The sequence below is a fragment of the Carettochelys insculpta genome, chromosome 10 (assembly GCF_033958435.1).
Source record: "Carettochelys insculpta isolate YL-2023 chromosome 10, ASM3395843v1, whole genome shotgun sequence".
Lineage (NCBI taxonomy): Eukaryota > Metazoa > Chordata > Testudines > Carettochelyidae > Carettochelys > Carettochelys insculpta.
The window spans coordinates 47,969,547-48,040,362 of NC_134146.1; the positions used below are offsets into that span (position 1 = coordinate 47,969,547).

At 52.8% G+C, this 70,816-nt stretch overlaps 1 protein-coding gene and 1 long non-coding RNA gene across 2 annotated transcripts; both read right to left on the bottom strand.

The window, feature by feature from the left end:
- Positions 1-9,019: 9,019 nt before the first annotated feature.
- B3GNT7 (UDP-GlcNAc:betaGal beta-1,3-N-acetylglucosaminyltransferase 7) lies at positions 9,020-25,602 on the bottom strand. The gene is made up of 2 exons (XM_075004184.1): positions 25,547-25,602; positions 9,020-11,643 (listed from the first exon to the last, which is right to left on the bottom strand). The coding sequence occupies exons 1-2, from the start codon at positions 25,555-25,557 to the stop codon at positions 10,455-10,457; spliced, it is 1,200 nt and encodes a 399-aa protein (XP_074860285.1). The 5' UTR covers positions 25,558-25,602; the 3' UTR covers positions 9,020-10,454.
- A 30,884-nt stretch (positions 25,603-56,486) lies between these two features.
- LOC142018406 (uncharacterized) lies at positions 56,487-61,889 on the bottom strand. The gene is made up of 4 exons (XR_012646814.1): positions 61,850-61,889; positions 59,964-60,103; positions 59,064-59,404; positions 56,487-56,555 (listed from the first exon to the last, which is right to left on the bottom strand). It is a non-coding gene; the product is annotated as an uncharacterized LOC142018406 (long non-coding RNA).
- Between the last annotated feature and the right edge of the window lie 8,927 nt (positions 61,890-70,816).

The following is a 70,816-nucleotide window of genomic DNA, read 5'->3' on the forward strand; positions in this document are numbered from 1 at the left end:
CTGGTTAGGATTTGCTTCAGGTTGGCAGGTTGTCTGTGAGCAAGGACTGGTCTGCCTCCCAAGGCCTATGAAAGTGAGGGATCATTGTCCAGGATGGGTTGTAAATCCCTCGAGGCCCTCAGCTCAGACTTAAATAGAGACTGTGGGTGGCTGGCTAAATACCAAAGCAGCTTCCCCTCCCTCGGTGTTCACACCTCCAGATCAACTGCTGGTAGCAAGCCTCACCCTTGCTGACTGAGCTAACCTTGTTATCCCCACCCTTGCTCTGGCTTATTTATACCTGGCCCTGCAGATTTCCAAGACCAGCATCTGATGAAGTGAGTCTGTGCTCACGAAAGCTCACGCTCAAAACTTTTCTGTTAGTCAAAAAGGTGCCACAGGACCCTTCATTGCTGTTACAGATCCAGACTAACACGGCTACCCCTCCGATACTTAATATAATATAGGCCATCATGTGCCAGCAATACCCCACTGCAATTTACATTGGCCAGACTGGACGGTCTTGACATAAAAGAATAACTGGACATAAATCAGACATCAGGAACGGTAATGTACAGAAGCCTGTGGGGGAGCACTTCAATCTCTCTGGACACTCAGTGGCAGATTTAAGGGTGACAGTCCTGAAACAAAAAAATTTCAAAAATCAACTGGAGAGAGAAATCTCTGAGCTGCAGCTTATTTGCAAATTTGACTCCATTAACCATGGATTAAACAGAGACTGGGAGTGGCTCGCATCTTACAAAGGCAGCTTCTCTGCCCTGGGTGTTAAGATCTCCCCATTAGACTCTGACAAAGACTCACATCCCCCTGTCTGATCTGACTTGTTTTTAACTCTTTGGATACCTACTATTGCTACTGGGCCATTTCCACCTTGCTGAATAGACCTTGTCAGCTCTGGCCCTCCCTCTTACTGGAACCCCACTCTTCAAATACCCCTCTGAAACCACCCCGCCCCCGCAACTCCTGCATCTGATGAAGTGGGTTTTTGCCCATGAAAGCTCATGCTCCAAAATATCTGTTAGTCTATAAGGCGCCACAAGGCTTCTTGTTGTCCTCGAAGCGGCAGACTAACATGGCTACTTCTCTATCTGCCCTGCCCTGTGTTTGTAGCACTCAGTGGTGACTTAGCCAATGGGGCCGAGCTTGCGGCCCAGGCCATTTGAGGATGGTCTCCAGAGAAATGGGCACCCCTGCACGCAGCACCAAGCAGGTGTGGGGAGCCCTGCACCCTGATCCCACTTTCCAGCAGCAGCGCTGGGCAGTGAGGGAAGCTGCAGCCCCAGCTGCATCCCTGAGACCAGTGAGTGTTGGCTCCTTGCAGAGGCCTCAGAGCTAGGGGACCACTCACTGCCTGCTGGGGCCCTGGCTGTGGGTAGGGAATAGAGCTTCTTTGCTTTTGGGGCCGCGGTGGGTGGGGCAATAAATGCAAACATACGGGGCAGGGCTGCAGGGAACAAGGGCATAGCAGTTTGGGCAGGGGGGAGAGTGGGGCACAGGCAGATGGGGTGGACTGGGACTGCAGGGAAGCAGTGTGGGGCGTACCCCTGAACCTGCTCTGGCTCAGGGCCCCTTACTCCAGCTCCCAGCCCTTTGCAAGCACTGCTCAGAGGGCCAAGTCCGGGTGTGACAAGGCCAGCCTGTGCTCGCAGCCTGTTTCCTGGGTTGTAAACTCAGCAGAAGGCTCAAATAGCAGCGGAGCTGACATCAGAGGCACATTTCTATTGTCTCACTGGTTGGGGTGCCTGTGCATTAAAAGAAAACCCTCCTCAATGCCTCGGTGCTGGCTCAAACCCTGCATTCCAGCAGGGTCCACAGCCAGGTAAACCAAGGGCTGAGCAGGGCGCGGGGAGACCTGTGACCGTGACACCTGACAGGCCTCCTGTTCCCAGGAGCGGCTGTGGGTGGTGCCTGCAGGAGCCCAGTGGCAGGACCACACAGTGTTGTGCTTGTGTTGTTTAGGCTCCAGGTCAAGAAGCTGAGTCCCTGGGTCAGCTAAGGTGGGCGGGGGGGTGATACCCAGTGCAGTGCTACAGCGTGTAAGGGCGCTGGCTGGCTGGCTGGGGCAGAGGTGAGCTGTGATCTAAGCTGGCAAGTCAAGTTCAGGTAAATCTCTCACACGTGTGGTCCCCAGAGGTCCAAAGCCCTCATACTGGGGTGAGTGAAGTCTCTGTTCTTCAAGCTTGCCTGAGAACCCACCAGCCTTTTGCTTGTGGGGTACAGCACAGGGCTTTAGCCCCTAGGGTTGTAGGTTCAGGCCCTGGCAATGTGGGTCTGTCAGCTTTATGCATGCAGATAAGTACCACCTCCTTGCCTGGTGTCCCTTTCATTTTTTTCCATCATGTGCGGAATAAATATTGTTACACGCACACAGGCTGGTAGAGATGTGCACCATCAGTAGATATACACGCTGCCCCCCCCCCCAGCAGATGGCTCTGGGTGCTCTGCTAATCAGCTGGGCCGTGCCTGAATCACTCCTGGGCGGCTAGCTGCGCACTCAGTTTACGGGAAAAGCTGCTTCTCGCCCCTCATGCAGTTTGATGTCCGGGCAGGTGGCCCACATGCCTGGCTAGGCTGCTGGGTTTGTGGGGCACCATTTGGTCTTGAGCCGGCCCCAGCTACATACACATTGGGTAATACGCCATAGCCAGAGGGTGCCTCGGGAAGTGGGAGTTATTGCTGTGAAGAACAGCTGTAGACGCAGCGAAACCCCCACCCCCGCCCAGCGCTGTTAACTGGGCTGCAGACACACTGGACAATAAGACACAGCAGGGTGATGAAGGGGGTCCTTGTCTGGGCTGATAATGGGGCTAGGGCTGGTCCTGGGCCACATGATGATGGTACCCTTCAATGGCAGGCCCTGCAGGGTCTTCCAGTGGTTTCGTGCTGCTGATAAATGTGCAGCACTCCAGGGGATGGCAACAGCCAGGTTGCCTGTGTGTGCGGGGAAGGCAGATTCTCAATCAGCGTGTGCAGATTCTCGATCAATTCCTCCCGAATTGTTAAAATCAAATCTAGGCCAGCTTCCCCCCGGTAGGTTTTTCTACCTTCTGAAACAAAAAGTTGTCTCCAATGCAGTCCAAGAACTTCTTGGATAGTAACAGAGAGGAAGCCATGCTAGTCTATATACTATCAAAACAAGAAGCAGTCAAGTAGCACTTTAAAGACTAGCAAAATAGTTTATTAGGTGAGCTTTCGTGGGACAGACGGAGACTCTGTGTGTCACTGTGTTAGTTTCCCAGCATATATCTGGATAGTTGAAGTCCCCCATTACCACCAAATCCTGGGCCCTGGATGATTTTGTTAGTTGTTTAAAAAAACCTCATCCACCTCTTCCATCTGGGTAGGCGGCCTGTAGTAGACTCCTAGCAGGACATCACCCTTGTTTTTTACCCCATTAGGTAAATCCAGAGGCTCTCAACACATCCATTTCCTATGTCCATCTCCACCTCAGTCCGTGTGTACATTTTTAATATACAAGGCAACACCTCCTCACTTTTTCCCCTGACTATCCTTCCTGAGCAAGCTGTACTCTTCCATACCAACATTCCAATAGTGTATTAGCCCACCGAGTTTCTGTGATGCCAACAATGTCATAGTTGAATAGTAACAGAGAGGGAGCCGTGCTAGTCTACACACTATCAAAACAAAAAGCAGGCAAGTAGCACTTTAAAGACTAGCAAAATAATTTATTAGGTGAGCTTTCATGGGACAGAAGTGAGTCTGTCTGAAGAAGTGGGTCTGTCCCGCAAAAGCTCACCTAATAAATTATTTTGCTAGTCTTCAAAGTGCTACTTGACTGCCTTTTGTTTCCATAATGTCATAGTTGTATTGATTTATTAGCACTTCCAGTTCTTCCTGCTTATTACCCATACTTGTTGCATTTGTATATAGGCATCTAAGATACTGATTTGCTCTTGCCGCCCTGTTTTGCCCTGACCCTCCTTTTTCTCTGCCACTATAGCCTGTGCTTCCGCCCATTTCCAATCCATTTCCCAGGTCTCTATCTTTTCTATGTACCTGTGGGCTTTGCTCCCCTGTCCATGTCAAACCTAGTTTAAAGTGAGGTGAATGTCTTTTTCAGTTGGGGGCCAACATCTGTGAGGGTAGTGGGTATTTTTTCCTCTTCTCACTTGCATGTGCTCCCCACCGCATCTGATTTTCCTGGGGGTAATTCGCCCCGTCTTCCAAAAAAAGGTTCCCCACCCCGATATAGGCCATGGCTGCAGCCTAAAAAGAAAAGAGTCAAGCATGGATGTGATTTGCTCATGCGACACACTCCATTTGGGACATATGCTCTTTCACAGCAGGAGAACAATGGAATTCCCTCCACATGGTCCAGGGTATAAAAAAGACCCCGGGAGTTCCACCCTCTTTGTCTTCAATCTAGCTCATCACTTCAGGAGTATTTTAGCGTCAAACTGAGCCTGAAAGGATTGAGGACCCATCCTAACAGAAAAAAAAAGATGTATTCTGGGGACTTGTAAGCTAGCAGTTTATTCCATCTTGACTGCAAGCCTAGCCCAAGAAGTTTGCATTTGGAGTATGTCATTTGACGGCTTTAACAATATTACTCTCAACCTTTTCTTTTTTTCTTTATTATCCATAAACGTTTGGATTTTTAGCTGCTGAAGGACTGGCCTCGCCGGCTCTTTTGGGTAAGCTCCGAGTTATAATTGGACATGGGAACGTGGCTGGGCCTTTGGGAGCAGAAGAACCTGTTTGGATTTGGTGAGCTTGGTTTTCAGAGCCTCTCCTCTGAGGACGGAGTGGTACAGGCTTTGGCACAGGACGTCTGGAGCAGCTGAGGCGCTTACTTGTGTGACTTCCTGCTGGCCAGTGTGGTGAACAGACGTGCTCTTGTGACTGTCCAGGTGCCTCCTAATGGGGGGGTGGGCCCCCAGTCAGGGGCTGTAAGTAGCCCTGTCTCTAGGCAATTGGCCCTGATTTGACCTGCTCAGCAGCGCCCCAGAAAAACCACTTCTAGAACAGTAACAAACCAGGACAGCTGTGGGGAAGCAACAGCTCCCCCTTTGCCCTGCTCAAGGAACAAGCCAGGCACTGCATTTGCCCAGCAGGTGGCGCTAGTGCGATAGCCATTTGCGGCACGAAAGGAGCCGCTCCGGGTGCTGCCAGCTCCAGCGGCCCCTTAATGCCCAGCCCCAGCCACCCGCCCGGCTTGGCCCCTGTGATGGGGCTTCCCAAGCCAACTGCCCTGACCCAGCTCCCATCTGTGGTTGAGTTCCTTGGGGCTTGGCCCATCTTCCGCTATGGAAATCAAGAGTGGAACACAGGGAGCTGCACGTTGGAGAGCTGCGAGGCCCGAGGACCCCAGCTGTGGCTTCCCCGTTACCTGGTGGGGAGCGCCCTCCCCGACCTGCTGCCACCTAGCACAGAAAGTCGCGGCCACACAGTAGCTCCCACCTCGCCCCGCCTTCGTGCAGCCACACCTGCAGTGCTGCCGGCATTGGCTTGTCCCTCCAGGCATTGTGGGACAAGTGGGGCAGCTAGCTCCATAGGGTGGCCAGTTTCCCCCCGCAACCGGACAGCTCAGCTGCCATTTGCAGCCATAACATCCGGTCTGGCCGGTCCCAGGCAGGTGGCAACCCGAATTTCTCAGAGCGCCTTGGTCGGGCGGAGTTTCCAGTGTCGATGCTGCTAGGGCAGCAGCAGAGAGGCACGGCCTATGCAGGGTGGCACAGCAGTGCTGGGGAAGGATTCCTTGGCTTGGATTCAGCTGCAACGAGAGACATCTGGCCACAGGGCCCTGCACCAGTTACTGCTAGCCATGGGCGGCCTTGAGTGCCAATAGGGGCCCTACACTAGGACGAACTACACAGTGGGGTGGGAGCACCACTCATTTTAAAACTTCTTCGGGCCATCACGGAACTAGTTTTAAACACCCCCCCAACACACACACACACACACAACTCTGCAGCTGGGGCACTAACCCCCATGGTGTGCTGACTTCAGCTCTGTTGGCACTGCAGTCGGCGGGGGGTGGGGGGGGGGAGTACGAGAGCATAGCCCAGCTGCATGAATCTAGCAGGCGTGGGAACCACCAGGGCTGAAGCTGCAGCAAGCGTGGGTTCCAGTGTGGGCTAGCGCCCCACCTAAGTGATTACCCAGGTTCTCAGGGGGGCCACGTGCCAGCCACGATTCTGAGGCAGCGCCGCTTTTGCTACCCATGCTAGTGAGGTCAGAGCGGGGATCCCTATGCGAGTGTGTGTTGCAATTAACTCCTGCACCCCCCAACCGTAGTGGAGACGTGACTTTAGTGCGGTGGTTCTCAACCTATCGGATGGGACTCCCAAGCTGGGTGGTAAACCCATGTTAACGGTGTTGCCAAGCCCAGTATTCCACTTGCTGGGACTCAGGACTGAACCTGACGTCTCAGCTCGCCCCATATGGCGGGATGGGGTTTCAGCTTCACCTTCCCTCCTTCCCCATGTAGCAACTTTGTGGTCAGAAGACGGGTCTTGGTGCGCTGACATTTGAGAACCGCTGCTTAGCCAACTGTTGCAGCATAGCTACTACATGCTGTGTCCCTGATACTGACACAGTCACACCCCCGCCAACAGCAGATACAGGACCGTATTCAAGGCGGGCCTGAGGCTGTCTTGAGCTGAGCCAAAACACTGGGACGCTGAGACCATAGGTCAACTCAGATCTCCAGGGCCGCAAGTCAACCATAGGCAAAATTACCTTGATGCACCCACGAGCCAAGGCTCACCCGGCAGAAGCCCCAGCTGCTAAAAATTACTGCAGGCCATTAAAAAAGAAACCCAAAACTTTATTTAGAAACTCAAATAGTCATCAACCCTACCATATTTGTCTGCCCAGCTCCCAGCACAGCTAAACGCAACCTTGAAATGTTCATGTACACAGCCCATGTGCTCCTTACACACCCACGATGTATAGCCGTCAAGTAAAATGCTGCTCCCAGACGTATCTGGATAGCTAGAGCGCACGTGTACTTTCATTCATGACTAGCTCTCGCCTAAGATGGCTTCTGGGTTCTGCCGGGATATGAAGAAGGTGGGATTGGCCCTGGGTAATGCTGTGTGCCTGGAAGTTCCCACAGAACGTGCAGCAAATTTGCACATGGGATGAGGACAGCAAAGGAGTGACGCAGGCTTTGTTGGGGTGGGGGGGTTAACAACTTCCACTCCCTCCCCCCCCAGAAAAAAAATAGCTTTAAATAAAAGTTCACAGTAACTGAGTAAAACTTTTCCCATCCCAAATGCAGCAGGAGGTCCCCATTCCGCCTCCAGAGGGCTGAATTCCCTGCATCCCCTACCCGCTCCCCCTTTTCTCCTGTGCAAGGCGTTTGACTATGAGGTGGGTACATGCCAAGGGTACATGCCAAGGGTACGTGGTGAGGCTTGGCACGCAGTGAGCTTTTTTGGCTGGCTTTTCCTCTTTCTCGTTTGTTTCCTAACCTGAGGAACGTACAGCCTTGGCGTGAATGAACCTGGCGCATTTCCAGGAGGCATTCAATAGGCTCTGCATGGGGGACCTCTGAGGTAGTAGGAGTCATTGCTTTTCAATGGCTGGCACCAGGGAGAAACGGTGCTTCTCGCTGGGTGTTCAGGGAATGGCAGTGCCTGTGTGCTTGCCCCGTGTGTGTACACTGCTCTTTGTCTCAATACACAATGCTGTACGCCCTGCAGCATCACTGCAGCGATGGGCTCTACGCACTGTGACAGCTTTGCTGGGAGCAGCGTAAGGCTGTGAACATCCCCGTACGTTCATGACTGCGTGGCTGAACGTGCAGCTGCCTGTACGCTGGGCTTGCCCAGATTTGACTGCCCAGGTATGTCCAATGTGCCTGTCTCCACAGGCCTGTGCATGGACCCGTTTGTGGCCCGGGGGCTGCAGGTATGGAGCTGTGTTTTCTCAGGGGCGAAGCATGGGGCATGCAGGGGCGTGTGTGAGCTGTGGACCTTTCCAAGGCAAGTTTTCTTGGAGTGAGGGGCATCCAATGGGACCAGGCCCAGCATTAATGCTCTTTTCTGGCTGACTAGACCAGAATAGCCCAGTCCCTCCCACCCCATCCGCAGCAGGTCAGGCAGGGCCACAACCATTACTGAAACAGCCCTGAGGGGGAAGAGGGAGGCAGTAGAAAGCCAGACCCGCTTGCTGCTCAGGTGCGAGAGGCATATGGTGCCCGTTGCTGTGGTTACGGGGCTGCGGCTAGGCCGGACCTACGGCTGCCTACAGCGTGCCATTCCCCTCCATGAGGCAGTGCCATTGGCAGGAGCTGGCAGGGGCCTGAGAAGTTGTGGCCACAGTCGCTGGCATGAGGAGGGAAATGGAGCCTCGGTGGCACTGGCAGTGCAAAGCACGTGGGCGGCACTGCACCCATCGTGGGCAGGGAGATGCATCTGCCAGGGCCGGTCACATGATGCAGTCTGCAGCGGGCAGTGATGACTCACCCGGCCTCCCCGCAGGTGAGCTCTGCTCCTCACGCTTCTGTCACTGTGAGGCAAAGGGGAGACGTTTCCCAAGGCAAAAAGGGGCAGCATGAGCCTGCATTTCCCCACAGCTCCTTGGAGAGGCAGCGAAGCCGCCCTGTTTGTTAGCATGGAAATGCACAGACCTTCCTGCCTCTCGTGCACAGACCTTCCTGCCTCTCGTGCACGGTCCCCTCTGCCTCTCGTGCACAGACCTTCCTGCCTCTCATGCACAGTCCCCTCTGCCTCTTGTGCACGGCAAAGCCCTCCAGCCTAGCCGAGGGAGAGAAAGGACTCCCTGGTAGGCAACTCCTGGGCGTGGACAGACAGCAGCGGACCAGCAGGTGGTGGCATTAGAAGGCGCTTGTCCCAGGCGGTTCACTAGCCATAGGCACATGAAGCCGTTACTGTGGGAGTGCTGCAGGCTAGCGACCTGGGCAGGCAGGAGTACTCTGAGGCAGCCTCCCGGGCCAGGCCACAGCGAGATTCTCTGTGCGCTTCTTTTGAAACGTGCAATTCCCCCTCCCTGGAGGAGGGAAACCCGGCAGGAATTCACAGGGGTGCGTCCTCTGGGGGCTCCCCAGCAAGGGAAGGGGAGGGAAACAAAGGGACGCTTTACAGCGGGGCTCAAGCTGCGAAGACAGCTGCCGCGTATGCCCGGCCCAACGCACCACGGGGTGTACACAGGGCTGGCTACCACTCCCCAGCAAACCCCAGCTGAGGCTTCTGGGCTCTGCACGTGCTGGTCCAGCCTTTAGAGGCACAAGAGAAGAGGCCACTTCGGAGATGCTCAGCGTCCTCCCCTCTCCCAGACTGGACCAACGAGCCTGCTCGGTGTGAGTGCTTGGGCGGCTGAACGTGAAGGCTGCAGCTTGCCTCATGGCCCCCCAGCTTGGCCCGTTTGCTTTGGAGAAGGAAGCCCATCCTCGCCCCTTTGCCAGATACTTGCCTACAAGGTGCTGGTAAACCCCCACCCTTTGTTACCCTAAACTGCTCCAACAGACCAGCATGGACATACAAGCAAGCACATGCTCGTACCCTCTGCTCCTGCCCACCCCAGGCCTGCTAACAGCCTTGCTTGGGGACAGGCCAGAAAAGAGACAACTGTGAGCAGGAGATTTCTCCTTCCTGCACTAAAATACCCATGCCACCTCCACCCACACGCCCACTTCTGGCATAGGCTACGCCAACCCAGCAACGTTCCATAGAACTGAAGCACTGGAAGGGACCTCAAGAGGTCTTCCTTGTCCGGTCCCCTGCCCTCATTGCAGGAATAAGTTTTATCTGGACCAACTGTATGGGACGTTTCTCTAAACCTGCGCTTATAAATCTCCAGTGAGGGAGATTCCCCACAACCTCCCTTGGCAATTTATCCCAGTGTTTAACCACCCTGCCCATTAAATAGTTTTTCCAAATATCCAGCCTACACCTCCCTTGCTGCAATTTAGCCCATTGCTCCTTGTCCTGTCTTCAGAGGTTAAGGGGAACAATTTTTCTCCCTCACCTTGGTAACAACCTTATACGTTTCTGAAAACTGTTAGGTCCCCTTTCAGACTTTTCCAGCCGAAACAAACCCACTTTTTTCAGCCTCCCCTCACTGCTCATGTGTTCTAGCCCTTTCAACTTTTTGGTTGCTCTTCTCTGGATTTTTTCAAATTGTCCACATCTCTCCTGAAATGTGGCGCCCAGAAATTTCCCCCAGACGATTCCCATTCTTTCTCAAGTTTCATTTTCTCTTATTCTCCCTTTGCTTTTTCAGTGACCCCCAACCAGTTGGGGATTAATAAGAAAAAAAAAAATACAGTACAAAAATACTCCAATTAGAAACCTTCCCTCCCCACAACACAGTCTCTCTCCTCTTGTTGCTGGAAGAGAAAGCTCTGGAGTAGCTCCAGAAAAGTTTGTTGCCTTCATTGGGTTCTAGGTTCTTTCCTTTTGCCCTCCAAGCCAAGGTACCACTAGTTCTAGTCCGTCCAGCCGCAGCTCCCCCCGGAGGCCATGCTAAAGGACATTGAGCTTTCTGGAGCAGGTTAAGTTACTATGGACCAGGCTCCACATCTGGAGCAGCTCCGAGGGCAACAGTTTGTGAACCACCATCATGTCTCGAAAGAAACAGGGCTCCTTGTTCATCTTGCTGTTCTTGTTCTTCACAATGCCGAATGTCTTGAAGCCCTCGTGTCTGACGGGTGCCACCTTGAGGACCTCCAGGCACATCCCCAAAAAGACGTCATCAATGGGGTAGAGCTCCAAGGTCTCGGAGATCTTGTGAAGCTTTATGGCCAAGGGCCCATCCATGAGGAAACCTCCACCACCCGCGTAGGGTGGGTAGTTGCTCTTGTTGTAGAGGGCACTGGGGATGTAGTACTTGTTCTCTTTCTTCCGGATTGGCCGGGCCTTGTACAGGACATCCCCCACAAAGAGGTCTCCTTCCTTCTTGTTGTCCAGGAACTCCAGGATGTTGCTGGGGCTAACAAAGACATCATCGTCCCCCTTGAAAATGTAGCGAACGCTGTCGCAGTAAATGTTGAGCCACTTCAAGAAATGGACCTCCTTGAGGGTGAGGTTGAAGAAGCTGTCCAAGAAATCCCACTGCAGGATGTCCCCATAGATGTGGTTCTCATAATCCAGCAGTTTCTGGTAGTTGGCCCTCTCCTCCTCTTTGGAGGCTGTACCCAGCAGGAAAAGCGTCTTGATCTTTTTGCCACCCACCTCCTTCTCCTGGCCCCAGGTTCTTCGGATGGCCTCCCGCCGGTCGTGCTGCGTGATGATGGACTTGACCACGATCAGCAGGTATATGTCACCTCTGCACTTCTCCGGGTGGTTGATCAGCATGGGGAAATACCTGCAGTGCCGGTACAGAAGGAACTGCCGGAAGTTGGGCTCCAGACCCTTGAACCAGTCCATCTTGCTGATGTTCTGGTTGGCCGTGCAGTTGGTGGTGGTGACGTCCCAGGATTTCACCCGGTTCTCTGTGACGGCTTCCGGGTGGGCCTTCTCCTGCTTGCTTTTCCAAAAGTTGCCAGTATGGGAGAAGATGCCATCTCTCTTCTGAGCTTTCACAGGCTCTTGCAGGAGTTCTTTCTGCGGCTGGTCCTGCGGGAAGTGGCTAGGTGTCATGCCCCTCTGCAGCACCGTCACCATGATCACCAGCACAAAGGACAGGCAGATGCTTTTGTAGATAGTCTTCTTCCTAAAGAGACAAGATGTACAGTTAAGGCAAAAGTGGTCAGCGGGGTGGAAGCTCAGGAGTCAGCCCCATGCTCCATGTGAGACTCTTATGCTTATGATCAGACACACACTGGTTCCAATGCGAATGCCAGATAAGGCCCGTAAGAGAAGGAAACAGAGAGAGACAAAACAGACTTAGGAACAGAGTACCCAAGAAGTTACTAGAGTAAAAGTGCAGCCGGGGTCGGGCAGGGGGATAATGCACTTAAGTACGAGTTCCCATAGCCCCTCTGGAAAACTTCTTGATTAAATGTATACATGCACACGCATGCGCCCATCACTTCTAGATTGTACTCAAGTGTCCAGAGGCGAAAGCAGCCGCACTTTTACTCAGGTAACTTTTGGAGTACTTTCCCCACTTCTGCTTAGCAACCAACACTATGAACGCTCTGGAGCTCCTGAATTCCCTGCAAACCATAGGGGCTGCTCAGGACACGCGAGCCATCTGTAGATGGTAGGAACACAGACATGGGGCACAGTGCAATCAGAAAGCCCCCCCAGCAGCAAAAACAAATGTCAGCACCTGTGAATGAAGAGAAGTTCAGGGGCAGAGGATGGTGGTAGCTACATGCTAGGGTACGTGTAAAGGCAACTGAAGTTCTTTATCTGGTAATTTATTTAAGAGGTTTTAACCGTTTTAACCCTCACCACAGAAAATATCAGCGACAAAACGACAATCTCCTACGACGGGGAGGGCAGGAAGCTTCCTTGCCGAAAAAGAGAATTCAATCGAAATCAAACTTTTTGCAATGTAAATTCCAGTGAAAATTGTTTCTTTTCCTCAGTCTTCACCAACTTTGACTTCTGCCCTTTCAAAATGATGAATTTTAACCTCCCCTGCTCCTCACAGTCTCATGGCAACGTCTCCCCCACGTAACTGTCGGAAGCGGAGAGCCCCCAGTGAACCCACGCACCCAGCCGTCCTGTCTCTTACTCAGTCATCACTGGAGCCAGTCAGATGGCAGAACAAGGAGTAATGGTCAGAAGCTGAAGCGGGAGAGGTGTAGGTTGGATATCAGGAAAAACTACTTCACCAGGAGGGTGGTGAGGCACTGGAATGCGTTGCCTAGAGAGGTGGTGGATTCTCCAGCCCTTGAGGTTTTTAAGTCTTGGCTTGACAAGGTCCTGGCTGGGATGATTAAGTTGGGGTTGATCCTGCTTGAAGCAGGGGGCTGGATGAGATGACCTCCTGAGGTCCCTTCCAGCCCTAGGATTCTATGATTAAATGAGGCGAGCTGCCAGCCACCTGACAAGCTCAGAGGAGAATATTCCTCCTTGGATTGCTTGTGGAGGGACATTTTCTCTTTTGTCCCTGGGGCAGAGGGAGGGGACAATACCTGCCTGCAGCCGGGTCCATTGGGATCTGCCTAACGCAGGATGCTGGGAAGTTTGCTACCCCCCTGAGCCCCTTTCCTCCCCCTCCAACACCACTTCCAAGGGCTGCTGTCCCAGAGCACTGAGAAGAAACCAGCTCTCTGCTGCCCATCCTGAGGACATGATCTAACTGTGGTTGTTTGTGTTGTTCTGTAGCTCCTGAAGTGGCTCTGGCCCCATTGCTCCTACTCTCTCATCTGCCTCAGTTTCCTCCTGCCCCGCTGTCCAGCGCGCATCAGGGCTTCTCTCCCAACCTGCAAGTTGTTTGCCTGGCTGGAGCCCAGTACCTCAGCTCGAGAGATGCTGAGGGGAGCTGGCAGCAATGCGGGTTTGCTAGCGGATGGCCACAGAGAACAGATGGAACCTGGGGGCTGCTGAACTCGTCAGGCCTGAGCCATGGGCAGCCCGCTGTGTGGAGGGGTGCGGGAGGTAGTTAGGGTGCAGGAACAGGCTCCTGAACTCTAACCCCCCCACACTCAACCTGTAGCTCCCTCCTGCTTACTGAACCCCTCATCTTTAGCCCCACTCTGTAGCCTAGGAGGTGCCACAAAATCTAGGAGCCCCAGGCCTCCAAAAGAGTTGATCTGGCCCTGGCAGTGTCACAGGGCTACCCCTGCAGTCCCAGGACAAAGGAGGTGGGATGAGGGACTTACAAATTGGTGTCTTGAACAAAGGGCCTTCGTTAGCTCAAAAAATCTAGCCCTGTGGTTTGGGAAATACAGCGGTTCAGGGGTTCCACTCAGTGCTCCCTGGAAGCTGAGCACTTGGGCAGGCGCCCAGGAGAGATTCAGGTGCCGTCCAGCTGACGAGCAGAGACCACAGCCGGCAGCGTGTGTTTCTACTGGTGGTGCACCTCCCCATATGCCTTGCTGCACAAACAAAATTTATTCCAGGAATGGAAAAAAAAAAAAAAGCCACACATGGATGGCAAAGATAAGCAGGAACATCGATTCCACTGCACTCGTTGGTCTCACCCACAAATTTCATTGCTGCATGGCTCGTCTGCATAGCAAGGCCATTTCCTTAGAGTTTCAGGGGGAAAAATACTGCCACTCTTAGGAAATGCCTTGAATATGAAGTCTACTCATTAGCAGCTCCTAGTTACAATCACAAGCAAGCTATTGCATACTCCATAGCTAATGGGTTTCTACTGCCTCAACCACAGCAATGTCCAATTCACGTCCCACATGTACCAGAAAAGTATTTCTGTGATTATTTGAAGGCGCAGGAGAATTCTTTGGGAAAATTTCCACAGGCATTAGTCAAATGACGGCCCTGTCCCTGGATGGGACATGTTTTGTATGTATTTACTGTCTGGTTGAAGTAAATTCAGTACAGTTTAAACCTCTCTAACCCAGAACTCATCTGGCAAACGCCACAATCCAGCATGGTTTTAGTTAGCTGGACGACCACTTATCATGGGGGCGGCCAACTTTCCCAGGGTGCCATAAAGTTTGTTTACAGCTACCCGTCCTGGCTCTCAGTGTTCTGTGCTGTTATTTAGCTGTAGTTTACTCCAAATGTCTTCAAAGAGCCCAATAAGCAGTGGAAGTGTTGCTAATGTGCTAGACAATATCAACCTCCTGTGGTCTTGCAACTTCTCTCATCTGGCACCAGTCAGGTCCCAAGGGTGGTGGGTGAGAGAGGATCAACCTGTTTTGCCACCCCCCAAGTGTTCAAAGATTGTGGGATCCACCACCCAACCATGGAGTCTATACAGGGTATGCTCAAACAACTACAAACCATACTTGATGGAGAACCTATTCTGAAAGAAAGCTTCCCTACCCTCCACGTTCTGGCCTTCAAACCCCCCTCATCTCTCGAAACTCAGTAGCTAGTTGCCCACCGAGGAAGACACGCCAACTCCAAGGCTGCATTCGCACTAGCAAGTTCTTTTGAAAGATTTTTCAGAAGAAGGGAGCTCTTTCAAAAGAGCCCATGGAGCGTCTACACACAAAAGGCGTTCTTTCTAAAGTAAATTGAAAGAATGTGGCGCTCCTTTCGAAATCGCTCCTTCCTTCCCCTTTCAGGAAGGGCGCCCGCTTTTGAAACGGGGGAGGGATAGCTCAGTGGTTTGCTCAGTAGCCTGCGAAACTGGGGGTTGTGAGCTCCATCCTTGAGGAGGCCATTTAGGGATGGGGGCAAACAGATGTCAGGGATGGTGCTTGGTCCTGCCAAGAGGGCGGGGACTGGACTAGATGACCTCCCAAGGTCCCTTCCAGTTCTAGGAGATGTGCATCTCCAATTATTTAAAAAAGAAAAACACTGTCTTCATTTTTGACCCCTGGCCTGTTCTTTTGAAAGAGTGGGGGCTGTGTGGATGCTCTCTATCCAAAGGGCAGGTCGCTCTTTTGATCTGCTTTTGTGTGTGTGGACGCACTCTTTTGGAAGAGCTTCTTTCGAAAGATCTCTGTGGTGTAGACGTAGCCCAAGTGCTATCAGACGCTCCCAGAACAAGAGATGTGAAACCTGCAGAAACATGTCCGTCACTGCACTGATCAACACCACCCACAACACAACTGTCAAGAGCCAGGGATCCTCTCCAGGCCTGTCGTAACCCGGGCTGCCCTCATCCGGCACGGTATATTCCCAAATTCATTCATGCAGGAAAATGATAAAAAAAAAACCCAAAAAAAATCACCCCTTTGCCTGTGAGTGAGCCCATTTCACAGTGCAATCACTCAGGGTCTGACGCATCCAGTCCTTATCCTCAATGGAAACCAGCATGCCACCTTCTGAAGGTGCATCTGGGAGCTTAACTTCACAGCTCTGCTAAACCCTACAATCATGGACTGGTCAGAGCTGGGTTTATGGCTAATTACATCAATCACTAACCCCCTCTTCCAGCCTCCTTTGTCCTGTGACTGCAGAAGTATTCATAGGATACCAACAGGGCCGGATTAACTCTTCTGGAGGCCTGGGGCTACTGGATTTTGGGGGACCTCCTAGGCTCCAAGGTGGGGCCAAAAATAAGGGATTCAATATGCAGGAGGGAGCTACAGGTTCAGCATGGGAGGGAGTTAGGATGCAGGAACAGGCTCAGGGTTGGGACGTAGGGTCAGGGAGGGTGTAAGGGTGCGGGAGAAGCTCAAGGTTGGGGTGTGGGAGAGGGTCAGGCTTGGGGTGCAGGGCACTCACCTGGAACAGCTCCTATTTGGTGGAAGGCAGGAAGATAGGGGGTTCCATGCAGTCCTGCAGTCATGGCACCCCACAGCTCCCATTGGCCATCATTCCCAGCCAATGGGAGCCGTGAGGGTGGAGCCTCCAGGCAAGGGCAGTGCAGGGACAGAGCACCCCCAGCCCTTGTGGCGCCAGCCTGGAGCTAAGGTGGGACGGGGAGGAGAGTATACAGTGCTGTATCCCCTCTCCCCAGCAGGGCAGGCTGGTGGAACACGGGGGGCTTTAGGGGCTGCAGCCCAGGGCCCTGGGGTCCATCCATCCTGGGACACTCCACCTTGAACGGTCCTTTCCAAGATACACCAACCACCTCTGCTAAACAACCCATTCCACCTTGCATCTCGCAGAGGGCCTCAGCATATGTTTCCCAGACCTGCAGAAATGCTCCAGCTATGGCTGCATTACACAGCTTACCTCAGGGCAGCTGCATTGATAACCACCAGGCCACTATGTGTTACGAGCACACACACCCTCTGCTGACGGCGGAGCTCTCCCATAGATTTAATTACTCCGGCCCCAGCAAGCAGCGGTAGCTATGGATAGGTCCACACTGGAAAGTTAGTTCGAAATAACAGCTGCTATTTCAAAATAACTTGCCTAGCATCTAGACAACGCAACCGCTACTTCAAAATAAATTCAAAACAGCAGCTGACTTATTACGAAATTGGTAAACGTTATTTCACATAGACTGGCGCCTATTTTGAACTATCAGAGAGGCAGCTGTGTTAGTCTGTTTCTTCAAAATCGACAAGAAGTCCTGTGGCACCTTATAAACTAACAGAAATTTTGGAGCATAAGCTTTCATGGGCAAAGACCCACTCCATCAGATATCTGACAAAGCGGGGCTTTGCCCCCGAAAGCTTATGCTCCAAAATTTGTTAGCCTCTAAGGTGCCACAGGACTTCTTGTTATTTTGAAATAAGCTATGAAAAGTCCAATAGCTAAGTGTGATTTCGAGATGCATTTTTGTGCATAGCAGCTTCTTTTTGAAATAAGCTATTTCTGTGTAGACATAATCTATGTCAGCAAGCTCTCCCAGCAGCACAGCACTTCCTGCACTGGTGTTTAGGTTGGCATAACTTATATTGCCCGAGCAGGTGACTTATTCACACTCTGAGCTACGTAACTTGTACTATTGGAAGTGATAGCATGCGTACCTAGCCTAGGCTTGAAAGCTCATCTCTCTTACTGGCAGATGTTGATCTGATAAAATATATTACACCCTCACCTTGTCCCTCTGATACCTTGGGACCAAGAGGGCAACAATAACCTGCTTCATGAAAACTACAAGCCAGGCCCCTTGAAATCACAAGATGGGCTTAAAAATCAGAAACTTCTTTTAAATCACTTCTTAGGTGCTTTTTCTTTGCCTTCTGGTTAAAGCCTCCAGGGAGCTGTCAGGTGTCAATCCCAAACTTTTCTCCACAGCTAAGGGCTAGAAGTGTACTTTTTTTAATGCAAGCTTCCACCTGCCAATCTGGGGCTTAAAGTAAAACATCCAGAGCTGCCAGATTTGCCTTAAAAATCACAAGGGGCTTGTCCACACTAGCTCCCTGCTTCGCAGGGAGCATGGTAAGTAAGGTGTCAGGACATTATAAATGAAGCGCTGTGCAGGACTTCATTAAGCTAATTCTCCCCTGCAGCAACTCCGAAGTGTTAAACTTCGAACTGCTGGCTGGCGTGCGGCTGCGGCTAACCCGCCGGTACTGCCAAGTGCCAGGGCAACTTCGAAGTCCCTTTACTCCTCAAAATTTTGAGTGCCCAGGCACTTCGAAGTCCCAGCAGGTTAGCCGCGGCTACACACGAGCCGGCACTTTGAAGTTTAACACTTCATAGTTGCTGCGGGGGAGAATGAGCTTAATGAAGTGCTGCATCCTCCCTTTGAAGTCGGGAGCTAGCGAAGGCACAGCCAAGAGGCGTCAGCGCTGCAAATCTGTGATTCCGTTTGGTGACTCAATGCGATTAGCGAGCAATGTCGATTTAGCTGAATATTATGACGAAAAGAATGGGGATAGCTTAAGGATGGGCATCGCAACACGCTCCGCATATGCTACGGATCCTGTGACGCTTGTATTGTAATCATTGGTAAATTGGTCAGAGCCAATGTTTCCTCTAATTTGTTTTCCATCCGGGGTGGAATACACGCTGATGTGCACCGAGGTACGTGTGGACATGTACCACCAATAGCAACACATGCTGCTGGCTGTGGGCGTTGAATCAGCTGGGCAGCTCCGTAACCTCGCTTGGGTGGCCACCTACGCACTCAGCTTCCAGGAGACTCTGGTCAGAGCTACTATGTGGCTGTTGTTTATGTTATTAATAGTTAGATACAAAGAAGTTATAGATGTCTATAAAGACCCACTCTGGGGGTCTTATTAGTTTTTTTTTTTTTTTTTAAAAAAAAAACAGCTTTTGAGGATAAATCTTCAGGTTTTGAATACAGTTAAGTGCCACTGAATTTTAGAACAACAAAGAAGAACGTTGTTTGTTTGATAAACGGACAGGCCCCTTATAAAATCTTACTAGCCTGACAGGCATTTCTTAATGTGTATTAAGGATCAGAGGAAGCAGAAGAAAACTGGCAACTCTGCAGATGACACTTAACATCTTCAGAGCAAGCTGGGGCGTCATCAAATCTCTCCGGGGAAAACAGCAACAAGGGATACCACAGAAAGCACGGTCTCTGCAGCGAGCCATGAGAATACAGACTCCTGGTAGTCCCTCTAATCTCTGCATTAGCCCTATCTGATTTATAACAAAAAAAAAAAAAATTCTCTCTGAAAAAATGTTAAACTACCTACCTCATTGACCTCTGCAGCCAACGTTCCCTGAACTGAGCACTCGGTCGCCCAGCAGAAATTCAGGTGCCACCCAGCTGGTTAAAGGCGCGCCTGCAGCAGGCAGCCTGTGTTTCTATCGGTGGTGCACACCCACACCTCTCTTGGTGCATGAAACAAAATTCATGTGACCCCTGGATGTTAAAAATTAGATGTAACACTGGCTCCAGCTCAAAGGAAAGTGAGCAAGATGCGCTGTGTGACATTTTGTCTGTTTATTTTTGTATTTATTTTATTTATTCATTTGTATTTATTTTTCTAAGACTATGAACTCTGAGCCTCTTTGAACGTTTATCTACGTCCCCTTAACCCCTTTCATTTCCTTACTGCCATATGGTTCAGTGGGGTTGTTTGATTTAATGGAAACCTCCCCTGCCCCATACATAGGAGCAATCTTAATTCCAAATGAACTACATTAGATTGTTAAGCTTTGCCCTTTCAGCTGGAATTGCTGAGCCTACACCCAACTGTTAATAACATGATCATCACTTACGTCCACTCATCCCAGGGCTTCCTCATAAAATGAGCCCCTCCCCTCTATTCCTTCTCCTTCCCACCCAGCTAACCCACCCACTGCAGACAGCCCCCCACTGCACAGGTTGAAAGAACAAAGCAAGACGCAAAAAAGAATCACAGCAACGCCGCAACGTTTTCAACCAGCCCAGTGTTCCTGTGACTTGCACACTCTGTCCCTTTCCCCGGCGGGGTGTCTGGCTCACAGCCCTGGGAGACCCAACCCCGCCCCATCCTGCATGCCCCGCCCCTTCACTGCTCCGCCCCCATCCTGATGTCTGGCCCCCTCCCCAAGCAGCTGGGCATGGGATCACTGGGGGCAGAGGGGGCGGTTAACCCCAGCAGCAGGGCTCAGCTGCTCTCCAGTCTTGCTGAGACCCACTTCTCTGCGTGCACTGGAGTGCAGAGAGGGCTCCTGCTGCCATGGAGAAGCCTGGCTCAGCAGGCTGGGGGGCCGTGGGGTGAGTGCGGGCAGGCAGAGTGGAGGCCACCCCCAATGGGGCCCACACACGTGTGGGGTCTGGGGCGGCCACTTCACCTCACCCTATGGATGGGAGGGCTCTGGTCTGTCTTGTCCGTTTCAGCTGTAAAGCACCATGTGGCAGCAACTATCTCATTTTCCTGATACCTGCAGCCTTCCCAGCTGGCCCCAAGACTCCATAGCAATCAATATGATACATGACTATTACAAACTGCCCTGCCTCACCACGCTGCTGCTTCTCTGCATGTCATGTCAGCCCTGGCAGCCGGTCTGCACTCACACCACACCATTCCTCCAGCACCCAGGAGCCACACCTGGGAACTAACACTTCCGAGGCAACAGCAGTCCAAGTGGCAGGAGCAGGGTTCCCTCGTGTTTGCCATTCGTGGGCAGAATAAACTTTGTTCTGTGCAGCAAGGCGGGAGGGGGTGTGCACTGCCAATACACTGCTGGTGCTCTGCTAATCAGCCGGGTGGCATCTGAATCTCTCCTGTGCTCAGCTCACAGGGACCACGGGGCAGGAGCCATGGACCGCTCTGGAGGCAGATCCTAGGTGCACATTTGGACCAGCCAGTTGGCTGCGTTCTGTTTTATTTTAGTACGCTGGCTGAATCGCAGCTAGTACCCAGACATCTAGCAGAGCTGGAAATCACAGAATAACAGAACTGGAAGGGACCTCGAGAGGACATCAGGGCAGGACCCATCAAGGCAAGACATCCCTCATGGCAGGACCAGGCACCATCTAGGCCACCCCTGTTAGATATTTATCCAGTCCGTTCATAAATATCACTATTGATGGAGATTTACAACCACCCTAAACAAATTTATTACCTTGCTTAATCATCCAAGCTTTTCCCAACATCCAGCCTACACCCAATTTAAGCCCGTTGCGTCTTATTCTAGCCTTAGAGGTCAAGGAGAACAATCTCTCCCTCTTCCTTGTAAGAGCCTTTTAAGTACTTGAAATAACACCTCCAGGACCAGTGCTGATGCTCCATCAGTCCCCCCCCGTAGGCACAGGTGTTTTCCCAAGCTCAGGCACCTCAGGTCACTTTACTCATCCTTGTCAGCCTGTCTCTCCTAGGACCTCAATGCTGCCTGTTGCTTTAGCTCTTGGAAAGTGCTCACTGCTTGTCCCAGCTCTGCTGTTGAAAGTAACAAGTGATCACATGACCCCCCCACCAGGGCCTAGGTTCTCGGCCCAGCAAATAGAAAACGAAGGTTCCTGTCCCAAAAGTTTGTCAATTCCAGGGCTGGTGACAGACTGTGGCTGCTTCTACACTGCCCGCCGCACCCCCCCGCCCCACCAAGGTGGCATGGTAATGAGGCGATTCGAAGCACGCTAACGAGATGCTAATGTGCATACTCGGTGTCTCATTAGCCTAATGGCAGCCGTGTGAATTTCAAAGTGCAGCTTTCGAATTGCAGATTGACGATGTAGATGCAGGCAGCTTTGAAATAAACATCCCACTTTGACATTCCTTCGCTCCCATTGTGGGAGTAAGGGAATGACAAAGTGGGGCACTTATTTCGAAGCTGCCCCCATCTACACGGTCAGTCTGCACTTCGAAATTCATGCAGCCGCCTTTATGCTAATGAGATGCTGAATATGCACGTTAGCACCTCATTAGCCTGCTTCGAATTGCCTCATTACCATGCCCCCTCCAATGGGCAGGAGCAAGTGTAGAAGCAGCCTTTGAGGTGGCATGGGCTCTGGGGGTGGGGCCTCTGGTAGAACAGGGTGGAGCTAAGGGCAGCTGGCCCTCACATGCCTGACAAACGTCCTTCCCAGGAAACGGCAAGATTTGGTCACAAACGAGGAGCTTTGGAACAGAGCAGGGAAAGAACCACTTGACGGCCAAATCACAAGAAGGAAGTGGGGATGGCTGGGCCACGCTCTCAGAAAACCAACCTCCAGCAGAGTCCGTCGAGGTCTCCCGTGGAACCCTCAAGGAAAACGCAAAGGATGAAGACCTCGAACGAGGTGGAGAAGATCTACTGAGACTGAAGGGCAACAACTGGGGTGCACCTGAAGTCAGCTAGAAGTTTTGCCCCAAAACTGAGTGGAGGACACTTGTAGAGGACCTATGCTCCACTTGGGGTCCAAGGGTTTAAAGACGAGGTTAAGTCAAAGCAAAACAAGAGCTTTGACATTGTGTGCGCGCGCGCACGCATGCCTGTATAACTAATTGGGGTTTTGGTCACACCTTCAGTTCAACCAGTGGAATTTCAGTGGCCGCAAATGCTAAGTGACTTTAACTGACAGTCCCTTACACAACACCTCTTCACAGGTACCCACATAGCTCAATTCTCTGACTTACTCTACAGAGCCACAGGAGTTACGAGTCTGACATCCACCTAGGAGAGAGGCCCAACAGCCCGATGGGGGCAGATCTGCAGCTGACTCAGACTGCCCCAGCTAGGACAAATCACACCAGCTGTGAGCCTGGCCCACTCAGTGGAGATGGAGCACGCTGGGTAGGCCTCAGCTCCAGGTCTGCAGTCCTTAGCCTGGCAGAACTCTCCGTGAACTTGGTGGGAAATAACACTGAGCAGGGAATGCACCACTATGCCCGTAGGCTGGGGGCTCCTTCCACACACCCCACAGGACTGCAGTAATATCACTAGCAATTGGAGCCGAGCCTGAAGCCAACCTTGGATTTGAACTAGGGATCCCAGATGCAGATTCCACTTCACTGGCCCCAGGGAAACCCAGAGTCACCCATCTCCTCCCTATATCTGTGTGCCACTCCTTTCCCCACAGGTGTCTCCTAGCATTTTCTGCACATTCTGCTTCTCTGGAGAGGCATGAGCAGATAGCTAACACGGAAGCAATGGTTCCCCAGGCAGCTATGGGAACCATTACCTAGTGACTCCCAGTTTCGCGACTGCCATCTTCAAGCATGCAAAAAATCATGTCTTGGCTCCAAACAATGAGGCAGACTTAAACATTCTGAGCTGGACAACAATACAGCCTGGATTCTTCTCTGGTGTTTGTGCCTGCAGGGGGTCATGGTTTTAAGCTTTTCTTCACCACCACATCTGCTGTGAAGGAAAGTTGAAATCCTCCCGCCACCACAGGACCCCAGGAATGTTCAGAAAAACCATCAGCTATTGGGGGGAAAAAATCCCAAGAGTCAGCAACCGGGGCTGTGTGTTGCCTTTGACAGGCTGTGAATTGCACCCAAGTACATTCCCTTACACATCCTTCCGCTCACGGTTGTGTAACATACATCCCCTCTTCTCCTCACCATTGGGATCTGGCCCATGGATTCCAGATCAGAGAAACACACACACTGCTGGAGGGAGGGATGGGGACACAGGAGAAGCTGCTGCCCGAGGCCTGATTCTGATCTCAGGCACCGTGTTGAGCATGAGCAGCTTCCCTGGCATCGACTGAGCCACGCCAGAGGGAACCCCTCTGCGATCACACCAGGGAGTTGGTCAGACTCACATCTCGCTTGCCCCTTCTTCTGTCCTGCAGCTTGTAAGTCCCCAAGGCTAGGCTTGGGGTAGGTCCAAGCCTTTATTAACTTAATTACTAATTAAGAACAAACTGTGCCCATTCTGCCCTGCCTGGCAATGGGAAGGCCTTCCATCCCTCCAGCCACAAGCAGTCTCTGGAGAGACAAGCAGCTTTTGATTTCCATATCTCCCCACCTGGGACTGGGCTGGGACATCTCCCTTGTCTAGCTGCTTCCATGGATTGCCTTGGTAAGCCAGCTGGGTGACACAGAGGTGTCAGGGGGAGACCAATCACTCAGGGGGAGGTCCTGGCATCACACCTGGAACCCCAAGGGTGCAGCTGAGAAGTTCCAGCCACACTGCACTTCTGGCACAGCAGGTGTGTGTGTGTGTGTGTGTGTGTGAGTGAGAGAGAGAGAGAGAGAGAGAGAGAGAGAGAGCGCATGCGCGCGTGCACACGCACACGCACACGGGAGCTTCTAACACAGCAGGTGTGTGTGTGTGAGAGAGAGCGCGAGCGAGCGCGGGGGGCTTCTGGTACAGCAAGTGTGTGTGTGTGTGTGTGTGTGTGTGAGAGAGAGAGAGAGCGCGGGGGGCTTCTGGCACAGCAAGTGTGTGTGTGTGTGTGTGTGTGTGTGTGTGTGTGAGAGAGAGAGAGAGCGCGCGCGCGGGGGGCTTCTGGCACAGCAAGTGTGTGTGTGTGTGTGTGTGTGTGAGTGAGAGAGAGAGAGCGCGAGCGCGGGGGGCTTCTGGCACAGCAAGTGTGTGTGCGTGAGAGAGCGAGCGAGCGTGGGGGGCTTCTGGCACAGCAGGTGTGTGTTTGTGTGAGCGAGAGAGAGAGGGAGCATGCGCAGGGGCTTCTGGCACAGCAGGTGTGTGCGTGTGAGAGAGAGAGGGAGGGGACTTCTGGCACAGCAGGTGTATGTGTGTGTGAGAGACAGAGAGAGCGAGAGCGGGGGGCTTCTGGCACAGCAGGTGTGTGTGAGAGAGAGAGAGAGAGCGCGCGGGGGCTTCTGGCACAGCAGGGGTGTGTGTGAGAGAGAGAGTGGGAATTTCTGGCACAGCAGGTGTGTGTGTGAGAGAGAGAGCGGGGGCTTCTGGCACAGCAGGTGTGTGTGTGTGTGTGTGTGTGTGTGTGTGTGTGTGTGTGTGTGTGTGTGTGTGAGAGAGAGCGAGAGCGAGAGCGCGGGGGGCTTCTGGCACAGCAGGTGTGTGTGAGGTTCCAGACCCATTAGGCCTCTGGCACAGCAGGTGGGGGTGTCGGGGGGGGGGCTTCTGGCACAGCAGGTGGGGGTGTGTGTGTGTGAGAGAGAGAGCAAGAGCGAGAGCGAGAGCGCAGGGGGCTTCTGGCACAGCAGGTGTGTGTGAGGTTCCAGACCCATTAGGCCTCTGGCACAGCAGGTGGGGGTGTCGGGGGGGGGGCTTCTGGCACAGCAGGTGGGGGTGTGTATGTGAGAGGGAGAGAGAGACATTTACCCTGGAAAAACCCTCCGCCCTCCATGTCCCATAGGCGCCCTACTGGCGTCTCCCCCGCCGCTGGGAGAAGCAATTCATCGCCACCGCCCAGGGGTGGGCCGGTCCGCCCCCCACACCTCCAGCTCAGGTCCCGAACGGGCAGCAGCGCGCTGCATGGAGGAGCCCGAGCCCCGAGGAAGGGGCCCTCAGCCACCCCGCCCCGGCCGGCGTGGGGAGGGAGAGGCGCCCCACCTCCCCCCGGGGGGACACCGCCCTCCAGTGCTGGTTGAGGCCATGCGCGGCTGGAGACCTCCTCTCCGACCGCCCCCTGCCGCGCAGCGCAAAGCGCCCCAGAACTCCGCGGGGGGCTCGGGGCGCCGGCGGCTGGGGGTGGGGAAGTGGACAGGCTCACCTAACCCCCCCCCCCCATGGACAGCCCCCCCACGCCCCCTCCGCGCGCTCCCCATCCCCAGCGCCCCGCGCCGCCTCTCCAAGCGCTGCGCCCCGAGAGCGCACGCCGCGCCCCCGGCCACCGGCACCCGGGAGCGGCCAGACGCACTCACCACTGCAACATGCTGGGGCTCTGGGCAGCGCCGGCTGAGCGAGCGGCGCTGCGGGACCGGCTGGGAACCCGAGAGGCGCCTCCCTCCTTCCTTCCTAGTCCTCAGGCTAGACGGCTGCTGCGGCCAGCTCCGGGCCAGGCTGGCTGGGCTCTGCCCGCCCCTGCCTGCACAGAGAACCCTCTGTGCTCCCCGACCTCCCCTCTGACGCGCAGCCTGGCCTGCAGGTATTTTAACTCCTCAGCTGCTGGTCTGGCAGGACTTCTGCCCAACTGGCTCTGCCACCTGCAGCCAGGAAGGGTGTTACCCCTCCAGGGCTGGGAAGGAGGTCCCTGAGCCCGGCCCGCTTGCAATTTTGCACCCACTGGGTCCCAGGTGGAGTGGGACACCTCCTGGGTGGCGCCGGTTAATTTTTGCCACCCCAGGTGGAATAATTTTTGTTATGCACACCGAGGCATGCTCAGTTGTGCACCGCCCATAGGAATCCATCCTGCCTGCTGTGGGTGCTCTGTAAATCAGCCAGGCAGCACCTGAGTCTATCCTGGACAACCATCCAATGACAGAGTCACAGAACACCAGAACTGGAAGGAACGTTGAGAGGTCACCATGTCCAGTTCCCTGCCCTCTCGGCAGCACCAAGCTCCATCTGGACCAAGCGCTCAACTTGTAGGGAACACTGCTCCTGCGAGGGGCTCTCATTGCAGCATGCCCGAATAATTCTCCCAGCGACGTAGTGCTGTCTACACTAGGGCTTAGGGGGCTTTACTGTATCTCTGGTGTGGGTGTGATTTTCTCACATCCCTGAGGAACTAATCTGGTCAGTCCAACTTTTTAGTTTAAACCAGTCTTTAGAGATGTTGTAAGTAACAGAGGTCGCCAGGTTAGTCTGTATTCTTACAAAACAAACCAGTAGCACTTTGAAGACTAACAAAATAATGTATTAGGTGACGAGCTTTCGTGGGGCAGACCCACTTCCTTAGATCTGGAAAAAAAACTGGCCAGAGTTACACATAGCCTGGGTGTGAAGACCCAGAGAGATACGAATCAACTATGACACCCAGATGCCAGTCTTCAGTCCTTGCAGCTTTGCCCACAGATCATAAATTTAAAATCTTCCCAGTGTGTCGACTTTCCTGACATGTATCAGAGGGGAGCCGAGTTAGTCTGTATCTTCAAAATAACGAGTAGTCCTGTGGCACCTTATCGACTAACGGATATTTTGGAGCATAAGCTTTCGGGAGCAAAGACCTGCTTCATCAGATACATCTGATGAAGCAGGTCTTTGCCCACAAAGCTTATGCTCCAAAATATCCGTTAGTCTATAAGGTGCCACAGGACTTGTTTTTTGCTGACCTGGTCACTGTCTCAGAAACAGATTCAGCATACAGATGCCTAACATGCCATCAAACCAACCACACAGTTTCACCTTTAGCAACAGAGTCTAAATTGGTGGCATCAAAAATAACTTTTCCATAGGCATCAGAGAGGTTTACTTAAACATAGCTCACAATCCAACGTTGTTTTATCACCAGAGCAGTCCCCAAGCCACAATTCTACTGCCAAACACACATGACTTTGCGGGGGGATGTCTGAAATCCCAGGGGAGATCAGGATCCGAATTCTGTGACTTAGGCTCTAACTAGAGATAGGCACATCTTAAGTGACAGAGAAATCTCATGAACCTGGATGACTGGGCAATGACACAGCAGATGAAATTCAATGCTAAGTGCAAACTACTGCACAGCGAAAAACATTAACCTTAGGTATTCAAACCCAATGATAGATTCTAAATTAGCTACTACCACCAGCGGTTCCTGGAAGCCAGGAATTCCCAACCTATGGGCTGGGACCCAAACCTGGGTCGTGATTAGATTTGTTAAGGGTTGCCAGCAGCTCAGAGCTGCACGTGGCTCTCAAAGAAGCCATTTGCAGCTCCTTAATGCCGACACATCCAGCAGCTATCGCTGCAAGTAGAGAAGCAATTGCACATTAGAAAGACAGCTTCTCCACCTTCGATATTGGTAGCCATCCCAGGCAGACCACTTAATAGACTCTTGCAGTAAGTAATTTTCCCCTCCCCTCCAACCTTGGGTCGCCAAGTCTTCCTGAATTGTCAGAATGGGTCCTGCCTGTTAAAGGTTGGAAACCATGCTTGCGCAGCCACTTAGGAGAAAGTCAAATGCCACCCCACTAATTATCTGAGTGCACACAGCTAGGTTTTGTGTTTCCATTGGCGGTGCCCCTTTGCAGATCCCGGTGCACATAACATTTTATGCCCCAAATGAATGGGAAAAAGCCATACATGGACAGAAAAGATTAGTGAGAACACTGACCACCCAAGAAAGAGATTCTGGGGGGCACCATAGAGAGTTTGCAGAAAATTCCTGCTCAGTGCACAGCAGGGGCTGAAAAGGGTAAAGGTGAGTAGCTGTGAGAAAAGGGATAGAAAATAATACGGAAAATATCACAATGTCACTGTATAGCTCCATGGTACGCCTGCACCTGGAGTACCGTACGCAGTTCTGAACTGCAAAAGTATAGACAAGGGTAACAAAATCGACGACAGTGTGGTACAGCTGCCAAATGAGGAAGGACTGAAAATCTGGACTCAAAAGAGAAACTAAGGGGAGAGATAGTAACAGAGAGAAAGCCGTGCTAGTCATTAAAGACCTACAACCTATCTTTAATCAGGATGCCACACTCCAGAAGGCCCTAGGTGACAGGCCTGTTCTCTCCTACAGACAACCTCCCAACCTTATGAGGAGTCTCACCAACAGCCACAGTCTATACGGCAGGATCACCAGTCCTGGGACTTTTCCTTGCAACAAAGCCCGCTGCCAGCTTTGTCCACATATCTATTCTGGTGATACCATCACTGGACCTAACCAGGTTATTCGCAGAATCCCAGGCACATTCTCATGTGCCTCAACTCACATCATATACGTCATCATGTGCCAACAATGCCCAGATGCTTTGTATATTGGACAGACTTCAAACTCTCTTAGACAAAGAATTAATGGGCACAAAATAGACAAAAAACACTCCTGATCCACAAACTGGTCAGCCAGCATTTTAATGGATTGGGCCATTCTGTTAATGACTTAAAAGTCTGCATTTTACTGAAGAGGAATTTTCACAAGAGTCTTGAAAGAGAGGCTGCTGAACTCTCTTTTATATTCTAATTCGACACATTAACAAGTGGTTTGAACGGGGATGTCAATTTTCTAGGCCCCTATAGGGGCTTTTTTGCATACTTGGCTTAATCTAATTCTTGACTCCCCCCCGACCACTTCTGTCCCTCTACTCTCTGATTTGCTCACCTTGATAATGTTTTTCTGATTTGTCCGCCTTGATTACTATTTTTGGTTCTCTGGGCCTTAAATATTGAGTCTGTTCTGGTCTGGCTATGGTCTGAAGAAGTGGGTCTGTCCCACGAAAGCTCACCTAATAAATTATTTTGTTAATCTTTAAAGTGCTACTTGACTGCTTTTCTAAGGGGAGAGATGATAGAGGTCCAGAAAAGCAGGAATAGTGTGGAAAACAAGTGACGAGGGAAGAGTTTTTTCCCCGTTCACACAGCACGAAAACCCAGAGGTCACCTGATGAAATGGGGCTTATTGCAGACAAGAGGAAGCGCTTTTTCACACATAGTGCAGAGCTAATCTGTGGAACTCCTTGCTACAGGATGTGGTGACGTGCAAAAGTATCACTGGCAGTTAATGGTGGAGAGATCCATCAATGGCTATTAGCCCAGAGGGAGGCACCAGCCTTGTGCCACTGCCACACTCCCTCCTTGCCCATGTCCCTCCCCCTCCCACCCATGCTCCGCCCACCCACCCACTTCTTCCCACGGAAGCACTGCACTGCTTCTGATGAGCGCAGAGCAGTTTCCCCCCCACCCCGCCCCTGGAGTGGCGCAGCCCAGGAGTAGACTGAGCAAGGAAGCTTGCCCTGCTTTCCATCTGCAGCACTCTGGGGGACGGGCAGGACTCTATACATGGCACCTATGGCTCACTCTCAGAGACAGGACACTGGGCCGGATGGGCGGCACACCACTCCAGCCCTGTCGCTGGCATGTTTGCTCTGTTATTATCTATAAGCGACAAGATCCATTATTGCGTTTTCTTCCCACAGGGCGCAGCAGCTCTGAGCTGGGATGGGCTCCAATCACTGAACAGGTTTGAATGCCACTTCTACAGCTGCCTTATCTACACTAGAGTTTCCACGGTCTCTGTGACCTAAGGGCATGTCGCCAAGGCTAGGTCTACACTTACTAAAAACTTCAAAGCGGCCATGCGAACGGCCAAATCGAAGAATAATAATGAGGCGCTGAAATGAATACGCTGGGCCTCGTCCGTCTGCCGCCGGCCACGGCACTTTGAAAGTTCTGCGGTTCACTCGCCTGCAGTTCGTCTAGCCGGGGGTCCTTTCCAAATGGACCCCGTCAACATCAAAATCCAACATCAGCTGATAGGAATAAGGGGATTCCGACGTTGGCAGTGTCCTTTCAAAGGACCCCCGCGTAGACGAGCCGTGGGCAAGCGAACTCTGGCACTTTCAAAGTGCCATGGCCGGCGGCATACGGATGAGGCCCTGCCTATTCATTTCAGCGCCTCATTAGTGTGCTTTGATTTTGGCCATCAGCATGGTCATTCTGAAGTTTTTAGTAAGTGTAGACACAGCCCAGTTGTGAGACTAACCATGCACTAGCGTGCCAGGGCTTGATGTACATTCACTCTCTGTGATTGTATAGCTCATCTGACCTCTGCGTAACTGCACACAAGGAAACCACCTCAGAGTCAACGAAACCCTACGCTTGGCAAAGGTTCACCATGGAACTGACGCCATAAGCAAATATGTGACCAAGAAATTGACAAGTTTTCTTTTCCAAGTGGGTTGCCAAGTGACCTTTTAACAGACCGAGCCCCTTGTCACTGGCTCACAAGGAAAGTGATCCGGTGACAGTAAATTGCCTGTAACGCTGTGTACATATGTCAGAGATTGTCAGAGCCCTGAGCTACACTGTGGCTTTCTTGTACCTCACACAAGTGAGGCGGGGATGTGGCATTCCAGATACTATGTCTATGTCTACACTAGCCCCAGGACTTTGAAAGGGGCATGATAAGGAACCTAATCAAAAGATGCTAACGAGGCACTGACATGAATAGGCAGCACCTCATTAGCATAACGGCAGCCGTGGCTTTCGATCATGTGTGGCTTGTCTACATGGGGTCCTTTTCGAAAGGACCCTGCACACTTCGAAATCCCCTTATTCCCATATTCATGGCAGCGCCTCATTAAGCATCTTTCAGTTAGGTTCATTATCATGCCCCTGTTGAAGTTCTGGGGCTAGTGTAGACATAGTCTATATGCAAAGATGTTTATGATACAAATATGTCATTAACTTAAATCATAACTCATCATTTAAACACGCTTTATGCAAGATAGCCAGCGTAACATTTCATTGGAAAGGTGACAGAGAGGGAGCCGTGTTAGTCTGTATTCTATCAAAACAAAACAGCGGTCAGGTAGCTTTTTAAAGACTAACACAATAATTTATTAGGTGAGCTTTCATGGGACAGACCCACTTCTTCAGGCCATAGCCAGACCAGAACAGACTCAATATTTAAGGCCCAGAGAACCAAAAATAGTAATCAAGGGTGACAAATCAGAAAAATATTATCAAGGCTGGCAAATCAGAGAGCAGTACAAGAGCGGTCGGTGGCGGGGTGGGGGAGTTTAGAGTTCGATAAAACATCAAAGTATGTAAAAGAGTCCTTATAATGGGTCAGGTAGTTGCTGTCCCTGTTCAAACCACGTGTTAACGTGTCGAATTGAAACACAAATGCCAGCTCTGAGCACTTCCTCTGCAGACAGCTGCCGAAGTCCCCCCCTCAGTAGAACACAAACTTTCAGATCTTCAACAGAATGGCCCCCCGCTCCATCAAAGCGCTGGCTGACAGGTTTGTGTATTTGGAGTTTTTTTGATGTCTGTTCTACGTCCATTCATTCTTTGTTGAAGAGTGTTTGCAGTCTGTCCTATATACATGGGGTGTGGGCATTGTTGGCACATGATGGCATATATGATGTTAGTTGAGGAACAGAAGAATGTGCCTGTAATTCTGTAATTAACATGGTTAGGTCCAGTGATGGTATCTCCAGAATAGATTTGTGGACAAAGTTGGCAACGGGGTTTATTGCAAGGAAAAGCTCCAGGATTGGTATGATTGTGGTATAGCCTGTGGTTGCTAGCGAGGATCCTCCTTCGGTTGGGAGGTTGTCTCTAGGAAAGAACAGGCCTGTCACCTAGGGCCTTCTGGAGTGTGGCATCATGATTTAGGATAGGTTGTAGGTCTTTAATGATGCGTTGCAGTGGTTTGAGTTGGGGGCTGTAGGTGACCAGTGGTGTTCTGTTACTGGCTTTTTGGGGCCTGTCTTGGAGTAGTTGGTTTCTGGGTATTCATCTGGCCCTGTCAATTTGTTTTTTCATTTCTCCTGGTGGGTAGTTCAGGCTTACGAATATTTGGTCGAGATCTTATAGTTTTCAGTCTCTGTCAGTAGGCCTGACAAATACCCAGAAACCAACTTCCCCATCCTGAAGTCTGTATTTTGCCATGGGGGCCGGGGAGATGTCAAACTAGGAAGAGAGTCTTACCTGCAAAAGCTTGTTACCTAATAAATGCGTGAGTCTTTAAGGTACTACTGGACTGCTTGTTACTTGGGACACAGAGGACACCCACCAGTAAGGTGTCCACATTTCCCTCTGCTGAATATGGGACACCTGGTAAAATTACTCATATTCAAGTGAGTTCAAAGGCAATCAGTCAGAACTACGCAGTACAGACATTCAAATTCACATCAGATTGACCAAGCCCCTGTTAAACAGCAGCCTGCCTCTCCGGAGTCTGTGTGTTTAATCTTCTTACCTTTAAGGATTGCGCAGGAAGAGGTGACACACCCACATTCCCGTACATCTCTCTTACACCAGGATGAGTGAAGCTGACTGACCTGCCCCCACCTTTCCCTGCCCCCATCTCCTTCCAGGTCTGGCTGAGCCCTCCCCCCACCCCACCCCCACCAGGACAGATCCACCTCTCCTGGTACCTGGTATGTCTTGATCCACTTTTTTTTTTTCGGAGAGCCTCTCATCCCTCCTCCCACTCCCACCTAGCTAGAAGCAGCTTGTCCCTTGGTCCTGCCCACAGAGCAGCAGCAAACCTCCAAGCTGCTGCAGGCTACCTGATATAACCCAGCCCCTCCTGTCCCCTGGCTGCAGCATGGGCAGGAAGGGGTTAAGCGTGGTGCCCCAGGGCCCAGGGAATCTGATTGCAGGGGCTTCTGGCCGGAGAGGTGGCTCAACCTAGGGGACAGAGAAGCCCTGTGCTGTCTGGGAGCAGGACCTAGGGGCTTTGGCCCATGCAGAGCTGGGCTCCTCCTGGGCAGCGTCCAGGGCCAGAGGGTGCCAGCCCAGCCAGAGGCAGTGTAGGGGGAAGAAGGAGCCTGCCAGCCAGGCTGCTGCTGAGCTGAGTGATCCCACGGGGGCTGTGTAGGGAGCACGATGCACCCTGTTGGGGGGCAGATGTGGAGGAGCAGTGGGGCTGAGGGCTTCACAGAATCACAGGGCTGGAAGGGACCTCAGGAGGTCATCTAGTCCAGCCCCCTGCTTCAAGCAGGATCAACCCCCAGTAGGTCATCCCAGCCACAACCTTGTCCAGCCGGGACTTAAAAACCTCGAAGGATGGAGAATCCACCACCTCTCTAGGCAACGCATTCCAATGCTTCACCACCTGCCTGGCGACGTAGTTTTTCCTAATATCTAACCTACACCTTTCCCTCTTCAACTTCTGACCATTACTCCTTGTTCTGCCATCTGACACCACTGAGAACAGTTTCTCACCCTCCTTTTTAGAGCTCCCCTTCAGGAAGTTGAAGGCTGCTATTAAATCACCTCTAAGTCTTCTCTTCTGTAAACTAAACAAGCCCAAATCCCTCAGCCTATCCTCATAGGTCTTGTGCTCCAGCCCCTTAATCATTTTTGTTGCCCTTCGCTGAACCTGCTCCAGCAAATCCACATCCTTTTTATACTGGGGGGCCCAAAACTGGACACAATATTCCAGATGTGGCCTCTCCAGTACTGAACAAAGAGGAATAACTATGTCTCTAGATCTGAAATGGCCCTTGGTGTTGGTAGCTAACAGTCACGGTTTGTATTTCTTTATACTGCAAGAGTTCCTGGAAGACAGCTACACCTATCTCATAGAGCTGGAAGGGACCTTCAGAAGTCATTGAGTCTAGTCCCCTGCTTTCACAGCAGAGTGGATCACCATCACTGAACTATATATATGTATATATTTAAACCTGTCTACACAAGAGAGCCTCTCAAGGATTGAGCTTACAAACCTGGGTCTAGCAGGCCAATGCTCAAACCACTGAGCTATCCCTTCCCCCAAAGAGCTTGAAGGAGCACGGCAGGGGATGACAGTGAGCAGGAGCGCATGTAAGAAGCCGATGGATGCACAGCTGGGGTGACACAATCAGCCACCTCCTGCAAGGAGCCAGTGCTGGCCAGGAGTTAGCACTGTTAGCAATGGACCAGTGGGGGGAACTGCCGGCCCCTCACACTGCAGCTGTGCCTAACCACCAGCCTTCCCCCCTTAGCCCATTGTGAGCTGCAGGGGGTGGGCAGCTGGTAAGCAAGGATCCAACCAGCTGTAAGACCCCCCAGGGCTGCCTGTATTTGAGAAAAACTCAGGATGCTGGCAGGAGGGCTTCAATATGGGAACTGTCCCCTTAAAGCATCTGCTCACCTCCCCACCTTGCCTCCCTGTAAGCTGGTGCTCCTGCAGCATCTCTGGAGGGATTCCAGTGCCAACTCTCTGATTAGCTCAGCCCCCACAGTGAGGTGTTCGTTTGGCTTCCACTGGTGGTGCACAGTCACACATGCCTTGCGCATTTAAAAAATTATTCCACAGCCGGATGGAAAAGATGAGCGTGAGCACTGACTCCCGCCTTACGCAACTCCTTTTTACCGGCAGGGAGTGAAGTTAGCCAGGTCAGCGGTTGTCCACTGCATACCACCTATGCTGTCTGCTGGAAACATCTCGGACTGAAGTGGGATAGGGTTTGGCCCTGGCTGAAAGGTTTTCTAGTCTGTTAAAGAAGCTTGTGAGCACAGTGCTGAGGGTGAGCTATTACACGGAACTGGTTTCTTTAGTGTATGAAGCTGAGCTTGTGTGTTCACTTAACAACCCTCATTGTTCTGCCCACTTTTACACTTACTAAAATCATTTCTCACCCGTTAAAAAAACCCAGTGCAAATAAGAGTTTCCTGAGGCAGGGCACATCCTTGTTTGCATTGAGAAAGAGGGCAAATTTCATACGCTTGTACTGCACAGCGCTCTATATAGCATGAGATGGAGTTACCTAGGGCTCAGCTCCCAGAAGCACTTTGTACGCGAGTGCTGGGGAAAGGCTTTACATTGCATGGCTGACGGTGTGCGTCTGCAGCCTGCGGGCAGAGACTTTGTGGCCATGCTGCAGCAGGCTGGAGGGCTGGGTTCTGCAAGACGGGGTACAGGGTGTTCATGCTGTCAGCAGAAGCAGGCTTGGGGCGGTATCTTAGCACATCAGAGGACAGCCCCAAGGGGGTCCTGATCTACCGTGAGACCCGCATAACCCTGGCGTAGCCAAGGCTGTGTTGCTGGGAAGGCTTTTTGGTTGCTGCACATGCAGGTTTTGTGCTTTAACTCTTCGCACCATTCCAAGGCAGGGGCCTTGGTACTTCAGTCCTTGGTTCCGTTTCCAGCGACCTCTGATGGGATGTTGCCCAAACTTCTCCTTTGGCGCTGCCTCTTGGCTCCGAATTTCCCCACAGCTCCACAGTCCCTGTCTCTCCCAGCATCTGGCAGGCCCACTGCATCTCAGTTAGCAGGACAGAGGCTGGTTTGAATGCCCTGTCCCTTGAGAACAGTGTTTCCCAAACAGGGTCCCAGGCAGCGTTCCCTGTAAGCTGAACGCTTGGCCCTCCACCCAGGAGAGATTCAGGTGCTGCCCAGCTGATTAGCAGAGCGCCCGCAGCTGGCAGCCTGTATTTCTACCAGTAGTGCACATCCGCACGACTTGATGCACATAACAAAATTTATCCTGCAAGTGGATGGAAAAAAATTAGAGGGAACATTGGTCCCAAACCAACCACGGGTCGTGGGAAGGTGGCTCGGGATGGGTCATGGGCCCCTAGGCAAACATACACTTCTCGCAGCCTGGTGCAAGGGGAATGTTACAGTGTGTTGTTACCTGCACCAGCCCTGTTCTCCCTCCCTCCTTCTGACAGAGCTAACCCCGACCCTGCCTTTTGCACCACACTCAGATCACCAGACATCTCATTGTGATACAGAGAAAGCGCTTGTGTTGGTGTGACGTGCAATCACGTCTTGGGGGAGGAAGGCAACATAATTAACTGCCCAGCTGGCTCTGCCCTGGGGCCCAGCAAGTCCTGGGGTCACCATTTCTCTGAGAACGGCCAGAACTCTTTACGTATTTAATTCCATCTCATGCAGCTCGGCTGTTCTTGCTGCCCAGGGGAACCTGGGACTCTTTGAGCCCCACTCAAGTCAGTATCAGAGGGGAGCCAAGTTAGTCTGGGTCTTCAAAAGCAACAAGAAGTCCTGTGGCAGCTTGTAGACTGACAAATATCCTGGAGCAGAAGCTTTTGTGGGCACAGACCTGCTTCGTCAGATGCATGAGTCGGGGGGTGGTTTGAAGTGGGTCTTTGCCCACAAAAGCTTCTGCTCCAAAATATGTGTTAGTCTATAATGTGGTCTCCCAAACTGGGGGGTGTGCAGAAATTCCAGGGGGGGCGTGAGGCAACCCAGCCCTCCTCAGTTATTCCCCCACCACCCGAAGAAAAAGCCGACCCTTGCTTCTGGCTCTCAGCCCCTGCCATTTCATGTAGGCAACCCGGCTCAGTCGCTATAAAAAGCAGGCAGCCGGTGAAGGCCCATGAGGAGCTAGCTGCTCCTGCAAAGGGGAGTGAGTGTGGGTTGCAGGGGAGGAGGAGGATGGGGTTAGATGAGGGGCTGGTGGTGCCTGGCTTTGGAGGAGGGGAGGGGCTCAGGCAGGCGGCTCACAGGCAGCTGGGGAGGTTGGCCCGTGGTAAAAAAAGTTGAGGGGGAAGAGAGGGTTTCTCAAAAATCAGAAGGGGGGTGCGACGCCAAAAAGTTTGGGAACTGCGGGTCTATAAGGTGCCACAGGACTAAATTCAGTGGCCTCCAGCGGCAGTGGGTTTCACGAGCTCATTGCACTCCGTCACCAAGTCAGAAAAAAGCTGAGGTTCAATTCCCAGGGACCCCAAGTGGCAACCCAGAGGCCTGGGGTTTAACAGCACCCAGCTGTCCCTCTAAGCTGTGCACCTGGGTGCCCACCCTGCAGGAGAGAGTGAAATGCAGCCCGGCGGGTTAGCAGAGTGCCCCTGCTGCAGCATGTGTCTATGGGAGGTGCACATCCATGAGAGCCTCCGTGCGCAGAACAACATTTATTCTGCACAAGGTGTTGAACAAGAGGGACCCACGGGCAGCACCGTTCTCTTGCCTTTGTCCACCCCTCCTGCCCGCTGTGCGCTAGTCGTAACACAGAGCCAGCCCGGGAGAGTGGAATCTCCCTGAGCCAAACCCCCTGGAACTCTGGGTATATAATGGAACTAGTGACCCCGTCTTAACCACAGTGACGGGCAATCAGCTGCACACAGTGCTGCCCTGGGGCTGTTAGGTACGGCGTGTGCTCAGCACGTCCTGGCCAGCTCCCACTCTGCACCCGCCCTTTGCACCTGGCCAGCCGCCCCAGCCTGGTAACAGCAAGGCCCTCACTCACGAGCGGGGCCGCTCCCAGCCAAGTGTCTCCCAGATGATGGGGCACACAGCGATGGCCTGAGCGCCCCAGACTGCAGCAGGGCACTGCCGCTCCTGTCCAACCTTCCCCACAGGGAACTAACAGCTCCCCCTTTCTCCCCTCCTGCAGGGAGCCCTCCTGGCCCCGTCCCACAGAGCAGGGACCCTCTACAAGGGTCCCTGCAAAGGTGTGTTTAGTTCCGCTCAATGGGGGGTGAGAATGGAACTTCCCGGGGAACTGAGCTGGTAAACGCAGCCCCAACCACCTCACATTCCTTCAGCCCACTCAGCCCCCTACTCCTGGCTGTGCCCCAAGGGCCAAGACAGACACACCCGGCCTCACTGGACCGCCAGATCAAAGGAGCCATGCTCCAGGCAGCCCCTACAGGCGCTCAGGCCGGGGAGAGAGGAAAGAGAGCCTAACCAACCTGAAATGCCAGGACAGACTCTGCGTGCCCTCCCAGAGCCCCGCAGCGGGTGTGAGAGAGCCCAGCCCCCTCAGCTGGGGGAGCTTAGCTATTCAGCCAAGGCTGGGGCTGGGTTTGGTCTTAGCCAAAGAGATGAGAAGCAGCCGTGCCACCCCGGGGGCTGGGGTTCCTGTTAGAGCTAGATAGGGCTCTGTGTCCTGGGCCCTGCGCGAGGGGCAGCCGGGTTTGGAGGGTCCTGACACTTTCAGGCAATAGCCGTGTTCTGGCCAAACTGTGCCCAACCCAAGAAAAGAAGGGAGGGGCTTCCTGTCTGCTTTGTACCGCCTTTGTTCTGGGGCAATCCGCCACGCTGGTGCAGGGGACAGCAAACTGGAGGCTGCTCTAAATTACGCCCTCTGCCCACTGTTGCCTGGAAGATGAGTGGTGCGCATTTGCACATGCCTCAGTGCACAGAACAAAATTTATTCTGCCCCGGGTGGCAACAATGAGAGGGAACCCTGCCTGCTGTCTGTGCGATGCAGGGTGTCAGGCTAGATCAGGCTATGAATGTGAAGGAACAAAAAACAAGGGACTTACCACGCCCGCTCCACTGTGCTGCCGTCATCCTGCTGGATGGGGACCGAATCAGGTGTTTATTTCAGGCCTCCTAGTGAGGCATCATCATCATCCCTAGTCTGGGAACACAACATCAAGACAGGACGGAGCCAAAACAGGGCATGAGTGTTTTCTCTAGAGGGATGATCAGAAATACTTGGCAGCTGCTACACAGGAGCTAAAATGGCTGCACCTGTAGGTCAAGGGATTCAAACCCCAGCAAGTGTCCTAGGCAAGAGCCGTAATTAAGCCCCTAAATCAAACTGCCCTGAATCTTCAGAGGTGCTGAAGTTTTGGTTTGGCTTTTTAACCAGGAAGCTTTTTAAATGGATTTGAACACTGATACGGAGCATTTTCAACTCTGCCAACTTTTTCCCCACCACAGCACTCTTCTCAAGGAAATTACGGGTCGTTTGCAATCAAAAGTTTCCTTTCTTCTAGTTTTAAATGCTAAAAATCACACTTTTTATTTTAAATTTTTAGTCTTTTCCCTTTTCCCTGCTTGGTCACTTCCTCCTCTGTCCCCCACTGGAAGCGGTGGGGAGTGTGATAAAAAAAGGAGAGGAAGTGAGAAATACAAATAAGGAAAACAAAAAACTTCTTTTACCATCACTTTTTCCTCCAGGTTTTAAATTTTCTCCCCCTCTCCAGCAGAAAGGAAAGGAAAGGCATGTTTAAAAATGGGAAGGAAGAGCAGGGTAAAAAACCCCTAAAACCTGGAAAGCAAAACCTGTAGTTTTTTATTGTTCATAAAAAGAGAAAAGAAAAAGAGAAAGAAAACAACAATTTCCACCATGCCATGAAACACATTCATTTTGCTTTGAAATTTTTATAGAAAAAATAAAGCATTTTGGTGAAAATTTTTGAAAAAAGTCTCTGAGACGGACTTCAAAATTAACCATCTAAAATCATATTAACTAGTTTCTCTGCAAACTCACGAAGCAGCGATAGAATCTGCGATGGGGTTAGCTCAGCATTTCTCAGACCTTATCAGAGCTGAGGCCCATCCCCTGCTGCTGGAATTACAATTTTTAATTGCACCTGCCCTCCAACCCACACAGGTCAGGTGGCTCACTGAGGCCATTCAAGGGACGTGGCGCTGCCTCAGCCTCTAGGCATCACCAGTCTGTCAACATTCATCCCCTTCCCAAGATTGTTCCTCCACACCCCCTGGTTTGAAAATCTCTGGGTTAGACACATTGAAAAAAGATTTATGTTGACCTGCAGCATGTTCTAATAAGCAACACACCAGTCCCATATAAGGGATCTAGTAAGACCAACTGTAGGTGTTACAGTATAATGATAGGGGCAGAGTTAAGGTTGTTTTGGTCACGAGTTAGCATAAGAGTTTGCTGAACAAAGATGGCTGAAGGCTGGGCTTGCTCTAGATGGGTTGCTGTATCATGCGTTTGCCATAACTTTGGATTTTTCTACTTTTTCATGTTTGGCGAGATGGTTTTTGTTCTCAAACAGCCTTGACTGTTGTGCAGCGTAGTATCAGAGGGGAGCTGAGTTAGTCTGTGTCTTCAAAAACAAGAAGTCCTGTGGCACCTTATAGACTAACAGATATTTTGGAGCAGAATCTTTCGTGGGCTTTTATGCTCCAAAATATCTGTTAGTGTATCAGGTGCCACAGGACTTCTTGTTGTTTCTGCACAGTGTAGTGTTTTCTGTGGGACAATATGCCGCACCTCTATAGAAACTCTTCACTGAGGTCGGGGGGGTGGCGTGATCCTTTGAGGCACACAGCATTTAACAAACACAAATACTATGCGCTTAGGCATGTTGGAGAAGAAACTAACACTGCAGCGTTAGTGAGGCAGTTTCTGTGACTTGTCCTGTTCACAAAGCTGTTTCAGCAGAAGTAATTTATGGCCACTTTACAAAGCTTTCTCGGTGTCTGTCAGGCTAAGCTGAGTCACCTCAAACCAGCCTCTGAGCTGCTCGGGGCCCCGGCTCTGCATTAGGACGTGAGCCTAGTCACCCATCCCTGCCTCTTGCCCTAGCTGATTTCCCCTACAAAGGAGACATGGAGCCAATAGCCCTCACCAGTCACCCATAGGATCTAGCTCACAAGGGCCTAGGTGGATCAGCCAGAAGGCATCAGCACCAGGCCCAGCTGGTGAGGAGGGCTGTGCCCTTCCCCCTTGTCTAGGGGAGCAAACAAAAGACCACTGAAGAAGTGGGTCTGTCCCACGAAAGCTCATCACCTAATACATTATTTCGTTAGTCTTTAAAGTGCTACCTGACTGCTGGTTTTCCATGCAAGCAGCTGATGCTACAGCCGGGAGAGGGTGGGGTGCTAACCCTCCGGGATAGGCCTGGAGTCTCCTGGAATCAGCATCGCTCGCCCCGCGGTTAGCGAAAGCAACCCTGGAGAATGTCATAGTTATGGGAGGAAAACGATGTTACTCTTCCGTCAGTGTTGGCAACAGGGCTCCTGCTAACGTTCTCCATCCCAGGGTGGCATAAACTGGGTTCTGTGCACCGAGAGATGTGCGCCACGCATAGAGACACGCTGCGCTGCTAATCAGCTGGGAAGCCCCTGAATCTCTCCCGGGCGGCCGCCCAAGCGTTCAGTTTACAGAGGACACTGCTTGGCAACAACCCCTGTAGGGAGAGAGGCCAACAGGAAGGTCTGGCCTGCCCCAAAGCCAGGAAACAGACCCCCTTCTGCAGCAGTGGCTGGGCTCTGCCCCCTGCTCTCTCACATCCTGGCCCAGCTCACTGTCTTGTGCCCTCCCAGAGCCCTCTCTGTCCTCGCGCTTCCCATAGGGCAGATTGCTCAACCCGAGCCCTAGAGGCTGAACCGTCTCTCCCGCTGGGCCTGGGGGCAGGCAGGCGCATCACACCCACAGAGGGAGAAACCAAAGCAACCCCCCACTGCCTTCCAGTTTCCAAAAGCCCTGAGAGGAGCCTAATCAGGACATTCCTCCCAGGCCTGTTCTACCAGCACTGGGAACAGAAATCCAGCTGACCAGCTCTCCAGCCTATGGACAACCCCCTCCTCCCCCTGCCCCACTTATCAGCGTGTTCGGAGGAGCTCCTATTAGCTGGCCCTGGTTCTGCTGCTATGCACAAGGCAGGTGGGAAACAGCTCCTTCAGCTGCGCCCAGCTCTGCCATCATATATTGTCGCACCTGATTTCTCCCCCGGGGGTAGTGAATGAATGGACCTGATGCAAGAACGAGCTGCTCCAGGCATTCCTGGCCTGTGACTCACTCAGGGTGGGTCCGTCGCGCTGAGCCGGAACGGTCAGAGAATGGGAACGACACCCACCACCCCAATAGCTGGGGCTGCTCTGCTAGAACAACAGGCCACCTGTATGCCGGGGATGATGTAGGTCAAGGGAGGGACCCCACACAGGAGCAGCGATGCAAGAGGGGTAATGGCTCTGTGGACTGCTGCAGCTCCCAGAACACGTCTACACGGCAAGCTGAGGTGTGCTTGGGTAGTCACCTGGGCTCTAGCTGCCTCTGCACTTCCACGGCTAACAGCTGCGCACGGAGCCCGGGTGTCTGTGTAGCTCTGTGCATTACTGAAGCCCACGCTGCTGCAGCTACACTGCTCATTTTAGCGGGGTTTGCATAGGTACCGCCGCCCAGGCTGCAGTCACACCTGGACTGCAGTGTAGACGCACACCAGGAGCAAAGCAGAGCAGGGCTGGCCGGCACACACTTTAAGGAAGCCTGTCCCTGCAAAAAATACATCCCAGCATGACGAGCCCTGTAAGCTGAGCCCTTGGGTGGCCACCCATGAGAGAGAGTCAGGTGCTGGCTGGCTGATTAGCAGCGCACTCACAGGGCGTAGCAGGTGTTGCTATTGGTGGTGCATTCTATTCATTCCTTGGTGCACATAAAATTTATTCTGCACATGGATGGAAAAAAAAACCAGAGGGAACATCGCTCAGCATATGAGGGGCTGGCCGGGGGCGGTGGGGGAGAGGGAGATGCCCTCTGTCAGCCCACTGTGGTGAGAACCCAGCAGTCATAGTTTCTGGCAGACAGGAAAAAAAATCTAGCGGCCCAATAAAGGAGGGAACTCAGTGAGATAAGCTTGGGAGGAGAACATACCCATGGAAAGACTGACTCTGTCTTGACAGAGCCTGGTCAGGATCACAACGTATGCCTCTAACTGCATTGTGGGTAACAATGAGCTGGCTTGTGTAGTATCAGAGAGGTAGCCGAGTAAGTCTGTAGCTTCAAAAACAAGAAGGCCTGACAAAGTGGGTCTTTGTCCACGAAAGCTTCTGCTCCAAAACATCTGTTAGTCTATAAGGTGCCACAGGAGTTCTTGCTGGCTTGCGTGGGTTGCTTCTGCTCTCTGCTGGGCAGATTCAGCACAGCTCAGCTGTGTGTCATAAGCCCTATACAGCTAGCAACTAATGGAGAGTTTCCTTTAGCCTGCATGGGCTCACAAGAGAGAAGGTGCTGCACTCTTAGAATGCCACGAACCTTCAGCTCAGACAAGACTGGGGCTTCTGGAAGCATCTAATTCACCGTGGGCGTGCTCAGAGGCTGGCCAGTCATGCATGCCCGCTAATCAGGCCATTCCAGTGCATGGTCCCGGTAAGCTGGACGGTTGGGCACCTGCCCAGAGAGATGCAGGTGCTGCCCAGCTGCTAAGCAGAGCACCCACAGAAGGCAGCATGCGTTTCTCTTCATGGTGTACATCAGCACATGCCTCGGTGCCCACAGCCAAATTTATTTCGCCCCAGCGGGATAAAATGAGCGTGAGCCCTGGTTCCAGGCCGTCTGGTTCCAGCGTCCGAAGGGAGGGGGCAACGGTTCGGGGGCCTTGAGGGGCTGCAGCGAGGGGCGGCCAAGGAACCTTTCGGGAAGAAGCTGCGGCTGGAGTGCACTGTTGGATGGACAACGCCGCCTTGCATGCCAGCCGGCCCAGGAAAGGACGGAGCTGCGATGGCCGGCAGATGGGGGAGCTGGCGCCTGACAGCGATGGAAGGCGAAGGAGACACAGGCTTGTAGGCTGTTCACAGTGGGGATCAGCCAAGCCCACCACAGGCATCGGAACAGCCGGCGCGCTCGGCACGGCAGTGATTGGCAAGCGGTTAGGAAGGCCCATGGCAAGAACCAGCATGCCATCTCCTGCATCCACCCCCCATTTAGTGGCACTCTCCCCGCCCCAGAGCAGGACCAGATGCCAGGACCGAAGGGGCCCTGGAAGCTGAATGCCCCTACCTAGGCTGAGGCTCCGGGGCAAGGCTTGCCCTGAGGCTGCCCACACTGTGCCTGTCCCCACCTGGCAGCTCAGCACTTTCCCCTCCCAGCAAAGGGCCAGAAGGAACGGCCAGGTTGGCAAGGGGAAATCACAGCTCCCCAAGGGGGCCCAGCTGAGGTCACCGCACCTCCGGCTGCAGCCGTGTGCGCAGAACCCCTTTACCCAATACAGGCAGAGGGCTGCAAAGCCAGAGGCCTGACGCTATGGGGTGCTATGGGCACTGCCTCTCCAACACCTGTGGGTTGGCCACCCTAGGGCTCCCCAAGCACTTGGGGGGCGTGTGGGAGCAGTGGCCCAGCCATATGCCAGGGTTGGCATGGGGGGGTGGCACACCCTGCCTTTCATTCCAGGTGTAGGGCACCCTATGCTATACAGGCAGGTCTGCAGCTGCCCCCCACAGGGAGATGCCATCCCAGCTGAGTCACATGCCCGGCGTTGCTCCCCAAACCCATGGGAGCCCTTTGGCTGGGCGGCGCTGCCCCTGGAATGCGGCCAACACTGGCCTCTTCAGAACTGGTTCCTCCACCCCACACCGGGCTGAGTGAGGGGCGGGGGTGGGGGGTAAGTTCCCAGGCAGGAATGTGGCCACCTCCTGCTCTGGCGCAAACAGAATTCTTCTAAGCCACTTATTTAACCTCTTCCTTTGCTGGACACCAGCAAAGCCTCTGAGGAGTGAGATGATGACGGTGCCACAGCAGAAGAGCATTTCACGAGGTTTGTTTTCTCGTGTGGTTCAAGCCCACCCCTTCCTCTTGGACTGAAGGAGCTAGCTAGTGGCAGTATAGGGCCTAGGACACACAGGTGAGTTGTTCAAATTCCAGCCAATGGAAGGAGGGAATGGGGGGTACACACCCCCTCGCTCTCTTGTCCAACATGCTGCTGCGCATATAAGCCTTTTCAAGCGTGCATGGCCACCTCTAACAAGCCACTTACATTGTAATTAATTACAATCTGCTGATCTGGGGCCCTGGTGTTTTTATCCACTGCCTTCTGTCTTGTGGCATGAGAGCTCTAAACTGGGACACCCCCATTATCTGGGGGAAGGATGTCTTGCTACATGGATGTTTCTCTAGCCAATGCAATCCTCCACAGAGCTGGAATTTAGATGTACTTGGAAGGCGTCTCAGCCCTCCTGCAATCAGTGACAACGAACAGAACAGCCCACGGGTTCAGCTTTAGAGTTCTTTGTCCAGGCACCTGGTCAGTGGTGGCCGTTCCATGGTGGCAGGGCCATTCTAAATGCTCAGGAGTTAAACTCTACAACTTTGTGCCTTTAGAGCCACTCCTCACGCACCTGCATCCGTTTCTTACGAGCCTCTGCGTAACTGAGATTCTTGACCCCAACTCGGGCCTGGCTGTGGGACAATTTGTGTCCAATGCCCAACTCTGAAAACTGACTTGCCCTGTGACCTTGGGCGAATCACTTCTGCGCTGTGTGACTCAGTTTCCGCATCTGTAAATAGGGGCTAAAGGTGCTTATCTTCCATTGCGAGATCTCCAGGCACGGCTAGCCTTGGGATTTATGGGCCCTACATAGTACTATTAAACTGGTGCCCATATGCCCATTGGCAACCTGGGGGAGGGAGGGGCATTAAACAATGTGATCTTATAATCTTCAGCAACACACTAATGAAATAGGATTACAGCATATTTTACACTAAGGGCGTGTCCCCTAACACTGTGAATTCAGAAACCCACAGCCTATGCCCAGGGTTGGCAAATGCCCATTAAATTACCACTAAAATGGCTCTTTCCCAGGTTCAGTGCACTGCTAACAGGTCTGTCAGGCTTTGTCATTCTCAACTTAACAAGATCTTCTCTAGAGGAAGCAGAGCTGTGCAACCGGGATAGGAAGAGAGAGGATGGTGGACATTAAGACCCTGCGGTGCCCCAAGTTTTTGGGTGCCCTCAGCAGCAGTGTATGGGTAAGGAAGGCCCTGCCTATCAGTGAAGAGTCTTAGCTAAGCAATCACTATGGCTGGTTTGATTGTTGCCATGCGGCTCAGACTCCTTGGAATAACACTGTCCAGTCCACTGTCCAATAACACTGTCCAGTCCACGGATTCGACATCACCCATGAGCAGGTTCTTCTAGGACAGTCAACAGACTAGGTCCACCATTGCAGAAATGATTTTTCTCTCTGCCATCATTAATGGCTCCATCAAACAGACCCAAAGCGCCGGAGGCTCATCCATTTGAACAGCCCCACTGCCAGGGCCCTTTTCCACCACACCCTTCAGTCTTTGGAGAGGGACGTTGCTTGGTGAGGGGTTCTCTGCCCTGCCACGGCCTGGAGCGATGCATTTTTCTGAGTTTGGGTTGGTTGTGTTCAAATCCAGCTCCCAAGGCCCCCTGAATTCTTCAAGCTGCATTAACAGCCTGGGGGAAATCAAAGCCCAGCCTAGCCGAAAGCTGCCTGGTTTGCTCACTTTGGGATTCAAATGTCCCTGCCCGCCCCAGAGTTTCGCACGATTTTCTCCCAACCAGGGCAGCACCGGAACCTCCCTCAAACGCTGCTGCTTCAGCTGAGCAGACCCAGGCCTGGTTTGCAGCCTGCAAAAGGCAAAGCTGGCCAAAGTTTTACCAGGCCCAACCCAGCCTTAACCCAATTCTTCAGCACCCAGAGCAGAGCCCCCTCCAGTCACCCTGGTGCAGGCACATCAGGGGCGGGGTGTTCTTCTGGAGCCTGGCAGGGCTGAAGAGATGAAGAGAGGAGCCCCCACTGGCCCGGGACAGGGGAGGACAGGCCAGGTGCTGCACGAGAGCAAGAGGAAATGTTGCACACAGAGGCTGAGGCTGTTGCCCAGGGACGAGAGGGGACTGACCATGTCCCTGTGTCACAGGCTGTAGTGAGGGGACCAGACTTTGCTACTGCTGCTCAAGCAGTGGGGCTGACAGCCACTGTGGGTCCCAGGGCAAGGTGGGAGGAGGACCCTGCCCCGGACAGAGAAGGGGCGGGGCCTGGGGGCAGAAGGGGCGGGGCCTGGGACAGTCAGCCCTTCGCCCCACCGCACAGAACAGTGGAGCAGAGCTGCTGTGGCATTTCCCCGCCTCCCTAACGACAGCCCCCTTTGCCCCCAACATTACACCGCGGGGGGTGAGCCCTTCGGGGCTGCACTGAGCAGCTCCTGGCTGGATCTCGCCCCTGTGGCTGGGCCTGCAGGCACTAAGGGGCTCAGCTCAGGACGTGGCTGTGGGATTCCTAGCCAGCAAATTTCTGCCACTCCAGCAGCTTGGACAGCGGAATAAAGTGCAGCAGAGCCCAGAACCCCCGACCCGACACAGAGCGAGGTCCATGGGAGGGCGGGGGCTGCACTAAGCCAGCCCCTCCTTAGGGCCTGAGCTCCTACAGTGGTTGGTTCTCCTGCATTCCCCTGCCTGGCTCCCTCTGACAGCAGCTTTGATGGGGTCCCCACGAGCATGTCCATGCTCTGGGGGGGTGTTTCCCTGTGGCCATGGGGCCTGGCCTTCTCTCAGGGGGCCATTCTCCTCCTGCGTCCCCCCTCGCTGAGGAAATACGAGCCTGGCAAAGCTCTCTGTTTAAATCCTCCGCCTGGCCTGCAGCCCTGACGCCAGCGACCCTGGCCGCATACGTTACCGAGTCAGTTTCTTCCTTTTGCAGCAACTCAGACAGCCCCAGCAGCGCCTGGCGGCAGGGGAAATTGGGCTCACGTTGGTTCTTGGACCACAGATGTGAAGCGTTTCTTCTCAGGCAGATCCGATTCAGCCACACGCTGGGCTGGTGCAGCGGAAAGGCAGCAAGGGACGGATGCTCGGGGTGGGGGCGAGAGGGCAGGGAGGCCCAGCACTGAGCGTAGAATGGGCCAGGGGTGGGGGGAATCGCTTACCCTTCTTGCTTTGTGACCTCATGCAAGTGGTGTGCCTCTGCTGGGCCTCAGCTTCCCCGCCTGCCCACAAGCATGTTAATGCCTGCAGCACACCATCAGGAGGCGGTAAACGTGGCTCTTTGGTGCTGGTAAGGGGCTTTGAGATCTTCCAGTCGAAAGCGCTCCAGCCAGCTGAAATGTGGGCCAACACAAGACCCCTTTTGCCCTCTAAAGTGGGGTCCTCGGATTCATGTTTCAGCTACTTTGCTCACCTTGAACAAGAAGCCCTCCTGCTCCAGGGTCTGGCCACCCAGGGATCTGTGTACTTTGAGCTGTGAGAGGGCAGGTAATTCCCCCTTCAAGGCGACATGAGCTCCGATCAAGTAAGTTTGCTACAAATAGTTGGTGCCAGCGTGGTGTGGAATAGGGGATAGGAACCCAAGGGGTAGGCCCAGTGGAGATGCTAAGCGGTCGTCGGGCCTCAGAGCCCATCCTGCAGCTTCTGCTGCTATGGCTACGCTCTGTTTGCGGGCCCAGCCCAGCTCTAAGGATCCCCACTCTGTGCTCCGAAGGGGGACGCACCCGGCAGCATTGTAGTGCCGGGCAAAGGGACCAGAGCAGCTGGGTTAGTCTGTTTCAGTGAAAAAGACAAGGAGTGTGGTGGTCCTTTAAAGATGCACAAATTTATTAGGGTAGTAGGGACATAAGCTTCCGTGAGATTCGACTCACTTCCTCAGCGGCTGAAGAAAAAAGAAAAATAAAAAGGAAAAGATACAAACAGCAGGGCCGACAGCCACCATGGGCCCAGGGCAAGGCTGGGGCAGATGGGGTGGGGTTCAGGGCAGTCAGACTGTGGCACTGCCCCTCCCGGAGACATACAGAGCACCCCAACAGCATTGCTGTAGCATTTCCCGCTCCCACCACCAGCGCTGCTGTCGGTGGGCCTGGATAGAGAGAGGGGAGAGGGACGTCTGTGCTAAGTAAATCAGAGCAGATGTGGCTCATCTCCAACAGCGATGAGAAGGTGAGTGCACCTGAATGGGATATTACCTCCTGTAAGGTGAGATCTGCTCCATGGAACTCGTACAAATTTGACCCCCCGGAACACCTAGAAAACCCGATCATGCCTCTCATGGGCTCAGTCCTCCCTCCTGGTCGTTCTGCTGCCCAGGGAGGTGTACCAAGCCTGTGTCCCTCGACCCCCTGATACATCACGGGATCCAAAGCTCTTGCCGGGTGGCTACACCCAGGGCATGGAGATGCGAGGGTCCCCCAGCAATGCAAGGGCTCAGGTATAGCCCATTTTCCAGTGCTGCAGTGGTTCCTTGAGGTCTGAGGCATGCACCATGCACTCAGCACATGGGTCTTCCATGTTAGCCTGGGGTCTCCCTTCTCAGCCCATCATAGAACGAGCTCCTGGGCCGGGGAGGATAGAAGCCAGGGGAAACGCTTGCAGGGTGTTCATCAAGGAATTGGGACCCAGCTGAAAGATGCTGGATCAACCGGCTGGAAATTGAAGCCTTCTGCACGCGCCCAGAATGCTGTCCAGCCGGCAGTGGTGTTGCAGGGACCAAGCCTGCAGGACAGGAGAGTCCCTTCTCCCTGGTCCAGTCACCTGCTGGGCTCTCAGCTGAGCCTACCAGCCAGTGTGGTCAAGGCTTTCTTGTGATGTCGTATTCCTGTGGACACCAGTCCAAGACGAACAAACTCACTACATGGCATTGAACAGTCACCAGCTGCTGCTGCCTGTTGGTCACTCCCTTCCAGGGCTGCCACAGAACCACCCCCCGAGGGATGGAAGATGATGTATTTCCAATGGGCAGGGAAAACATGCAACTTTCTCATGAGTCAGATGGAAAGCTGGGCTCGAAAGTCACCTGAGCCCCATCGGTCAGCTGTGCACAAGCCAGCTCTCCTAGTTCAGTGGAAGAATATACAGCCATGGCAGCTTGCCACTTCTGGCTGGACCTCAGCGTTGCACGGCTGGACGTCTTCCAGCTCCTTCGCATGCCGAAATACGTAACCTCCGTTTCCTCATTTGGCCAGACAGACAGGCTAGTGGGGGCACATCCACACCCGGAGCCGCAGCAGCGTGTCTCAGAGCCCGGGGCTCCAGACGCCGGTTCGGGTTACACCACACAAAACAGCGGCCCAGCCACGGCTGGGATGGAGCCGAGGGATGCTGCTGAACTCCAGCCCTACCCTGAACAGCTGCACAGTTCTAAGCACTATTGTCTGAGCCCTGCGAGACGGGGCTCAGCCCACTGCCGTGGGCCACCGTTTGCCGTGTAGCCTCACTCTGCGGTAGCCCTGCGTATGCACAGCATGGGAGCATCTGCTCTCGGTTAATGATCTTCACACCCAATGCTCCGGCAGGCTCCAGGACAGTTGCTATGTGATGCCTACGACACAAGAGCAGGTTACCAACCTGTACCCAGGGAGACAAGTTATAGGGGCCCACGGTGCCCACGTTCGAGCAATATTCAGGGGCCTGCTCCGCTGATGTCCAGGGGCAGGGCTCTCCCTCTGCTCTGCCTGCCATCCCCACACACCTCCCTGGAGCAGGCCTGCCTGCAGTGGGTGGCTGCCAAGCCCCTCTGCAGCCCCTCGCCAACTGTGCCCGCCGCTGGCTGCCTCAAAGGAGTGGTGCTGGCGGCAGGCTGAGGCAGCTGCTGTGCCTGCTGAGGGGGTAGAGGCGAAGGCACCGAGGAGCAAATATGCTGGGCTCCAAGTCCTAAATAAAGGGGGAGGTGAGAGGTGGGTGAAGTGTTGAACTGGGAAAAAAAAGGAGGGCTGCTTCTCCGGGGTGGGGTGAGGCTGCAGACAGTGCAGGCTGCAAGCAATTCAGGAAAGCCCATTGCTGACCGATTTAGACTTGCCCAATTCACTTGGTTCCTCAGTTCGTGGTGTGGGGTTAGTGGTTTAGCCTGTTTGTGCTGAGGCATATTTCCCGATAACAATTTCAAAGGGTCTCTGGACCCTGCCTCCCCCCCACGCACCTCACCGCATTGTTCAAGGGCCCATGCAATTCACCCTACCATGCCTGAGTGCCAATCACTTAAGGGTCACCGGGTAATTTTGCACAGGCACATGCCTGGGGGGGATTCTCTCCGCGCCCCACCAGGCACACACAAGCGGTGACTGTGGTGTGCGGTGACTGTGCCGCTGGCAGGGACGGAGGCTCCTTCCCCCAGAGACGGCGGCTGCCAGTGGAGAGAGGGCTGGGGGGAGTCCTCCTCTCTGGCCCTAGCCCCAGGGGAGCCTTGTCTGCGCCCCCAAACTCCTCTTTCCGGCCCCACCCCACCCTAGAGCCCTCAGTCCCAGGCAGAGTCCTCAGTGCTCCCACGCCCTCCTCTGCTGTGCCTCGAGCCTGTTCTCATACTCCACTCCCCTCAACCCCACCCCATTCAGGGTGTTATGTGCACCCTCCCGGGAGGGCTGTATCACATATCACCTCCCTACCAGTGCAAGTCTCATTCCGCACACGTCGCTCTGCTAAGTGACATCCATTTGCCTTACGACAGCGATCTCGAACCATCAAGGGACGCGGCTAAACACTTCCTGTTTCCAGCCCGGCATGACGTGACTGTGGAAATACACATCGGCTTGCAAGGCGGGTCAGGGGGCTGGGGCGTGGACCCACGCTGGGCACCACCGAAACTATACCAACTTGCCGCCCTGCCTGTACCCAGTGTGTGGTCCCCATTTGGATTCCGGAAGCGGACGAGCATGCACACCAAGCACCGGAGCTGGCTGGTCCCAGGAACAGTGTCCATGGACCAGCATGAGCGGCTTACCTTGCTATGTGCTCCAGGTGAGGTTACAGGATCAGAGAATCCCAGGGCTGGAAGGGACTTCAGGAGGTCATCTAGTCCAGCCCCCTGCTTCAAGCAGGATCAGCCCCCTGCTTCAAGCGGGATCAACCCCCAGTAGGTCATCCCAGCCACGACCTTGTCCAGCTGGGACTTAAAAAACTCAAGGGATGGAGAATCCACCACCTCTCTAGGCAACACATTCCAGTGCTTCACCACCCACCTGGTGAAGAAGTTTTTCCTGATATCTAACCTACACCTCTACCTCTGCAACTTCAGACTATTGCTCCTTGTTCTGCCATCTGACACCACTGAGAACAATTTCTCTCCATCCTCTTTAGAGCTCCCCTTCAGGAAGTTGAAGGCTGCTATTAAATCACCCCTCAGTCTTCTCTTCTGTAAACTAAACAAGCCGAAATCCCTCAGCTTCTCCTCATAGGGCAAGTGCTCCAGCCCCTTAACCATTTTTGTTGCCCTTCGCTGAACCTGCTCCAGCAAATCCACATCCTTTTTATATGGGGGGGTGTAGCCAGACAGAGTCTCCCCCTTACAAGCCAGCTTGCTCGTTGCCCCCCCCCCCCCACCGAGGAGCACACAGGGCATGGAAATGGCTGCTGACAGCACAGTCTTTGATGCCCTCATTGAGGCCCAGATGTGCTAGCTTATTGTGACCCTGAGAAGCAGAAAGTATAGCTAGAAGGCTAACAGGCCAAACTGTCAACAAGGGCGGGGGGGACCCTCAGAAATCACCCCAGCTGGCATTGATCAATATGATGCACACACACAATCACCCAGAAGGGGACGTGCCCCGCCCGCACAAAAGAACGTCCCATACTCCTAAATTGCTTATCTCTTGTCTTACAAGTGCAAACTAAGTAGAAATGCCCTTGTAACAAACTGGCTCATGGGAATAAGGGGACTTCGAAGTAGGCGGGGTCCTTTCAAAAAGGAGCCCCGTCGAGACGAGCCGCGCTGCGGCGAGGCGAGTCAATTTCGAAGTGCCGCGGCTGCCCGCATACTATCGAGGCACTGAATATGCAATTCAGCGCTTCATGAGTAAACTTCGAAATGGCCATTTGCATGGCCATTTCGAAGTTTGGGGCTAGTGTAGACATGGCCCTGGCTTGACAAAGCCCTGGCCGAGATGATTTAGTGGGGGTTGATCCTGCTTGAGGCAGGGGGCTGGACTAGATGACCTCCTGAGGTCCCTTCCAGCCTTGGGATTCTATGATGATTCTATGAGGGCACATGCGACCCCTCCACCTCCCTGGTGGAAGTCCCTGGCATCAGATCCAGCGTTCCAGCCAAACCATCACAGTGCACTATGCCATCAACCAGCTGGCAGCCCCAGCTGGGACCATGAGCTGGGCTGTCTTGCAGTGGGTCTTACTGATTGCATCCTCACACCCCGCTCTGAGCTGATCACTCATCTGTGCTCACCCCTGCTCAGAACACATACTGGGACCCTCACTCAAAGAAGAAGGTAGTTTACTGCCCAGATCCTTGGTCGCTGATGTCTGCATGGCTCCTGGTGCTGGGGAACTGCAGTGGTAGGGAGAGGGGCCGTTTATCAAGGTGAAGCCTTTGCAGACTGGCCACCCTTTCTTTCTGTGCCCCTTAAAACAGAGGCGAATGCACTGCCAGAGGACCTCTGTCCTTCCCTGCCACAAATGGAGGCTCTCCAAGGGCAGATGCCCTCTGGGAGGAAAGACAGGTCCTCCAAGAATCATGCAAGCTATGCTTTTCTGGAAACTCTGAAGGTTGGGGACAACCCCCTCCCACCTGACAGGTGAACCCTCCATCCTACGGCAGCTACTCCTGCAACGTCATAGCAGCTCCTCAAAGTAGATGGCTGTGACACATCACGAGCCTGTGATTGTCTAGATGTCTTTCAACCCTGAACAAACCCTCAGGAGAGGAGAACAGAGGCGTCGCACTCATCTACATTCCTGAGGTTTGGTTGCCAGGGTGGGATTTTTCCTGTTGGCCTGGCCTCACAGTGAAGTCCTCATGTGGGCAGCAATGGCCAATGAGTTCATGCGTGGAGCCAGTTCATGCCATGAGTCATGTCAGGCCTCATCTGTGTCATTGTGTATTTTTTGCTAAAACGTCCAGTGGTTACAAGCCCCGACTCAGCCCCAACACTGGAAGCCATAACAGGAGCTCTCGTCCACACAGGGCAGCGGGCTGCTGACAGCTTCTTAAAACCCATGTCTTCTACACTGGTTCTCCACAACATGGTGCTCAAAAAGCCATGACTGCCATTGCTAACACTGGAGGAGCAACACCAGCAAGAAAATGCCCCTGTGGAAACAAACCTGGGAGATGCCCAGTGGCAACAGAAAGACCCCAAGTGGTGGAGAACAAGTAATAAGAGTAGAACCAGGAACGTGATGGATGCAATGAGTAAAACCAACACCATCCTAATAAGCAAAGGTATGTAACATCGAGGAAGACAACATCTCATCTTGGGGGCTCCCTTATCAGCTTACTAAGGAGAAACCTTCTGATACGACCTACACCGCACCCTCCCCCCACGGCCTCTTGGGGGGGCAGGCTGGGGGTTACTCTGGGTCAGCTTCGCGCTGGTGTACTCTTGGGTTTGGAAATGCTGCTGCTTTTCAGTCTGAGGTCAACACCACCAGACTTGCAACTCCGTGTCCATCTCCTTCCGGCTTCCAAAGGCTGATGCAGTCCCAGGTGCTCCCTGACTGGCAAATACAGCCCAGTTTGCCTCATGGCTCCTCTGTGCCAGCTACCCAGGAATGCAAATGCCCTATAGGGAAGCAGTAGGGTTAGAGAAAGGTTAAACAAGCTGATCTATCTTGCTAAATCATGGCAGTCAGGCACCGGCCGACATTCTCTGGACTCACCCCGTCCCAGGCTGTCCACCTTCTTTAGCGCACTGGCTCCAGATCCTATCCTGTACTTCCCAAGGGTAAAACAAGGAGACCGAGTGGACTCAGTCGTGATGTGGACACTGGGATGGAGGCCAGGAGGGTAACAAGCTGTCGGTAGGAATTCCTGACATTTGCCCACCACCTGCTCAAACTGAATGACAACAAGAGCCCCAGGAAGATTCCCTACCAGCCATGCTCCTGCGGGCATAGGGGTAACACCAGCTTACGCCCCTCGCCACAGCACAGCTGCAGAGTACTCTAACTCCATGCAATGCACCGCAGTGGCACCGGCAGTCGGAGAGGTACATGATCACAGAATCATAGAATCCCAGGGCTGGAAGGGACCTCAGGAGGATCAACCCCAACTAGGTCATCCCAGCCAGGACCTTGTCCAGCTGGGACTTAAAAACTTTGAGGGATGGAGAATCCACCACCTCTCTAGGCAACGCATTCCAGTGCTTCACCACCCTCCTGGGGAAGTAGTTTCTCCTAATATCCAACCTACACCTCTGCCTCTTCAACGTCAGACCATTACTCCTTGTTCTGCCATCTGACACCACTGAGAACAGTTTCTCACCCTCCTCTTTAGAGCTCCCCTTCAGGAAGTTGAAGGCTGCGATTAAATCACCCCTCAGTCTTCTCTTCTGTAAACTAAACGAGCCCAAATCCCTCAGCCGATCCTCATAGTTCTTGTGCTCCAGACCCTAAATCATTTTTGTTGCCCTTCGCTGAACCTGCTCCAGAACATCCACATCCTTTTTATACTGGGGGGGCCAAAACTGGACACAATATTCCAGATGTGGCCTCACCAGCACCGAATAAAGAGGAATAACTACTTCTCTAGATCTGATCAGGGCGCTGCTGTGACTGACAGAGAAGTATCTGGAGCTGCCTTTGAGCTTTGGCAGGTCCCCTAGAGGCACTGGGCTGAGCTCAGCAAACTGAACCTTGCTGCATACAGACACTGGGCCATTCAGCATAGGATGCCTATGGAACATCCCTGCAGGCCAAGCTTAAGAGAGCAGCGAGTTTAGCAAACTGGGCAGTGCACACCTTTAAGGGGTTAACCCCGGGGGAGGGGAGCAGAAGGGTTTCTCTGTGGGAAGCAGCCAGGTGAGCCAATGAGGAGAAAGAGAGATGCTTTCTGAATTTAAACAATTGCAGGATGAGGGGTCTTTGTTCTGTGGCTGGGCAGGGAGAGACCAATATGCTTGATGAATCCAGTAAGCATCCTGGCCACATCATAATCAGCATATAGATATGTCAGTAGAAAGGCCATGTGCAGTTAGATGGAATCAGGTTATTTTTATTTTGGATTTGGTGTGGGACTGGCTGATGTGCTGTCCCCTCTACTCTGTAACATCTAAGGTGAATCCCAGGGAAGTAATTCTCTGTGCTCTAACCTTGACATCTTTTAGTTGCTTTGATTACATTGGGCAACCAGTTATGATGTATCACCTTCCTGGGGTATTGCATCTTTTGTCTGGTTAATAAATTACTTTTTTTGAAGGTAATATTTACATTCCTGTGTCCTAAGGAAAGGCCTGGGTGAGATATCAGATTACAGTTTATTTCTTCTCTTTGTTTCTGAGTTATCTCCTAAGGAAAGCGTGAAGCTCGGAGTTTCCCCACAGAGACATATCCAATCAAAACAAAAAAGCAGTCAAGTAGCACTTTAAAGACTAACAAAATCATTTAACGGGTGATGAGCTTTCGTGGGACAGACCCACTTCTTCAGACCATAGCCACACCAGAACAGACTCAATATTTAAGGCCCAGAAAACCAGAAATAGTAATCAAGGTTGACAAATCAGAAAAATATTATCAAGGTGAACAAATCAGAGAGCAGAGGGGCAAAAGGGGAGGGAGTCAAAAATTAGATTAAGCCAAGTATGCAAAAAAGCAAGTGTCTTCCTAGGTTTCACAGGTGGCTTTGCCACTTGATGGTGGCCTTGACTAATCCCCAGGGTCAGGGACACGGTGACCTTGGGGGGGCTTTTGTAAGCGGAGCCTATAGACACATGGTATTTGTTAAGGTTTTAGCAGGCCCCCACTTTCTGCACTCAGCATGTCAGAGTGGGGATCAGCCCTAACACCACCCTTCGCTGAGCATTCTCCTTGCAGCTCTGGCATGCAAACCTGGCCATGCAGTTTCGAGAGCCAGTGCTACAGTCCCACAGAGCTCCCCGACTCAAACCCTGATAACAAAATGCCCCAGGACAGGGCGCGGAGTCAGTCATTCACTTACACTGGCGTCACTCCACGGGCTCCTGGTTTACAGGCGTCAGTGAAAGGGGAGTTTGGCTCTCCAAGGCCGAAGGGCTGGGACACCTGCAATAGGTAGAGGAGGGGTAAGGAGGCTGCTCTGGCAGCCGGGGGAGGGAATGCTGGTTGCAGAAGGAGCTCCCGCTTCCCGGGGAGAACAGAAACCGATTCGATCACCAGTGTGAGGTTTTGTGGTCCCTTTGGGGACAACGTTAGAGGCCTAGGATGTACGCCCTGTACCAGCCCGAGGCCACCACCCAACCTAGCCACAGGTCAGCGTGGGACGACGGCTACCAGAGAAGGGTGGAAAGGATTAAGCGGGGCTGTGTGGCTGAGTTTCATGGGGCTGTGAAAAGATCCTGACCCACCTAGAAATGACCCGGGAAAGACAAGAGGGCTGGCTGGCAGGAGGATGCCAGCCTGAATTACCTTCGCTCCATTAGAGACAGGATAGTCCAGTCCCACCTCGCACAGCCTGTGCTCATCCCTTATCTAAGTGGCCACCTCCCCCAGCTAGGGCACCTTTAGCTGACCCGCTGCACTTCCACCCCTTCGAGATGGGACTCCCCTGAGACCTGGAGTAACGGAGCTCCAGGCTATCGGTCACAGCAGGAGCCAGGCTGCTGCACAGACAGAGCAGCGGAAACCAAGAGTTTGGGGGCTTTGCGAACCAGATCCCTCTCGTCGGGTCTCGGCTCTAGGCCTGTGCTCTGGCATCTGCCACAGGTGTTCCACAAAGCCCTCTCCTGGGCTCCTCCGCACAGCTCCCTCCGCCAAGTGATGCTTCCAGCCCCAGCTCTCGGCTTCTCGGCAGCACTTGGGATTTTAATTTAGCCACAGTAGCTGGGCTACAGGCGTTAATGCAACCCGGTCACTGCCACACGATTGGATACCCAGCAGAACCGTCCCCACCCATTGGACAGTCCGGAGCAGCTAATGCAGCCCCTGTGCTTGGAGGGGAGAAGGGAGTCACTGTGAGCAGGGCTGCTGCTGGCAGCAGGAGTTGGGCCTGGACCTGCACTGACCAGCAGCGCAGGAAGCACAGCACCCCAGCCCCCAGCTGCTTCACACCCCTGAACAATGCAGCTGGGTGCCAGGCATGGAGGAACTCAGCTGGCTGCAGCCAGGACACCCCGCCTCCCCACCACGGTGAGCTGGCAGTGGGGAACCCTGCTGCTAGCCCCAGGCTCCTGGACGATCCCCCTGGTCTCATCACTTGCTGGAGGGGTGCAATGGGGCGGCAGGGGATAGGGTTTGTGGAGTGAATGGAGGGGGGGCAGGAAGAGGTGGAGCAGGGCTGGTACTTAGGGAAGGAGGGGGGCGGGGTGGGGAGGGGAAAGGATGGAGGGAGCAGGGTCAGGAAGAGGTGGAGCAGGGGCGGGGCTTAGAGAAGGAATGTGGGTGGGGAAGGGCAGACCAGGGGCAGGGCTTGAAGAAAGTGTGGGGGGGGGGCAGAGCAAGAGTAGAGCAGGAAGAGGCGGGGGCAGAGGAAGGTTGTCCTGGGCCCTGGGTCTCCTGGGGACTGCACCGCTGCACAAACCCTTCCCCTGGCTCCGGACCCTGGCCTGGAATGAGGCTGGTGGGGTCCCTCGTTCCCTTCCCTGCCGGAGCTGCGGAAAGGATTTCCCGTGTTGGAGCCTCTCGCAGATGCCCCAGCTGCCCCGCAGGAGGAGGAGAAGCGGTTTGGCGAGATGGGCTGGAGCCGGCATCTCTGTTACAGTCTGATCCGTGTCGGCCCAGGTGCTGGCTGGGACTCAGCTGGAGGCCCGAGATGTCGGAACCGTCTGGGTCCACTCTCTGGCCTGGCTTGGTCAGGGCCTCTATCAGGATCACGCCCAGGAGATGAGATGTGGCAGCCATGAGGGTGAAGCCAATCCAGTAGCCAATTCCCTGACCCCTCAGTCTCTTTAGAGCTCCCCAGAGAGTTGTGGGTGGAATAGCCCAGCCCCTCAGTATTTTTCCACCAGTTAGACCCAGTGTCCGACACCCCAGCTTGGGCTCACTGATTTCTGGTGACACATTTTTTTGCTGACCTGCCAGGAGCTTAGTCCCACCCTTGAGTTAACAGAATCAGAGAACAGGAAGGAACCTCGAGAGGTCCCCACCTCTAGTCCACTGCGCTCCTGGCAGGACCGGGCCACCCGGGCGCGTTTGTCCAACCTGATCTGAAGCAGCTCCCAGGAGAGCAGGCGGAACCATGAGGCCTTTTTTCCCCTCGGCTAATCCTGTCTCTTGCCTTCAGGATGTACCTTTCACTCACACCCACAGTTCTGGGCTCTTGTGACATTTTATGGCCTGTCCCTCCTCATTCTGCTGAGCTCTCAAGGAGGGGAAATTTGTGGGCCCGGGACTCAGTTTACCCAGCACAGGCAATCTATGATGAGCATGACAGATGCCTTCCCTCTCCCCCAAGTAGCTCACGTCTGCTTAGCACTGCACGTGGGGAAGAGTGTGGGGGGTGGAGAGGTTCACAACTGACCCCTCTCGTGGGGCTGCAGGTGGGTGGCTGAAGACTGAAGCCGAATGAACCAGCTCCTGAACCGTCCCTGTGCCCCCCACCAGCACTGAACTCACCTTCCCCCTCCTGCCTGGAGCCAGCTGGGACTGGAACTGAGGGTGTCCTGATCCAGGGGTGGCACCTCTGCCTCACAAGCCCAGATGGAGCCCATCTGGCTGGGCTGGTGGGCGCTGGGCTGAATTTCACGCACCCACCAGCCGCTCCTTGCCTCACTCTATGGTTTCCGCAAACATCAGCGGCTTCAAGGAAAATTCATTTTCTGCATCCACCGGCTTACAGCTGCTGTGCACATTTGTGCTGTTGTCCAGGGTCGCACGGGTGCTAGGAGCTGTACAAATATAGACCAAAGAGCTGGCCCTGGCCCTGGCCTCAGGGAGATTGCAGTCTAAGCACCAGGCTGTAGGCAGCAGGTAAAAGAACAAGGAAAGAACAAGATGATTCTCAGCACGATCAGACCCAGTGCACCAGCTGCCCAGGGGCCTGCCAGGGACACTGACCTCAAATAACCATGCCTGGCACAGCTGAGCCAGGATTGCTTTGCACAGGAAGCCCGGTGGGATTGGCGCTAGCCTGGGAAGTCAGCCTCCACTAGGGCTGGTGAAGTCCTCACTTTGCTAAAGCTCTTTGTCCAGCACTCATCACATAGGAAGGTAAGTGTCATTATCCCCATCATACAACTGGGGAAACTGAGGCAGAGCAAAGTCAACACCATCCAGCAAGCCAATGGCAGAACCAAGCGTAAACCCACATCTCCTGATTCATTGCCCCATGCCCTACCCATTGTGGAACGGTCCCCCCGCCCCCCAGCATGGGCCTTAAAAGTTGGAATGCCGCTCCCCTTTGAATCGTTCATTCCCGTCTTCATCTCCCCGCCTCGCTTAATCCCTTCCTCCACTACCTGAGACTAATGCTATTGGTTCCCCTGCCTGTTCCTTGGGCTCCATCCCTTGCCACACCTCTAGCGCTGCTGTTTCTCTGGCTCCTGAGGCACCCTGGATCTCACACCGGCCTTGGTGACTCATGCAGAGCCCACACACTGCATCCTTTCAGGAGAAGTCCGCTCAGAACACTGTCCCAGTCTTCAGCCTACAACGCCCTGGGGAGAGACAGGCATGGAGTTCACACTGAGCCCTTTTCAACTCTGTTTCCCAAGTTGAGTAATCTGGAGACTCCCTCCCTCCCCAGTCCTCGACCGCTTGGAACCGGACTCCATCCAAGCAGGCATGCATGCTTTCCCAAAGAGTGCTGCTTTTATACCAGAGTTCAAAGCCTCCCCTAGTGCATTCTGGGCCAGGGCAAGCATCGGCCGGCCGGCCAGCCAACCAGCGTGTAAGCCTGCAGATCACGGCCCGTTGAGCAAAGGCCAAAAGTCTGTAAAAATGTATAGTTTATGAAATCACACGCTCTGGAGGGGACAGTGCTTGGCTCAGGTAGGTGAAACCTGCCACGCTCGCTTTCCGCTGTTCTTCCTTCACCAAACTTTCTCTGGTCCTTCCTCAACAACGGGTCTCTCTGTCCAGCGTTTGGAGCCTGGGAATTCAGAAGAGACTCTGCTGTACCCCCTCTCCTGGCTGGGAGTCTCAGGGGCAAACTGCCCATTTCTCCTCAAGGGCAGCTGCAAAGTGAGTTCGTGGAAATAGGGATTAGGGGGCAGCTCCGCAACTACCAGAAATAGGCGTCAATAAACCAACTTCAGTACAGCAGCAGCCCTCGTATGCCAGCTGAGGATCTGAACCCAGGATGGCAAGGCCAGGGCGTTTGCAGAAGGCAGCAGAAACTGACAAGGAGCTATTGCACCTAAACTATTCAGCATGGTGCAGTTAGTGAAACTGACCAGGGAGTGAAACTGACCAGGGAGAAAAATACAACTGATTAGCTTTTTCCAGTCAGTGACATGCAACACAGAAGGAAGAATTCAGCAAGAGTGGTCTGATTGGATTTTTAAAGTACTTCTGTTTTCAATAATTGCAGTTTATGCTAGTGGGGGAAGGAAATGTGGCTTTTTTTCTTAAAATGACATGTTTTAATCTGACAGGGACCTTCTAGACTCCTATAAGGGTGAAAAGGTTGTAACAATCTCACCTTATCCCAAGGGACTCAATAGCTTCTCTTAGGCCCTTTGGAGTTATATGACTGCAGAGCGGAGGGCTTGGCTAGGTTACACTCTACTCATTCAATATTTGTGTTTCAGTAACACCTAGCAACCCTATCTGAAATCAGGGCCCCAGTTGTGTAAGGTGCTGTTCATTATGTGGTGAAAAATAGAACACAAAGCAGAGGAGAAAGAAAGGATGATCATCTCCGTGTTACAGGAGAACTGAGACAGAGATCAAGGGATTCGCCCAGGGACACACACAAAGTCTGTGTCAGAGCTGGGGAATAAGCCCAGCTCTCCTGAGTCCTGGACCACTTCCTGAAGCACAAAACCCTAAAGCAGAGCTGCAGTAGCTACAGCAGGATCCAACCTATAGAAAGTCATCAGAGAAAGCAGAACTACAGGCCTGATGCTCCCTTGGTGCAAACAGACAAAAGCCCCTTCACTTCTGCTGGGCTGTGGTGGTTTACACCCAACACGCTGAAGCTTAGTAATGCCTTAAAGTGCTTAAAAATGGGCACGAGCATGCCCACCTTCAGCTGAATATTCACAGCCGACGGCAAGTCCAGTGATTGCTCCAATTGGCTCACCTGGGGAACTGCCCTGAAGCGTTCAGCTCCTGACATGCCGCTGATTTGCTGATTTCCCAGGCTGACCTTGGCCTGCATGGCTCCTCCGTAGCTCCTGCAGCATCTTCCCTCCAGAAGAGAGAAAAATCCTGCTACGGCCTCAGTGTCGTTTACTCACCTGAGAAATCCTTGAACGGACGAGGGGGGCTGGGATGCTCTGGGTGGAGAGGGTTGTCGCAACGGAGGGTGCAGGATGGACAGGGGCTGAGGGCGGGAGGGGCTGGTGGGGCGGGGAGGCTTCTGTAATGGAGAGCTGGTGTGGGAAGAGCCGGGGTTGAGAGGCGGATGGAGGAGCTTGAAAAGAACAAAATAAAAACAAAATAAAAACATAACCAGAAAGAGCAGCGCAGATGTCCCCTCCCCCACCCCCGGCCCCACTGCCAGAGGTCAGTTCTCATGTCACACCTCAGCCACAGAATCCTCCTGCCCTGGACGGGGATGGACGGACGCACACACACACACAGCAGGGGTCACATCTCAGGCCACACACACACACATGGCAGGGGTCACATCTCAGGCCATACCCTAGCCACAGGGCCCCGTCACCCAGGGACAGATCTCATGCCACACACCAGAGACAGAGCCCCGTTCCTGCCCGCCTGGGGTCAAATTCCACATCACACAGCCGTCACAGTGCTCCCTCTCTGACGAGAGATGCTTTGACCCTCCCCACCCCCCAAAGGGACAGAATAGCAGCTTTATTCAGAGACTCAGCATCACTAGCGCTTGCGAGAAGCCCGTTTGGTCCTGTTTGGAGTTCTGAAAGCCCCAGTTCTTGGAGTAAGGGGAGCACGTGAGACTTGCAGCTTTCAATAAAAAGGAGAAGGAAGTTTCTAGCCTTCCTGGTGAGGAGTAACACGTGGAAAAGATGATCCTTAAACTGAACAACCAGAAGGCAAATAAACAGGGCCCAACTTGACAAGGTCCTGGCTCGGATGACTTGGTTGGGGTTGATCCTGCGTGACGCAGAGGGCTGGACTAGATGACCTCCTGAGGTCCCTTCCAGCCCTAGGATTCTATGCTTGGTTATTGTAGAAATTTCACGATTTTTAAGCCAGCCTCATGCCTGAGAGAGGCAGGTCTGGCTGAGCCGGTTTGAACCCATGAGCCTGGCAATACTGCAGTCGTAGTGTTGAGGCTCTCATACCTCCCAGGTGGGGCTGACAGCCACCAGGGGCCCAGGGCAAGGTGTGGAGGGGCGGGTGCCATGCCCCTGGGAGGGGAGGAGCCTTGAGCAGAAGGGGCTGGGACAAGGGCGGTCAGCCCCTAGCACCACCCAGAGCCCAGCACCAGGCTCCTCCCAGCCCTCCAAAGCTGCGTTGAATGGCGGAGTGACCCTTGCGTCGTGTTTCGAAGAGGCCCACAGCTCCCATCCGCCTCTGCTACTGCGGCAGCCAGGAGCTCTGGGCCCCTTTGAAATGCAGTCCTCACACAGTTCTCCTCCTTCCCACCCCACGTCGGCAGGCCTGTCCTTCACCCCCAAGTGATATGTGACTCGACCACTGGTGTGGATCAGGTGTCCCTCTAATTTTTTTCCATCCATGGGTGGAATGAATTTTGTCACCTGCACCCAGGCACGTGCAGATGTGTGCCACCAGCAGAAACCCACGCTGCCGGCTGTGGGCGCTCTGCGCAGCAACTTGGCAGCATCTGAAGCTCTCCTGGGCGGCCGCCCACGTGTTCAGCGTACAGGGTGCGCAGCTGACCACTCTGCACACCCTCCCTGCGTTGTACAAAGAGAGGTGGCATTTTGCCCCTTGCTGCTAGGACCTGATTGTCTCTGACGGCCACACAATGCGTTCCAGATACCGCTGGGGAGAAGAGGAAGGTCGCTGTCAAGGCAGCACCAGCGTTCTTGGCATTGGCCAATTAGACGGCTGGTCATGCCAGCTAGCAGCGCCACAGCAAAGAAAAGGGAGTCCTTTGACTTTCTGACCCACCCAACACGGCCATAGGGGATTAAGGAGATGGAAGTAAGGCTGCAGCACAAATAACAAGCCATCCTGTGGCACCTTAGGGACGAACGCATTCATGAGCTTCTGAGGGCAAAATTACGGTTTACTTGGGGAGCTACAGACGAACGTGGCTACTCCTTTGAGGTTGCTGCGGAGAGGGGAGAACCGGGGATCCACCAGTGTGCCTAGGTGCCAGGTGGGCCAGGGTTAGACAACATGACATGGTGAGAGACTCAGCATTTTCAATCTGTTTGGCTTAACGAATAGAAAGTAGAAGGAGGAAACTTGACCACAGCTTAAGTAGCCGCAGGCTACTTAAGGCTAAAGGGTCTGGGGCTCTTGGCCACTTCTGGAGCAGCGGCATCTGGAGCCCTGGGGCTTTAAAGTCCCTGCCAGAGTGCTATGTGGTATGTGCCAGGCAGCCCCGAGGACTGGGAAGAGCAGGACACGCAGTGTTCCAGGTAGTGCTGAAGGCTGGCTGTCCTGGCCTCTCCCCTTCTGCCCAAGACCCCACCTCTTCCAGGAGCACAGTGCCACCGCCCCTCCCCATCTTACTCCGGGGGTCCGAAGACTCTGTCAGCAACACTGACTAGCAGCACGAGGAACCAATATTGGGTCTTGCAGAGGAAGGTGTCACTCGACCCAGGGGCTGGAAGTGGAAGCCAGACAAATGCAGATGAGAAATGAAGTAGTATGTTTAATGACGAGCTGGACTAAGACCTGGCTGAGCCATTGCCACATGGACGTATCATTTTAAAGTTAATGATTGAACTAAGTGTTTCTCCAGGCTTTTTAAAACAATATTCTTGACTTGTACTCCGGCTGGCGCATAGGTCATCTCCAAGTCTCTGACACGTCAACTTGTCTCGGGACAAAACTTCTAGCTGACCCCAGTCGTTGTCCTTCAGTCTCAGCAGATCTTCTCCACTTTGTCTGAGGTCTTCCTCTTTTGTATTTTCCTTGTGGGTTCCATGGGAGATCTCGAGGGCCTCTGCTGGAGGATGGTTTTCTGAGAGGGTGGCCCAGCCATCGTCACTTTCTTCTCTTGGTTTGAACGTCAAATGGTTCTCGGTAGGGAAAGCTGAAAACAACATTCAGTTGCTCTAAACCAGTGCTGTGAATGGCTTTCAATCAAATGCAGGCATCAGAGATTAACAAATGCTAATGAGAGATCCCTATCTTTGGACAAACACAATAAAGGAATGAAAGACTGAAGGGGAATGTATGTGGGTATGGAATCTCGCACAATTCTGTCTTGAAATAGAAAAGCAATAGCTACAAAAGCAGGAGGAAGCAGGGTGAAATAGCTGCGTGAAATAGCTGCGAGCTGGGGTGTGTGCTGGGTGTGCAAATGACTCACTAAGTTCCCCACTGTGGTGCAGAAATCACAGATCCAGCCAAGTCTGTCATAACTAATAACCACTGAACTGCAGGAGTGTTTCCTTACAGCAGGGGCTGGGAACATCCATGTGCTGCAGCTCCCTTGAATGATTCCCAGCAGGCAGGTGAGAGGAGGAGGAAATGGAGGCAGGAAATGAGCGAGAAGGTTGTATTGAGCAAAGATGCCACCACAGAATCAAGAGCCAGATTTTTACAAGAGCTCGGCACCCAGAAGCTCCCTTTAAAAACAGTGAGCACTGGGCAAAATCCAGCCTTAATTGCAGGCCCTGAGGTCTTGAACTTTACGAAGGGCATCAGCCGTTGTGTTATGCTAACATCCGGCTGCCACCAAAGTGTAAGGGAGTCGGAGGACCCTGCACCTCAGATCCGAAGTCAGGTGTGATGCTGAGGATATGTCTTCGTTATGCGGAAGAGCGACCCGGTCAAGGTCGATCTTCTGGTGTTAGATTTTGCACACCTAGTAGGGATGCATGAAATAGAACTATCTGGGGTTGGCGGTCGCTTCCTTTACTCCTCAATACTGTGAGGAGTAAGGGAGGTCGACAGGAGGGTTTGTGAGGATGGCCAGATAAGTCAGTGGTAGATAAGTTGATTCTAGCTATGTAATTGCCATAGCTAGAACTGCATATCTACAATCGACTCTAATGTCTAGCGTAGACCTGGCTTCAGCCCGCTGGTAGAACAGACCTGTCGGCAAAGGAAATGGGAACTGTCAGAAAAAAATCCATCTTTGGGGGAGGGGAACCCACAGATAGAGTCATGGGTCTTGCTCTGTGTTCCCAGTCAGCCAAGACTGACCCACTCCTACCTGCCAGGTCCCAGCCCAGTTTATCCTCTCGCTTTCGTCCTGGGTAAAAGGTGTGACCTGGTCGCAGCCCATCCTGGGCTCAGGTTCCGAAGCATCATTTACCTGCAGGTGGCTGGGGCAGCCTTTCTCCATGGATGTCGCACCCAAAATTCCCATCACCACCTAAGTACTGATGCAATGCTCAGGGAAACCGAGGCACACATGGGGTTACCCTAGGACAGTAGAACTCACATGCAACATGACAAGGTGAATAAAATCCCTACTTTATCACACGGGCCCCTAAAGCTAAGTTACGGATCACGTCCGTGCCATAGAATAGTAACAGAAAATGGAAGTGAATGACGGTAAGCCCCTGAGAACACCTCTGAGCTGATCCTCACGAAAGAACAAGCCCAAGGACAGCTGGGATTGCAGAGCTTATTTGCATACCACTGGCACAAAAAATGAATGGCCGAGTAAATTCTCTTTGGCCAGCACCCAACCCAGGAGCAAACCATGCGATGGTGTGAGCCTGCCCTGATCAAAACAAATATTACAGAAGCAAGAGTGCCAGGAGCACTAGAGAAAGAGAAAAGGCTATTATATGCTGACAGATGGTGACACAGTATGGACCAGTGACTAAGGCACTGGTTATATGTTAAATTTGATCAGACAGTTGCACCAGTTAGAAGCTGCTTCCGCCGGCATACTTCCTGCCGCTGCTCGATTTCAAGAACCAGAACCCTGCTTTGTTCGTGGCTAATGATTTACTGTTCCTGCTGCTGTTAAAAAGACATGAATAGCAGCTAGAAGCCCCAGCAGCGATCAGAGCCCCACTGTTCTGAATGTTGCAGTAACACCAAGTGAATGGTAGTTATGGCCTTCCAAAAGCTCACAACCCAAATAGGCAAGTGAAAAGCTGGGAGGGGAAACTGAGGCACAGAGCAAGGACTTGACTTGCCCAAGAGTGGCCAGCAGGTGACTGACAGAGCCGGGAGACCTGACCCCTATCCACGGTTCTGTCAGTCGCCTGCTGGCCGCTCTTGGGCAAGTCAAGTCCTTGCTCTGTGCCTCAGTTTTCCCTCCCAGCTTTTCACTTGCCTATTTGGGTTATAGCAACTGGTTATGTGTTAAATTTGATCAGACAGTTGCAACAGTTAGATGCTGCTTCCGCCGGCATACTTCCTGCCACTGCTGGATTTCAAGAACCAGAATCCTGCTTTAGGGTTAGGGTTGGGGACACGTTCTTTAGACAGAGTAATGAGTGTTGATATCCGCTATAGATACCAAACCAGAGATTTTAGACATCAGTGACTCTTAGGCTACGGTTACACTGTCGGGTTTTTCAGAAATAACTTATTTCGATGTTCTAATGTCAAAATAAGTCATTTCTGAAAAGAGCGCTCACGCTGCAGGAGCATTTCAAAACTGAGCGCTCACACTAGCGAGCTCAATTTTGAAATAAGAGCACAGATGGGATGCCTCTCTGGAGGCCAATTAACTCGTAATTACCGCTGCTTAGTACACAGGGAGTCAATTTTGAAATTGAAAGGGGTAGTTGGCAAAAGTCGTTCGTTTTGGTGGAGTTACTATTTCGAGTTGAAAGCCCAGTTATTCCAGAATAAGAAATTTTGCAGTGTGGGTATAAGGGTTTCCCCCCCGCCAAATGAAGGGGGTTTTCAACAAAAAAAAAAAAAAGAAAACAACAGTGTAGACAAGCCCTCATTGAGATCAGTGGGAGCAATGAATTTGCTCAGCCCCAACCACTCTCAAATAGCCAGACTACAAGTTAGGTTAGTAGTGAGGTTGGTTGCACCTGTACAGATGGAAAATCTTCATAATCACTGTGGTAGTGAGCCCCATCAGAGAGAGACAGACAGACAGATCCTTGTGAGGTTCTGGCCCATCACCCATAAAAAATGGCCCTGAATTGTGAAATGTCTCAGAGGGATAGCCCTGTCAGTCTGTAACTGTAAAAACAACGAGGAGTCCTGTAGCACCTTAGAAATTAATGGATTTCTTAGGGCATAAGCATTCATGGGTAAAAGTCACTTCTTTTCCATTGGATGAAGTGGGTTTTACCTACAAAGGCTTTTGCCCAAGGAAATCAATGAATGCATCTCTAAAGCATGTGGTAGCTAATTAGCCATTTGGAGCTTTTGACCCTATGTGGAACGTTATTAAAAGCAAGCACCTTTCATAGACCCAAAATCCCAGGACCCACGCAGCATCAGAGACCCACATCCAAATGAGCTGTCAGGTCACTAGTGTGTTACAAAACAGACCTAAGAGACTACCTGACCCTTCCATTCCATTTCAATGATTTAAAACCCAACCAAACCACTGTTAAAGGGCCAGGGGTCTGGAGTGGAACTAGGGGTGTGAGGGACAGGGAGAACGTTCAATTTAATTTGGGACCAGGCAAGCAGGGACAGCCATGGCCCAGTTTATCTGGGGCTTGAGATAAGAAGAGATCCAATCGGAGCAGTTAGCTTCCTCAAATCTCACTTTTGCCAGATCTCATTTTCTGATTCCTCATGTGTCTGGAGCCAGGGGGGAAGCTGAGGAAGCCAATGGATGGGAAAATGCAGGGTGGGGTGAATAGACGGACAATTAGCCAGGCCAGGGGCTCCCTACCTGGCGTTGGCGAGGGTACTGCAGGGGATCTATAAAGTAAATAAATAAAAATGATCACAGTAAATACGTTTTAAATAAACTGCAAAGTTACAATCAATTATTACTTTCAAATTAAATATCTTCCAATAATGTTATGAACTGCTGTCTGAAAATCTATGCTGTGGTTTCCTTTTTCATTTAATGAATTGTACACAGCGGCTAGATTTGGCTTTGATGGGGATCTGTGAGCAGTTTGGGGAGTGATGGGGGTCCGTGAATGGTTTTGGGGGTGATTGGGGGTCCGCACTAATCAAAAGGTTGGCAACCACTGAGCTAGGCTATATTTTTCACCAAGAAAACCTCCCTTGACATTCTGGTTTGAAGTGGAGCCATACGCAACAGCAGGGAAAAGACAATGAAATGCACATGCATTGGATTTGCTGTGAAGCTACAAAAAGTCAACATTGGGTCATCTGCTGTCAGCATTGAGCTGCCTGGTGACCACATTTAAGCAGGTCAGAAAAAGCCACATACTTGGGGTGAGGACTTCACTGAAAATAACAGCTCAGCTAAGGAGCAGTGGGAGGAGGGGGCAAGCTCAGTGAGAGGAGCTACCTGGCAGAGATTTCAGGGCCTATCAGTGGGAGCTAATGGCCTGGTTTCCTGTTATTGACATGAATTCCAAAAGCCAGTGAACATGCAGATAGTCACAAAAGAGCGATTTGTTCTTGGGAGCATGCAGCCTTTGCCAAGGCCAACTGACCTGCCAGCTTTCAGATAAGGTCTTGGGCCAGGGCCCAAAGTGCAGGCGGAACACACGAGGAGCTGTAGGAGCTGTCTCCAGCAGGGCTCCCGTCCCATCCCGTCCCGTCCTCAAGTCAGCTTGGAGTTGGCCCGCTCAGAGGATGGTCCCAACAGCACTTACTCAGACCATCAAAACACAAAAGCAGTCAAGTAGCACTTTAAAGACTAACAAAATAATTTATTAAGTGATGAGCTTTTGTGGGACAGACCCACTTCTTCAGACCATAGCCATACCAGAACAGACTCAATATCTAAGGCATACGAACCAAAAACAGTAATCAAAGTTGGCAAATCAGAAAAAAATTGTCAACTTGATACGCTCACCTGGATTTTCTTCTGATTTGTCAACTTTGATTACTGTTTTTGGTTCTCTATGTCACAGAATCACAGAATCATAGGGCTGGAAGGGACCTCAGGAGGTCATCTAGTCCAGCCCCCTGCTTCAAGCAGGATCAATCCCCACTAAGTCATCCCAGCCAGGACCTTGTCCAGCCGGGACTTAAAAACCTCAAGGGATGGAGAATCCACCACTTCTCTAGGCAACACATTCCAATGCTTCACCACCTGCCTTGTGAATTAGTTTTTCCTAATATCTAACCTACACCTTTCCCTCTTCAACTTCTGACCATTACTCCTTGTTCTGCCATCTGACACCACTGAGAACAGTTTCGCACCCTCCTTTTTAGAGCTCCCATTCAGGAAGTTGAAGGCTGCTATTAAATCACCCCTCAGTCTTCTCTTCTGTAAACTAAACAAGCCCAAATCCCTCATCCTATCCTCATAGGTCTTGTGCTCCAGACCCTTAATCATTTTTGTTGCCCTTCGCTGAACCTGCTCCAGCAAATCCACATCCTTTTTATACTGGGGGGCCCAAAACTGGACACAATATTCCAGATGTGGCCTCACTTCTACTACTTCTACTTCTCTAGATCTGCTCGAAATGCTCCTCCTAATGCACCCCAGTATGCCGTTAGCTTTCTTGGCTACAAGGGCACACTGTTTACTCATATCCAGCCTTTCTTCCACCATAACCCCTAGGTCCCTTTCCATTGTACTGCTGCTGAGCCAGTCGGTCCCAGCCTGTAACAATGTTTGGGATTCTTCCGCCCCAGGTGCAGGACTCTACACTTCTCCTTATTGAACCGCATCAGATTTCTTTTGGCCCAGTCCTCCAATTTATACAGGTCCCTCTGGATTCTCTCTCTACCCTCCAACATATCTACCTCTCCCCCTAGTTTTGTGTCATCCGCAAACTTGCTGAGGGTGCAACCCAGTCCCTCATTCAGGTCATTAATAAAGATGTTGAATAACACCGGGCCCAGAACCAAGCCTTGCGGCACTCCGCTTGAAACAGACCGCCATCCAGATATTGAGCCATTGACCACTACCATTTGGGCCCGACCATCAAGCCAGCTTTCTATCCATCTTATAGTCCAGGGATCCAATCCATATTTCCTTAACGTATAGACAAGAATGTTGTGGGAGACCATATCAAAAGCCTTGCTGAAGTCAAGGTATATCA